This window comes from Pleurodeles waltl, chromosome 3_1 (assembly GCF_031143425.1).
Source record: "Pleurodeles waltl isolate 20211129_DDA chromosome 3_1, aPleWal1.hap1.20221129, whole genome shotgun sequence".
NCBI classification, from domain to species: domain Eukaryota; kingdom Metazoa; phylum Chordata; class Amphibia; order Caudata; family Salamandridae; genus Pleurodeles; species Pleurodeles waltl.
The window spans coordinates 1,869,317,076-1,869,389,164 of NC_090440.1; the positions used below are offsets into that span (position 1 = coordinate 1,869,317,076).

General features: G+C 47.2%; 1 protein-coding gene across 1 annotated transcript; it reads left to right on the forward strand.

The window, feature by feature from the left end:
- The first annotated feature begins 23,748 nt into the window (after positions 1–23,748).
- Positions 23,749–31,323, forward strand: LOC138283458 (gamma-crystallin-3-like). Its single transcript, XM_069221413.1, has 3 exons — positions 23,749–23,799; positions 26,194–26,436; positions 30,992–31,323. Exons 1-3 carry the CDS (start codon positions 23,791–23,793, stop codon positions 31,265–31,267), a joined length of 528 nt encoding a protein of 175 aa, XP_069077514.1. The 5' UTR covers positions 23,749–23,790; the 3' UTR covers positions 31,268–31,323.
- The last annotated feature ends 40,766 nt before the right edge of the window (positions 31,324–72,089 follow it).

Here is a 72,089-nt window from a genome sequence, read left to right on the forward strand (position 1 = left end):
GATTCCTTTGTCCTGAGGAATAGCAGAATCCCAAATGTGATGGCCCAAGTACAGAGGCTCAGGTTGTGGCTCATAGGTGAACCTTGGTCCCCACCCACTGTATGTTGTATGCCTCTGCTGTTAACCTCAGAGGATAGTATGTGGCAAAATGTTGTCTCTCAATACCTGCAGGTGACTCTGGCTACCCAAACTTATTGTGGCTGCTGACCCCTGTGAGGAATGCCAGAACAAGGGCTGAAGAACATTATAATGAGGCACATGGGTGAACCAGACGGATCATCGAGAGAACCTTCGGACAAGGTGACTGAGTGGGACTTGATTCTGACCAATCCTCCTCCTCCTCCTCCTCCTCCTGCTGTGCTATTTAAGGAATGGGGTAATTGTGTGGTAAGAAATGTTGGTTCATTTTGATCATTGTCAATCTCTCCACGTTTTCAGGTGAGAGACTGGTCCTTCTCACTGTAACAATTTCACCAGCTGCACTGAACACATTCATAGCAGACACACTGGCTACAGGACAAACAGATTGACAGATCTCCTCTTACAAATACGCCAATGGGTTTTGATCCACATAGACTTTTTATGGTTCATTCAGATAGCCCTGGAACATCCTCTGATTGGTTATTGCTGCTGCCACTAACTTGATCTTTTTCGCCTTCACCTCTGCAGTGGACTTAGGACCTGCCACTTGAATCCAAACAAATGCAGAGGTTGGGTCTGGTTCTTCTGTTGCTGTTGTTGCTAGTGTTCATATTGCTGGTGTTGGCTGCTGTGAGACAAGACTGCCTCTCTGGAAGCTGAAGACAGCACCCCAGAACAGTGTAGTCGGACTCTAAGTTCCAGCTGTTCTTCTTCTAGGTCTCTGGCTTGCTCAACAATTCACCTTTTGCAATTTGAAACATCCCCTTCAAAAAATAATGAAAGTGGGCAGATATTTTTTGTACCATGGATCAAGTAGTATGGAACAGATATACTCTTTGTATGAGATGATGTAATTTTGCAGCCTTGCATAACGAGCCAAGTGAAAGATTTAGCTCTCAAACAAGGCATGTGCTTGTGGATTTTTGTTCACATCTGTGACTGCGAAGCTTTCAGACACCTTCTTTAGCTGGTTCTGTAGCAGATGCAACATTAGGAAAGATTGCTAACTTCCCGTGTGAACACCTCAAAAGGGAGTAGCATGTGTGTCAAGCATTTAACTCGGCCCTATTTGTTCACATCCATGGTCATAGATTTCCCAATTGCATACCCTTTCCTTTGAACGACATAGTCATTGATCTGTCTGTCCTGCTCAAACAGATGTTGCAACATGTAATAGTCGAGTTCAAACATATTGCCATTTCCTACATCAGTGCTTTAACTGGTCTTCTATTAGCATGACGAAAAATCCGCAACTGCTTCTGGACTTTAAAAGAATGGCTGAAATGAGTGCAAATTCTTCTGGAGGCGTTCAGTATGTTGCTGACTATGAGGTAACCCGAGTGTCCCGGGGAGATACAGAGATGCTGACAAAAGCCCACATGCCTGTAAATACTTCCAATGAAGGCAGTGGGTCACCATCAATGGGCAACGGGTGGAGGCTCTCCGTGATATGAGAGCTAGCAGGACTACTGTCAGGGGTCAGCTGGTATCAGCAGAGCAGGTCCTCTGGAACACATTTCACCAAGTCATAGTTGCTGACAATCACAACAGCCACCTGCCGGAAGCTCTGGTTCCCTTTGAGGGGAGGGTCTCTGGTACTCCAAAAGTAGCTGTGAGTCCTGCCATGCCAGTAGCTTGTCTGTTAGGCAATGGCCTTGAGCACAGTCCCTGGAAGAAGGTAGAGTGAAGGTCTCACGTGGAAATGTTGGGGTTGCCTGAGTGAGTCTGCATGACCACAAGGTTCATGTCTGCACAGGAGGGGAGTCAAGGGCATCTGGAGCCTGGAAGAATGGCCCAGACAGCTGCCAAAGAGAGACGCAAGGGGCACAGGAAACCGGCCCCAGAAGTTCCCGCTGTGGTTGATGGGGTCTCTGAGGAGGAGGCCCCTGAGCCAACTGGGGAGGACACTGCTACCCTAGGTGACCTGCCTAAGCTTCCTGACTGGCAAGTTGAGGGTGAGCCCACCAGGGAAGAATTCTGCAAGGCGCAGAAAGAGTACCCTACTCTTGAGGGTTTGATGCAACAGGCCTGAGATCAAGCAGCAAGTGAAGCCTCTGGTGATCACCTTATATATTGGGAGAATGATCTCCTTTACAGTGAGACGAAGGTATGGGAGGCTAGGGCAGCATGTGTGCTGGTGGTTCCCCAGTGTTACCGGGCCTTCCTACTGGGCCTGGCTCACAACATTCCCCTGGGAGGACTTTAGGGCGAGACAAGACCATTGCCAGGCTTGTCATCCACTTTTATTGGCTCCGAATGTAGATGGCCTCAGATGTATTCTGTAGGTCCCGTCCCACCTGCCAGGCCTCTGGAAAGACACGGAAAAGGCTCAAGGCCCCCTGATCCCACTCCCCGCCGTTGACAAACCCTTTGAAAGGTTGGACATCGACATTACTGGTTCATTGGACCACAGAACTACCCTAGGCAACAGGTTTATCTTGGTTTTGGTGGACCATGCCACCTGCTACCCAGAAGAAACCCCTCTGAGGACGGTGACTGCACCGGGTGTGACCAGAACTCAACTCTGATGGGGATATTTACCAGTCTGGGATTCCCAAAGGAGATTGGGTCTGAAAGAGGCACAAACTTCATGTCTGCATACATGAAGTCCATGTGGGATGCGTGTGGAGTAATCTACAAGTTCACCACACTCTATCATCCTCAATCCAATGGTCTTGAGGAGAGATTTGAGAAGAGCTTTAAAGCCATGATCTCAGGCCTCCCCGAGGCCATGGGCATAAGTGGGACGTTTGCTTGCCATGCCTGCTCTTTGCTTACAGAGAGGAACCCCAGAAGGGAGTGGGGTTCAGCCCATTAGAACTTCTCTATGGGAATCCTGTCAGGGGACCTTTAAGGATTGTAAAAGAGGAGTGGGAAAAAGATGCCAAGGCACCCCCTCAGGTTGTGGGCAGCTACATGCTAGCCCTCTGCAACCAGATGCAACACTTCTGGAAGAAGGCCAAGAGCAACTTCAAGGCCAGTCAAGAGGTTATGAAATGCCGGTATGACCAGAATGCCATCCTGGTAGAGTTTCAACCTGGCAACAAAGTTTGGGTAATGGAGCCAGTAGAGCCTCAGGCTCTCCAGGACCGCTGGACTGTCCCATTTGATATCAAGGAGCATATAGGGGAGGTCACTTACTTAGTGGACCTCCAGTACCCTAGGAACCCTCTTAAGGGTGCTCCATGTAAACAGACTGAAATCTCATTTTGAAAGGACTGAGGTCAGCATGCTTTTGGCGACAGATGAGGGTGTGGAGGATGAGTGTGGATCACTCCCTGACCTTCTCTTTGCCAAGGAAGGTGATCGGTCAGTGGAGGATGCCAATCTCTCTGACTACCTGACCCTGGACCAGCAAGGGGACTGCTACTCGTTACTGAAGCAATACTTCGCCCTGTTTTTCCTCACCCCTGGATTCACACACTTGTGAGTCAATGAAATTGACACAGGCCCCCTGTAAAGAACAAAACTTACAGGTTGTCAGACAGGGTGAAGGCCAGCATCAAGGAGGAAGTTGCCAAATGCTGGCTCTTGGGCTGATTGAGAAGTCCAGGAGTCCCTAGTCCAGCCCTGTGGTGCTGGATCCAAAGGCTGCTGCACCCGGTGCAAAGGCAGAACTTAGGTTCTGCGTAGACTACTGGCGTTTCAATTCTGTCACAAAGACAGATTCTCACCCCATCCCCCGAGCTGATGAGCTAGTAGACAGGCGAGGCGCTGCCAAATTCCTCAGTAATTTTGATCTCACATCAGGGAACTGGCAGATCACCTTGACTGAGGGGGCTCAGGAGAGATCCGTTTTTTTCTACTCCTGAGGGCCATTACCAATTCAAAGTAATGCCCTTTGGATTGAAGAATGTCCCTGCTACCATCCAACGGTTGGTCCACGAGGTCCCAGCTGATAAGAAAGCATTCTGCGCGGCCTACTTAGACAACATTTCCGTCTACAGTTCCAGCTGGGAGGAACACTTGCTCCACCTCCAAGAAGGTCTCCAGGCCCTGCAACAGCCAGGCTTGACAATCAAGGCCAGTAAGTGCCAGATTGAGCAGGGTTACATGGTGTTCTTGGGACATCTAGTAGGTGGTGGCAAGGTGCAGCCCTTCCAGGCCAAGATTGGGGCAATACCAGCCTGGCAACTACCTAAGACCCAAGCAAAAGTGAAAGCTTTTTTAGGCCCCACTGGGTATTATAGTGGGTTTGTTAAGGGTTATGGCACCATAGTGACCCCCTTAACAGGAGGGTGAATTGGACAGAGGCTTGTCAGAAAGACTTTGACTCTCTAACGGAAGCCATGTGCATAGCACCGGTGCTCAGGGCCCCTGACTACTCCAAGGAGTTCATCGTGCAGACAGATGCTTTAGCGCGTGGCATTGGGGTGATTCTAGCACAGCTGAATGAGGGGGACTTAGACCAACCAGTAGCCTTTATTAGCAGAAGGCTATTACCACGAGAACAGAGGTGGGGTGCCAAAGAAAGAGAAGCATTTGCTGTGGTCTGGGCACTAAAGAAGCTGAGACCCTACCTGTTTGGCACTCACTTCCGGGTTCAGATAGACCACAGGCCCCTCAGATGGCTCATGCTGATGAGGAGTGAAAATCCTAAACTTCTGAGGTGGCCCATTTCCCTACAAGGGATAGACTTTACGGTGGAGCATAACCCGGGGTCTGACCACACCATTGCTGATGGTCTCTCCAAATACTTCCGCCTTAGCAATGAGAGATCCCAAGGGCTTGGGTAGCTCTTCCCACTTTCAGCTGGGGGGGAAACTTGTTAGATCTGACAGCCTTAAGGTGGTCATCTCTAACGTTTTGCCTCCCTCCACTTTTCTGACACTGTTTTTGCTGGTTTTAGGACTCTGCGCACTTTACCACTGCTAACCAGTGCCTAAGTGCATTTGTTCTCTCCTTTAAACATGGTAACATTGGTTCATTCCCAATTGGCATATTTGATTTACTTGTATGTCCCTAGTAAAGTGCACTACATGTGCCCAGGGCCTGTAAATTGAAGGCTACTAGTGGGCCTGCAGCACTTGTTGTGCCACCCACATAAGTTGCCCCTTAACCATGTATCAGGCCTGCCCTTGCAAAGTCTGCATGTACGGTTTCACTGCCACTTTGACTTGGTATTTAAGAGTACATGCCAAGCCTCAAACTTCCCTTTTTCTACATTTAAATCACCCTTAAGGTAGACCCTAGGTAACCCATAGTGCAGGGAGTTATGTTGGTAAAAGACAGGGAACGCAGATGTGTGTTCTATATTTCCTGGTAGTGGAAAGCTCCTAAATTAGTTTTCCACTACTGTGAGGCCCGCTCCCTTCATATGATCGCATTAGGGCTACCCTCATATACTGTCTGAGTGGTAGATTCTGATCAGAAACAGTTACCCAGGTCATATTTGGTATGGCCAGAATGGTAATAAGAAAATCCTGCTTATTGGTGAGGTTGGCTTTTATATTACTATTTTAGAAATGCCACTTTTAGGAAGTGAGCATTTCTCTGCACTTAAAATCCATCTGTGCCTTACAGCCTGTCTTCAATCGATGTCTGGGCTGGTTGACAGCTTCTTTGTGTATTTTACCCAGACAACCACAAACAGAGGATACTCAGTCACACCTGCAATCATCTGCATACTGAATGTGTCTTCCTGGGCTGGAAGGGTGGAGGGTCTGACATTAACATTTCAAAGGCTAATGGCCTGCCCTCACACAATGGACTGCCAAACCCCCTACTGGGCCCCTGGCAGACACACCTGTACTGAAGGGGGACCTTGTGCACTTCAAAACCACTCTTTGAAGTCTCCCCCATTTCAAAGGCATTTTTGGGTTTATAAACAGGGTCCCTGACACCTACCAAATCAGACACATCTGGACCTGAACCTGCAGCCTGCTGTCAAGACGAACTGCCTGGCTGCCCAAAGGACTTATTTGGACTGCTTTGCTGAGAAGAACTGCTGCCCTGCTGTTGCTCTGCTGCCCTCTGACTTTGCTGAAAAGTGCTCCCTTTGGGCTTTGATTGAGCTTGCCTCCTGTTTTCTGGAGTCGCAGGGCCAAAAAGACTGCATCTCTTCAAGAAACTCCTTGTGTGGCAAAAATCAACGCACAGCCTTCTGGAAAGGATGCACAACCATGGTGCGAGCAAGAAATCACTGCACAGCTGAACTGGAACGACACAGCCCGACTTCCTGAGTGAAGAATCGATGAAGCGTGCAACAGAAACTTTGATGCATCACCATACCGGATCGAAGCAATGCTTTTGACTTTGTCCAGCACGCCCAGGATTTCCATGCATCATCCTTAGGTGTCAAAAATATCCCGGCATTGCAGTGAGGAACCAGAAATGCGCGCTGGAAATCGACGCAAAGCCCCTTACAGCATGGAAGGAAATGACGCATTGTCTGTGCCGTGTCGGAAAATCCCCCGCAAACCCTATTTTTCTACGCCCCTCCTCCTCTGTGATCTCCGTGCATGTTATTTTTTACGCAAACCAGGTAATTTGGGAAACCAAAGGACACCTGTTGATTTTTAAGATTTAAGACTCTTTTTAAACGTGCAAAAGTGATAGCTCAACTTGTGCTTATTGAATCTTTATCATTTTTTACCTTCATTTAACCAGAGAAATATCATATATTTTTCTAATCCAACATGGTGTATTTTTGTGGTGTTTACACTGTATTATTGTATGATTTATTGCACAAAAACTTCACACATTACCTTCTAAGTTAAGCCTGACTGCTCAGTGCCAAGCTACCAGAGGGCGGGCACAGGATAATTTAGATTGTGTGTGACTTACCCTGACTACGATTGTGGTCCCTATTTGGACAAAGGTGAATACTTCCGCCCACTTGGGACCCCGTTTCTAACAGCTGGTTTGCAGCTGTGCACCTATGGTCGATGGATGAATTGAAGCAAAATGAAAAAAAAAAAAAAAATGAAAATACAAATTTAAAATAAAACACAATTAAAATATCTAAAATAACAATTTAAAAAAATTACAATAAAATTAAAAATTAAAAAACAATAAAATAAAAAAACTAAATAAAATGTTACATTGAAAAAGATGCTAGATAATTGATGATATTTGTAAGGGAGTATGAGAAACCTATTGTGAGGCAAGGAGGTGCAAATGAAAAATGCAAAAACATGCATGTAATATAGAGCACTGTTCATCTCAATCCTATTCATAATATACATATACCTCAATGAGTCACAAGCATATTATTAAACTGATATCACATCCATCCATGTAAGCCTATGACAAAGGAGCACTGGCTGCATGTACAAAAAGTCCACCAGCCACATGGTCCTGAATACAACAACAGCACACAAGGAGGTTTTGGAGCAAAGAACACATGCAAACCTATGGCAAAAGCACACAGGATGGATGCACAAAATGGTCACCAACCATATGGTCGAACAACAACAATGAGCAAAGAAGCATGGGGGAACAAAGAACACATGCAGGCCTAAGGCCATTAATCCAGCAATGCAAAACATGAAAATAAAAGTACAAATAAATACTGGTGCATGCCATATCAAAGAAACAACACCCTAAACAATTTTGTTTAGCTTTTTTTGTGATATCATAAAAATAAAGTCCTTAAATCCAAAGATATATATCCAGAAGACAAAGAGAGTGATCCTTTCACCATGACATCCAAGTGAAAAGTGACCAGGAGATGGACAAAGCACTGTGAGGAGCCTGCTGGACAGGAACAGGAAGTTGGAGTTTCTGGGGCACTTCCTTCTTGATGTAAAAAAAGTAAAAAATAAATAAAAAAGACTTCTCGTTCCAAAAAACAATTTGAATGGTCTTTTGGAGAAGAAAAGCCACTCAAAAACATCTTTTTGAGTAGATTTAGCTGCTTCTGAGGCTGGAAGTGAGTGAAATCTCATACACTCGCTAGTGGCCTGAAAATATTCTGGTGCTAGCACCAAAAACAAATCTTGTGTATACGAACGGTCACAAAGAACTCCGCTTTGTGCAAGATGGTAGAATTCAGGAACTCTGTGCTCCTCTGGGTTGTGCGGAGTGCTTGAATTCTGAAAACTCCACAAATGGAGCAGAGTTTGCCGCCCAGAGCTAACCAATACCTGATTGATAGTGAGGTCACCGATCCCATGGAGCTTGCTAAGGACGCAGACTGCTTGATCAGCACCACATCCAAAAGAAGGTACTTGGAAGTGTTCCCAAGAAGGGTTGTTTATGTTCCCCCCAGCACAACGAGGTGGAAGTAAAAGGAGGCACAGACATGTCTCAGGGTAATGGGGGCGGAGAGGGTTCCCTTGTCCCTTCTAAGAAGCAGGGAGGAGAATCTGGTGGGCAGTGGCCCACGGCACCCCATATCCAACTCTGCTGGTTTGATTTTTCTCAGCTAGGGCACAAGCAGAGGGACTCTGTCCTAAGAAACAACTCAGTGGTGGGGCCTCTACAGGGGTGGTCAAGGAGGCCTCAGGGGTAATTAGTCCTCAGGGGCAGTTCATAGACCATGCTTTAATCTCCCTTAGTTGGGTGATTGACATAGATGGTGAGTTGGTGATCCATGAGGGTAAGATCGTTACTTCTACCAGGTGACAGTGAATGGGGTCCCAGTGACTGCTCTGAGGGAGACTTGGGCTGGCCAGACCACAATAGTGTACAGGCTAGTTTCCCCAGGACAATACACTGGCCACTTGTGCAGGGTAACTCCAGCCCATGGACAGCAGTCTTGGGAAGCAGTCTGGGGAAGGAGTGTCAAGGGAACAGGGAGGGCTGGCTGCTGATGCTGTCCTAGCAGTTCAGTTTTCTGGGGGTACCACTTCCAAGTGGAGGATGCAGGACCCTAGATGGAAGAGCAGGGTGAGGGAGAGCCCATCCCTGTCACCTGTTCATTCTCAAGGTACAGACTCTAGGCTAGGTGACCAGTTTTAGAACACTGTCCCTGATCTGGTGATAGGTAGAGTGGAAAAAGTCTGCAAGGCATCTAGGACTACTGTCTCCCACAGTGAGAAACCAAAGAGGTCAGCGACCCCTGGATTTGCTGGGGCTTGGTTATTGACACGGACAGCTGTCAGTGTCTTCTCTTAGTTGTTGTCCTTGTGGACAGAGTTTGCCTTGGGTTGGGGACAGAAGTCTGACCCAAGGAGTAGAATGGGCCACATCACTTTGTTGGTCATGGTGGTACCATCTATCTCCTGGGTGCATCTGTGAGCAAGTTAAGTTTAAGCTCTATATTGACTGGTCCTCGGATGAGGAGAAAAATTGCCCAGGGATCAGTTCAGTAGCTCAGGAGAGCACAGACAGAGGGATCCAACTGAATTCAGACAGGTGTAAAACTGACAAGTGCCGCAGCAGGTGAGGGCCACTGTCCACGTTCTATTGCCTAAGCAGGGAAGTCAATCAATGGATTGATTTGCCTACCCTGGATTTAGGATGGAAGGGGTACTGATGGAAATGACCTTTGTGCATGATCAGCCCCAGACCTTTTGCAACCTCCCCTTTTTTTGCTGAAATCATTTTTGTTGGCTTTAGTACTCTGGGCACTTTACCACCAGTAAACAGTGCTAAAGTGCATGTGCTCTCTCCTTAAAACGTAGGAGCATTGGCATATACCCTTTCATTTACTTAAAAGTCCCTAGTAAAGTGCGCTACATATGTCCAGGGCCTAAAAATGAAATGCTACTAGTGGGCCTGTAGCACTGGTTATGCCACCAACTTTAGTTGTTCTTTAAACATGCCTCAGGCCTGCCATTGTAGACCCTGTATGTGCAGTTGAGACTTCAATTTTGGCCTGGCAAAGTAGACCTTTTGCCAGATCCCAAACCTTCCTTTTTGATACATATAATTCACCCCTAAGGTAGACCTTAGGCAGCCCCCTGGCCAGGGTGCAGTGTATTTAAAGGTTTGGACATGTACTATTAGATGTTACATATCCTGGTGATAAAAAGTTCTCAAATGTGTTTTTCACCACAGCTAGGCCTTTCCCTTCCATAGGTTAACATTGGGATCACCTTATTACATCTGATAAGTGTAGTTCATAAACTAGAAGAAATAGACTTTTCCAGTTTGGTGTCTCTGGAATCACAATTTGAAATCCTAACTTATGGTGAAGTTGGATTTTAAATTGCAGTTCTGGAAATGCCACTTTTAGAAAGTTGGCATGTTCCTACTTTAGCTATTTGGTGCCTTCTGCCTGTCTCAGCTCACATGTCTGGGGTGGGGTGACAGCTAGACTGTGTGCAGTCCTCCTAGACAACTACTCACAAAGGGAGCCTAGGTGTGACTTGCTTGACCACCTGTGTCCTGATGGGCCATCCTGGGTAGGATGGGTGGGAGGAGCTGGACACAGCATCTCCTATATCTGAGTCGATTGTGTCTTGTCCACACAAAAAGGGCTGCATAACCCCCTATAGTGAGTCTGGAGCCAAAGCAGGGACTCTGTGCTCTTCAAATGCCTCAATTTGATGTCTCCTAACTTCAAAGGCATCACTCAGCATATTTACTGGACCTCTGACACCACCTACTCACTACATTTCTGGGCCTGTGGATACTCTGTCAGGAAGAAGGACTACTGTGCTGCTAAAGGCCTGCCACTCTGCTGGACTGCTGTTTGCTGGACCACTGTTTTGCTGTGGTGACCTATGCCTGCTGCCCTCTTGTCTCTGAGTCAGAAGGACGGGACCTGAATCTCTCCAAACAAGAACCCAGAGTATCTCCAAGGGCTAGCCGACTGTCTTCCTGAGCTGAAGTCTCAGGGACATAACAGTCTTACAACCACCCTGCTTCTACACTCTGACATTGGTGAGTCTTTCCTGCCAAGTGGTGCCACCCCAGTCCTGGACCCTTGGAAGTAGGCCTAAGGTGCTTGCTCCAGCAGAACGTATTGATGCTGGTGCATAGAGAAAATCAAAACATTACCTCTACTGTGTGGATCGGCACTGGTGCAACCAGAATCCCATTGTCACTGTACATGACATCTCGAAGCCAGTGCATGGCCTTCAGAAAAGACACTGCAGTGCTTTTCTCATCACGCGGTCCTCGCATCCCCATCGACGGCAGCCTTGAGTCCAATGCAGAAACTCCATATCACAGCCTCTACGTTCCTCAGAACTAATGAATAACCTCAACTGTCTAACATGTCCTCGACAATGACACATTGGGAACCCACACCCCAGCCTCATCTCATCTCAGAACTGACGTATCACCCCTGCTACTTGTAGAAACCTGGCGCATCCCTTCTCCTGCTTGGTATGGAACTAAGGCATAGCTCCGCAACTCTGATTTAATTTACTTTTGTTCAGTAGGACAAACTGGGTCCCTGTAGCCTGCCCGTGCTTCTTTGTGGTCATCCTGAATGTTTGACTTTGTACTGGTCCAGGCCACCAGATATATGTGGTTGGCACTTTTGCCTTCTTAGCACTATTTTACAGTTTACTTAACAGCTTCTTCAATACATGAGTTAAAGAATGCCTTGTCATCAATTGTTCTTGAATTATTTAGAGACATTCCATATATCCTTGTGTCAGAAATTGGTCAATCATTCTGAGATTTACTCGAGGAGAGAAGATTAATGAACGCACCTTTAGTGTAAAGAACTCAAGGCAGAGATTGGTAACAACTTTCTGCCAGACAGAAAAAATCCTTGTCAACTCTTCGACTTGATTCTGTCTTCTATTAACAGAAATCTTTGAATTGCCACTGCTGGCAACATTCTCCAGTCACATTTAGATGCTATAAAGTAAGTGACTTGTCCAAGGTAGTGTTTATTCTAATGAAAAAAGTACTGACTGAAAACGTATTAAAACTGTGTGACATCAATTCTTAACCAAAACTTGCAAGTAAAAATCCATTTGTATCACTGTACAGTTCATCCTAAATTGTAATCATGTATTATTTTTAATCCCAGTAGTCACATCCAGTCAGGAGTTAGTTGTGAGTTAACAGGGAATAGCAAATTCTGCTCAAAGTCTCTGAATTGCATGTATTTATAATGGTGCATAGTTTATGCACTTTTACACATACTTATAATGCATGAACAATATGCTTACTCACTTTCAGCAGTGGTCATTGGACTGGTTTTGTTCAGAAAATGGACACCATAACAGTATTGCACTAAGTCAGTAAAAGTACCTGAATAGAACTCATTAAAGGAAAAGAGGAAGAATTAACTTGTGACTTGCAAGGACCCTCAATTTGAACCAGGCTGAGAAAGTTGATTCAACACATACTTGTGAAGCTTTTGCTTGAAGAATTAAAATGTATTGCTCATAGGTATAGCGCAGTCTATCAGAAACATGAAAAAGAGGTGTTAGGTCTGAAGTAAATTTCTCGTTTTGCATTTCATATATTCATTTAAGTGAATATTTTTTATTTATAAATTCATATAACATTTAGTAATGTTTGCACGTGTATAGAATATAGCATGTGCTTTATTATAGTTTGATAGTGCATCAATTTTTCATATATATGCATTTACATGTTTTATAAAAGTTTAAAGAATTAAGTAAAGATGCAACATGATTAATATGTTAATACTTACATTTGACAACATTAAATATGAAGCTTGTCCTTCTGAAAATAATTAGAAAAGTGTATTTAAGCTGGGTACATACAAGCACAAGCCAGAGAGGAATCTTTTGCGTCCTGGCATCAAGAAAGCTGAAGCTGTAAACATCCTTTGCGAATACCACAGGCAGGCACCTTGTAGCCAGCCTGGACTTATTGGCTTAAAGGAGATCCCATAGCTACTGAGCTGCAGAGCTAAACAATGACCTTCTTCATAATGAACAACACGTGTTGCTCAACCAAGGCATGCAGGTGGGATGCCGCCTTAGGAACTTGTACTGGCCCTTTTGGTGCTATGATAGTTTAGCTAGAGAGAAGAAGGGAGGCCTTGGAGAATAGCGACTAACGTCATTTCATGCAGGGACATTTTATAACACCATTACTATGTTGTGATACTTTGAAACATTCTGTTTATTAACTGCTTCCATTGCCCCTATTTTGTTTGTAAGCATAGTTACAACAATAAACATTAATTGCATTACTATTGTCATAAAATATATTGTTGTTGTGTTTTCGTGAATGTGTCTATTCATGATGAAGAGAGATTTGGAATTCATTAACAAATAATTCTTTACATGTTACAAGACTGATCATTGCCCAGAATTAACTATCCTCGTGTAGTGCTCTGGTGGTTCATGGGATACAGTCCACATATTGCCTCCAGCTACTACATTGGCATAAAGCTTTACTTTAACCAGAAGGAAGAGAAAAAGTAAGCTTGGGCCATGTTTGTGTGAATACTACAAAAAAGGTGTAAGGTCCAGTGGCTTTCATCAAGGGGAGATCACTGTTGGATGTGAATCATCTTGCAGATTTGAGAGTTCAAACATTATACATTTTTCCGAAACAAAATTTTATTGCAGTTCTTTATCTAAATCCAATCATTTCTGCCTAGGACATTTGTTGATTAGTTTTCCAATATTAACAGCAGGTTTCAGGGGGAAGACTGCTCAGCAACTGCTGATCTAAGTGACCACATGGAACAGGTGGTTGAAGCAGAGGTATTTTAAGATCTATTGACATTACCACTATTCCCCAAATCAGAGAACATAATCTACAGGGATTTTTTCCCAGTGGACATTGTAAGGCCTGTCGCAATAGCATGATGAGTAAAGAATATCATACATGCAAACCAGGAAATATGCAGCAGATTACCCAATTTCTGACTTGTAGTACTCCTTTTACTATTTACATATTGGAATTTCCATGTGATAAGTGGTATGTGGTTAGTACAAAACATAGGCGGTCATTACAACCCTGGCGGTCCGAGACCGCCAGGGCTGCTTTGACGGATGCACCGCCAACAGGCTGGCAGTGCTTCCAAGGTCATTACGACCGTGGTGGTTGCGCGATAAGGGATTACGAGTCCCCGACCACCAAACCACAAGGAAAAGGCTGGCGGTACGGGGAGTCACGGGGCCCCTGGGGGCCCCTGCACTGCCCTGACAGGGCCCCGTGCAGGTTTTCACTGTCTGCATCGCAGACAGTGAAAAGCGTGATGGGTGCAACTGCACCCGTCGCACGGCCGCAACACCGCCGGCTCCATTTGGAGACGGCTCCTGTGTTGTGGCCGAGATCCCCACTGGGCTGGCGGGCAGAAACCAGGTTTCCGCCCGCCGGCCCAGCGGGGATCTCAAAATGACCGTGGCGGGAGTGAGGCTGCATTGGCGGCCCCCCGGCGGTCACATCTTGGCATGAGGGCCATAGTGTTAAGAAGCAAGCCTTGGAACATATGCGAGCCATTACGTCAAAGGATGCACATTCCCCTGTAGCTAGACATTTTGAACAAAAGCATAACTCTGATTGTTCTCTATTGTCATATTTTGCTATTGTACATGTGCCATTATATCATAGAGGTGGCAATAGAGAACATCTGTTATGTAAAAAGAAATCTAGATATATTTTGGACTTGGAAACCAAGATGCCCAAAGGATTGAATTCTGGTGAGGAACTGGTTACTCAACTCTATGAGGATTAGATGATCAGTTGTTATTTAATAATTATTTACAAGGTTATATTGTTAATATATTGTTTTATATTTGCAGTCAATATTTGTTCAATATCCCTTTATGTATTAGGTTTTAGACTTCATTGTGTTTTATGGAATGTAATTAGTTTATTTGATATATATTTTTTCTTTACAGTAAATTGAGGGTCGGATGGATGATAATTGGATCCCATTTACCTGTTCTTCTTTTTCATAAATTTAGATCTTCACTTGGCGTTTTTCTTGTGATGGATACGCAGATAAGAACTTTTATTTGAGCACATATATTTCGTGGTTTTGTTTAACCACTTCGCTGCCAGGCCTTTTCCCCCTCCTGTGCCAGGCCTTTTTTTGCCTATTTGGGGCAGTTCGCGCTTAGGCCTGCATAACTTTTTGTCCACATAAGCTAACCAAGCCAAATTTGCGTCCTTTTTTTCCAACATCCTAGGGATTCTGGAGGTACCCAGACTTTGTGGGTTCCCCTGAAAGAGGCCAAGAAATTGGCCAAAATACAGGGAAAATTTTGTTTTTTTCAAAAAAATTGGAAAAAGTGGCTGCAGAAGAAGGCTTGTGGTTTTTCCCCTGAAAATGGCATCAACAAAGGGTTTGCGGTGCTAAACTCAGCAGCTTCCCAGCTTTCAGGAACAGGCAGACTTGAATCCGAAAACCCAATTTTTCAACACAATTTTGGCATTTTACTGGGGCATACCCCATTTGTGCAATTTTTTGTGCTTTCAGCCTCCTTCCAGTCAGTGACAGGAATGGTCATGAAACCAATGCTGGATCCCAGAAACCTAAACATTTCTGAAAAGTAGACACAATTCTGAATTCAGCAAGGGGTCATTTGTGTAGATCCTACAAGGGTTTCCTACAGAAAATAACAGCTGAAAAAGAAAAATATTGAAATTGAGGTGAAAAAAACATAAATTTTTCTCTACTTTTTACTCTGTAACTTTTCCCTGCAATGTCAGATTATCGAAAGCAATATACCGTTACGTCTGCTGGACTCCTCTGGTTGCGGGGATATATAGGGTTTGTAGGTTCATCAAGAACCCGAGGAACCCAGAGCCAATAAATGAGCTGCACCCTGCAGTGCGTTTTCATTCTATACCGGGTATACAGTAATTCATTTGCTGAAATATAAGGAGTAAAAAATAGCTATCAAGAAAACCTTTGCATTTCCAAAAAGGGCACAAGATAAGGTGTTGAGGAGCAGTGGTTATTTGCACATCTCTGAATTCCGGGGTGACCATAGTAGCACGTGAATTACATGGAATTTCTCAAATAGATGTCTTTTTTACACACACCCCTATATTTGGAAGGAATAAATGTAGAGAAAGACAAGGGGCAATAACACTTGTTTTGCTATTCTATGTTCCCCCAAGTCTCCCAATAAAAATGATACCTCACTTGTTTGGGTAGGCCTAGCGCCCGCGACAGGATATGCCCCAAAACACAACGTGGACACATCACAGAAAACAGAGCTGTTTTTAGCAAAGTGACTACCTGTAGATTTTGGCCTCTAGCTCAGCCGCCACCTAGGGAAACCTACCAAACCTGTGCATTTCTGAAAACTAGAGACCTAGGGGAATCCAAGGAGGGGTGACTTGTGTGGCTCGGACCAGGTTCTGTTACCCAGATTCCTTTGCAAACCTCAAAATTTGGCTAAAAAAACACATGTTCCTCACATTTCTGTGGCAGAAAGTTCTGGAATCTGAGAGGAGCGACAAATTTCCTTCCACCCAGCATTCCCCCACGTCTCCCGATAAAAATGATACCTCACTTGTGTGGGTAGGCCTAGCGCCCGCGACAGGATATGCCCCAAAACACAACCTGGACACATCACAGAAAACAGAGCTGTTTTTAGCAAAGTGACTACCTGTAGATTTTGGCCTCTAGCTCAGCCGCCACCTAGGGAAACCTACCAAACCTGTGCATTTCTGAAAACTAGAGACCTAGGGGAATCCAAGGAGGGGTGACTTGTGTGGCTCGGACCAGGTTCGGTTACCCAGAATCCTTTGCAAACCTCAAAATTTGGCTAAAAAAACACATGTTCCTCACATTTCTGTGGCAGAAAGTTCTGGAATCTGAGAGGAGCCACAAATTTCCTTCCACCTAGCGTTCCCCCACGTCTCCCGATAAAAATGATACCTCACTTGTGTGGGTAGGCCTAGCGCCCGCGACAGGATATGCCCCAAAACACAACGTGGACATATCACAGAAAACAGAGCTGTTTTTAGCAAAGTGACTACCTGTAGATTTTGGCCTCTAGCTCAGCCGCCACCTAGGGAAACCTACCAAACCTGTGCATTTCTGAAAACTAGAGACCTAGGGGGATCCAAGGAGGGGTGACTTGCGGGGCTCGGACCAGGTTCTGTTACCCAGAATCCTTTGCAAACCTCAAAATTTGGCTAAAAAAACACATGTTCCTCACATTTCTGTGGCAGAAAGTTCTGGAATCTGAGAGGAGCCACAAATTTCCTTCCACCCAGCGTTCCCCCACGTCTCCCGATAAAAATGATACCTCACTTGTGTGGGTAGGCCTAGCGCCCGCGACAGGATATGCCCCAAAACACAACGTGGACATATCACAGAAAACAGAGCTGTTTTTAGCAAAGTGACTACCTGTAGATTTTGGCCTCTAGCTCAGCCGCCACCTAGGGAAACCTACCAAACCTATGCATTTCTGAAAACTAGAGACCTAGGGGAATCCAAGGAGGGGTGACTTGTGTGGCTCGGACCAGGTTCTGTTACCCAGAATCCTTTGCAAACCTCAAAATTTGGCTAAAAAAACACATGTTCCTCACATTTCTGTGGCAGAAAGTTCTGGAATCTGAGAGGAGCCACAAATTTCCTTCCACCCAGCGTTCCCCCACGTCTCCCGATAAAAATGATACCTCACTTGTGTGGGTAGGCCTAGCGCCCGCGACAGGATATGCCCCAAAACACAACGTGGACATATCACAGAAAACAGAGCTGTTTTTAGCAAAGTGACTACCTGTAGATTTTGGCCTCTAGCTCAGCCACCACCTAGGGAAACCTACCAAACCTGTGCATTTCTGAAAACTAGAGACCTAGGGGAATCCAAGGAGGGGTGACTTGCGGGGCTCGGACCAGGTTCTGTTACCCAGAATCCTTTGCAAACCTCAAAATTTGGCTAAAAAAACACATGTCCCTCACATTTCTGTGGCAGAAAGTTCTGGAATCTGAGAGGAGCTACAAATTTCCTTCCACCCAGCGTTCCCCCAAGTCTCCCGATAAAAATGATACCTCACTTGCGTGGGTAGGCCTAGCGCCGGCGACAGGAAACACCCCAAAGCGCAACGTGGACACATCCTAAATTTTGGAAAAAAACAGAGGTGTTTTTTGCGAAGTGCCTACCTGTAGATTTTGGCCTCTAGCTCAGCCGGCACCTAGGGAAACCTACCAAACCTGTGCATTTCTGAAAACTAGAGACCTAGGGGAATCCAAGGAGGGGTGACTTGCGGGGCTCGGACCAGGTTCTGTTACCCAGAATCCTTTGCAAACCTCAAAATGTGGCTAAAAAAACACATGTCCCTCACATTTCTGTGGCAGAAAGTTCTGGAATCTGAGAGGAGCTACAAATTTCCTTCCACCCAGCGTTCCCCCACGTCTCCCGATAAAAATGATACCTCACTTGTGTGGGTAGGCCTAGCGCCCGCGACAGGATATGCCCCAAAACACAACGTGGACATATCACAGAAAACAGAGCTGTTTTTAGCAAAGTGACTACCTGTAGATTTTGGCCTCTAGCTCAGCCACCACCTAGGGAAACCTACCACACCTGTGCATTTCTGAAAACTAGAGACCTAGGGGAATCCAAGGAGGGGTGACTTGCGGGGCTCGGACCAGGTTCTGTTACCCAGAATCCTTTGCAAACCTCAAAATTTGGCTAAAAATACACATGTTACTCACATTTCTGTGGCAGAAAGTTCTGGAATCTGAGAGGAGCCACAAATTTCCTTCTACCCAGCGTTCCCCCAAGTCTCCCGATAAAAATGATACATCACTTGTGTGGGTAGGACTAGCGCCCACGAAAGGAAAGGGCCCAAAACACAACATGGACACATCACATTTTTTTATAAAAAGCAGTGCCTACCTGTGGATTTTGGCCTGTAGCTCAGCCGACACCTGAGGAAACCTAGCAAACCAGTGCATTTTTGAAAACTAGAAACCCAGGGGAATCCAAGATGTGGTGACTTGCGGGGGTCTGACCAGGTTATGTTACCCAGAATCCTTTGCAAACATCAAAATTTGGCCCAAAAAACACTTTTTCCTCTCATTTTGGTGACAGAAAGTTCTGGAATCTGAGAGGAGCCACAAATTTCCTTCCACCCAGCGTTCCCCTAAGTCTCTCGATAAAAATGGTACATCACTTCTGTGGGTAGGCCTAGCGCCCACAAAAGGAAATGGCCCAAAACACAACGTGGACACAACATATTTTTTCACAGAAAACAGAGGTGTTTTTTGCAAGGTGCCTACCTGTGGTGTTTGGCCTGTAGCTCAGCCGGCCCCAGGGGGGGGGGGCAGAAATGCCCTAAAATAAATTTGCCCCCCCAACCCCCACCCTCCCCCGCCGGGAGCGACCCTTGCCTACGGGGTCGCTCCCCCTGCGTGACATTGGCACCAAAAAACAAATCCCCGGTGCCTAGTGGTTTCTGCCCCCTTGGGGGCAGGTTGACCTAAACTCAGCCAATCTGCCCCCAAGGGGGGCAGAAATGGCCTAAATACAATTTGCCCCCCCAGGGGAGCGACCCTTGCCTGATGGGTCGCTCCCCATCTCTAAAAAAAGAAACAACAAAAAAAAAACACACAAAAAAAAAATTGCACTGGCGCCTAGAGTGTTCTGCCCCCCGCCCGGGGGCAGTTCGGCCTAATAATAGGCCGATCTGTCCCCCGGGGGGGCAGAAATGGCCTAAAATAAATTTGCCCCCCCAACCCCCACCCCCCCCCCCCGGAGCGACCCTTGCCTATGGGGTCGCTCCCCCTGCGTGACATTGGCGCCAAAAAACAAATCCCCGGTGCCTAGTGGTTTCTGCCCCCTTGGGGGCAGATTGACCTAAAATTGGCCAATCTGCCCCCAGGGGGGCAGAAATGGTCTAAATACAATTTGCCCCCCCAGGGGAGCGACCCTTGCCTGATGGGTCGCTCCCCATCTCTAAAAAAAGAAACAACAAAATAAAAACACACAAAAAAAAAATTGCACTGGCGCCTAGAGTGTTCTGCCCCCCGCCCGGGGGCAGTTCGGCCTAATAATAGGCCGATCTGTCCCCCGGGGGGGCAGAAATGGCCTAAAATAAATTTGCCCCCCCAACCCCCCCCCCCCCCGGAGCGACCCTTGCCTACGGGGTCGCTCCCCCTGCGTGACATTGGCGCCAAAAAACAAATCCACGGTGCCTAGTGGTTTCTGCCCCCTTGGGGGCAGATTGACCTAAAATTGGCCAATCTGCCCCCAGGGGGGCAGAAATGGTCTAAATACAATTTGCCCCCCCAGGGGAGCGACCCTTGCCTGATGGGTCGCTCCCCATCTCTAAAAAAAGAAACAACAAAAAAAAAACACACAAAAAAAAAATTGCCCTGGCGCCTAGAGTGTTCTGCCCCCCCCCCCGGGGCAGTTCGGCCTAATAATAGGCCGATCTGTCCCCCGGGGGGGCAGAAATGGCCTAAAATAAATTTGCCCCCCCAACCCTCACCCCCCCCCCCGGGAGCGACCCTTGCCTACGGGGTCGCTCCCCCTGCGTGACATTGGCGCCAAAAAACAAATCCCCGGTGCCTAGTGGTTTCTGCCCCCTTGGGGGCAGATTGACCTAAAATCGGCCAATCTGCCCCCAGGGGGGCAGAAATGGTCTAAATACAATTTGCCCCCCAGGGGAGCGACCCTTGCCTGATGGGTCGCTCCCCATCTCTAAAAAAAAGAAAGAACAAAAAAAAAAAACACAAAAAAAAAATTTGCCCTGCCGCCTAGAGGTTTCTTCCCCCCCTGGGGGCAGATCGGCCTAATAATAGGCCGATCTGCCCCCAGGGGGGGCAGAAATGGCCTAAAATAAATTGCCCTCCCCCCCAGGGAGCGACCCTTGCCTAAGGGGTCGCTCCCTTTGCGTGAAATTCACGCAAAGAAAAAACTCCCTGGTGTCTAGTGGTTTCTACCCCCCTTGGGGGCAGATTGGCCTCATCAAAATAGGCCAATCTGCCCCCAAGGGAGGCAGAAATGGCCAAAATATAATTTTCCCCCAAGGGGAGCGACCCTTGCCTAAGGGGTCGCTCCCCACCAAAAAAAAAAAAAATGAAAAAAAAAAAAAAAAAAGGTCCCTGGTGCCTAGAGGTTTCTGCCCCCCCTGGGGGCAGATCGGCCTAATAGTAGGCCGATCTGACCCCAGGGGGGGCAGAAAAGGCCTTCACGAAAATATGCCCCCCCTGGGAGCGACCCTTGCCCAAGGGGTCGCTCCCTTTTGTCAATAACAATAATAAAAATAAAAAAAACCCTGGTGTCTAGTGGTTTCTACCCCCCTTGGGGGCAGATTGGCCTCATCAAAATAGGCCAATCTGCCCCTAAGGGGGGCAGAAATGGCCAAAATATAATTTTCCCCCAAGGGGAGCGACCCTTGCCTAAGGGGTCGCTCCCCACCTCAATAAAAAAAAATGAACCAAAAAAAAAAAAAATGGTCCCTGGTGCCTAGAGGTTTCTGCCCCCCCTGGGGGCAGATCGGCCTAGTAAGGCCGATCTGCCCCCAGGGGGGGCAGAAAAGGCCTTTTCAAAAAAATGCCCCCCCTGGGAGCGACCCTTGCCCAAGGGGTCGCTCCCTTTTGTCAATTTCAATGAAGAAAAAAAAAAATCCCTGGTGTCTAGTGGGGTTTCAAAAGCTGGATTGCAAGCAATCCGGCTTTTGAAACCCTCGGAGGGACTTCAAAGGGAAGGAAATACTTTTCCTTCCCTTTGAAGCCCCTCCGGGCCTCCCAAGTGATTGAAAAAGAAATGCTTTTGCATTTCTTTTTCAATCGCGCTGGAAGCAGAGCTTCCAGCGCGACTAGGGAGGCCCCTGTGACAAATCAGCGCGCGCTCACGCGCTGACGTCACAGGCGGGGTGGGGGGGGTCGGGGGTGGAAGGGGAAGGGATTCCCCGGTCAGCCCTGACCTGGGGGGGTGGGGGGGGGCGTCCCTCGGGAGGAGCGCTAGCGCTTCTCCCGAGGGAAGCATTCAGGACGTAATGGTTACGTCCATGGCGCCACACGGGCGCTGCCATGGACGTAACCATTACGTCCGTGGCGGGGAAGGGGTTAAATTCATTTTCTAACAGGTCTATACATTTTCTTTGAGGAAGTTGAAGAGAAAAAATAAATATTTTGATACAAATAATAGATGAAATTTAGAATGGAGGATTATATTTGTAATTTTGTATTTGGTATTTATTGGCATTTTGATATTGATAATTTATCTATATGTATTTCTTCAAAAAAACGTATACACTGAATGTATTGTATTTTAATGATCTTTCTCCACTTTCTCAGATGTGTGGGCAATTTATGATATAACATTCTGAATCAAAATAACTTCATATTTTCTTTAGAATATGAATTGGATATAGTATTTTATAGATTTTTCTTGATAAACGATATTCTTGAATTTTTATTATTTAATTGTTGAAGAAAGTTTTTTAGTGTCCAATATTTATAAGACTTTAGTATAAATAATCATTCATGTGCCCTGTCTCCTTCTTCTAGTCCTGTTTCTATGCAACTGAATGCAATATATTTAACTGTTGTTCAATTGGTGGTCAAATTCACATAATCAAGGCTGTGTTTACAGCCGAAACGCGTAGTGAATAAAAGCCTTTGCTTTACTTTCTGAATTCCTGAGTGCGCGATTCTATTTATTATTATTATTTGTTTGGATCTATTATTTTACCGGTCTGCTCTTGCCGGTTTTCGCACCACCCCTTGCGAGCTGGCCGAGCCCAGAATGAGCATTGGTGAATTGTTTTATTTATGTGTATATATATATATCTATATATATATATATATATATATATATATAAATATATATATATATGTATATATATAGATATATATATATAGCGAGAGAGATACATATAGATATTACCTAGTGGTGGTGGCTGGATTCACGTTTAGCAAGTTAAATTACTATACGTCAAAAAAACATAGAAATTCACTGAGAAAACCAAAGGTTACAGGGACGTTATAGTCAAGTCCTAAATTAACTCATACAAGACCATATACATTTAGCAGTTATGGTAAGAGTTATTTCAAGTAACTAAAACTCGCACCCTAAGGTAACTATAACTAGCACCTTTTCCATGCATCGCTAATTACTACACATATTATATCATCGATGACATGAGTTATAGTTACCTTAGGATGCGAGTTTCAGATACTTGAAAGAACTCCAACTGCAACTGGTGAATGTCTACTGTTTTGTATTCCTCGTAATCTTTGTTTTTACAGTGAATATCGATTTATAGTATGTATATGTAATTACACTATATTGTTTTCGGTTGTAATTGATATTTTTTGGTCTCTTAAACTTTGTTTTATGAACTGGTTCAAAGCTCTGACACCTGTATTTGGTGGGTCTTAATCAAACCAAAAAATAAATACATAAACAAAAGAAAATATGCAAGTATTATCACAGCGTCTATACAATGGAAATCCATCTCGTTGCGCTCTTGGCATAAGGGATATACTTAATTTAATCGATCTTCGATGCATCTACTGGCTCAAACGAGTATTTTTAGTGAGCACAGCTTGAAACAAAGACAAATAACCAAGCCATTGTTCCAGCGAGAACACTAGATTTTTTTTCCGGTTTCTCACAGTCGTTTGTTCTAATATACAATAGGTTGCTTTTAACACTATCAGTGCGTTGTACTGTAGTTACTGTTCACTGCAGAACGATTGTTAAGTAAGCAACTCCAAACAGTACCAGTGGGCGTTTTACAGGACTGAGAGCGCATTAACCTTATTGTGCAAAAACAGTTGTATGCAGGCAATGTATTGTTCACATACAGACGGTAGGATTAGAGCATGTATATAAGGGGTGTGCTTTCCCATCTACAACACCGAGATCTCAAATCCATCCAGCAGCCAACATGGGGAAAGTAAGTGAGAAGTGCCCGTTTGTGTACTTTTGTGACAGTACTTCATTCATACACAAGAATGTAACGATATATATGAGTAGCAGAAGTTTTAAATCTAATATGCCTTTTTATAAATTACCTGACATTAGTCAAATATGTTTTTTTTTCATAAAGCTCATTCAACTCTGATGTTTTTGTAGATTATGTCACTCATATTGGAGACGAATTCCGAGTGCACGTGGCCTAGTGCGTCCAATGAGTCTGGCGCACGCCACTTCATCTCCGTATTAGTGAACTGTTTCACCTTGAGATAGATAACATCAGAAGAGACACTAAGGGGGAAGATGCATTTTGTTATTCTTCACTTGAGCGAGCATGAATGTGAATGTACTGAGGGCCTGATTTAAGAAATGTGGCGTTGCACCCAGTGCAGCGCCACTTTTCTTGCACCCCTTAGCACACCCCTAACACCACCATGTGTTGCCCGTATCTGAGATACAGCACGCCATGGCAGTAATTAGGGGATCTAGCGTCAAATTTATTATGCTAATTTCGAGCTTTGCAGGATTAGCATAAAAAAATTTGACGTTAATCCTGCAAAGCCCATTGAGGCCCATTATAAACAATGGTGTGTCTCCTTTTAACTTCAGCTCTGAGCAGGTGTTAATAGTGCCAAAAAAAGTGACGCAAAGAAATCTCTTATTTTTTTCAGCCTCCCTAATAGGGGAATGCCCCCTTTGTATACATTATGCCTGGTGCAGGCATAATGTAGCGCAAAGGGTTACATAGGAGTGCATTGCATGCATTGCACCACTTTGTAAATCTGGCGGGATTATTTTGGCCTCGTTGGGCCACATTAGCATGCAAAAATGATGCTAATGTGGAGCAAGGAGGTGCTAGGGGCTCTTAAATCCGCCCCTGAGTGCTTTACGATAATATATTCACCACTTGACTTGATCCCATGTGAACCGCCCTTATGATTAGATTCAGGGCAATTATATTTCTAGCTGCCCCATGTAAAAGTACACCCAATGTTTCCACTGGCTAGATGGCAATTTTGGATATCAGTGGTGTCTGTGTTTTGCGCATCATTTTTGTGAGTTTGTACTCACTGAGATAATGTTTTCTGGATAAATTCCACCAGATTTTGAGGGGACAACGTGCCCAAGGAAAATCTTGAAGGGGCGCGGTTTCCTGCCAATTTCATAATCCCAATCGGATTTCCATTAAACTCATAATGAGGGTCTGCGTGTTTTGACTGGGTATTCAAACATGTTTTTATCACAAGAGAATGAGGTTAATACTTTATGAATCATGTCTGTACACTTAGGGCCTTATTTACAAGGATTTTGCGCTGCCTTAGCATCATTTCTTTTTTTTACACTAAGGCAGCGCAAAACAGTTACCGACCCCAAGCCATATTTACAAACTGGCACAGTGTCACCATTGCACCAGTTTGTAAAGCCGTGCTCCACATTTTTCCTGTGCCAGATATATTGTATGCATGGTAGGCATTGCCCTGTGAAAAGCCCGGCAGAAATGGGGCAGTGAAATCTACAAGATTTCACTGTGCCATGCTGCAACAGCATTGCTTCATTTTTTTTTGTTGCTTGCTCAGGTCAGACGTTAAAAGTGATGCTGTGCTGCTGTCTAAAGGACTCTCTTAACATTGCTGGACTAGGGTCAAAATGTTGACGCTAGTCAAGCAATGTTAAAGTTTAGATCAATATCAGCATCAGAATTTCTGATGCTGTTGTGGACACTTTGCGCCATGGAGCACTGTATTGTAAATTTAGGGCTCCCATGGTATCGTTTGGTGGGGTGCAGGGGGTGCTAGAAAACTGATGCATTGATCACGATGAGCCACTTTCATGTAAATGAGCATCTTAGTCTGTACAGTGGGTTGAAGAAATCCAAACGGTAGGGAGATACAGATAGGAGGTGAAAGATTATAAATTATTTAACTTTCTGAAAAGTACACATACTCCTTGTATTGCAGAAATTAGAAATGTATCCGAAATGGCTGCATTTTGTAATGTGCCACTGTTTCCATTTGACAATCATTTTTTGTTGTGTGTGAAAAGAATCCTGACCTGCAACAGATTACATGGCAGTTTGTGTCATAGTTTGAGATACCCTGTTTCACATTTACTTCTACAACTGTGTCCTAGCTAAACCCTCTATGTGAGGAGGATAGTTCGGCTTTGAAGTCTGATGGAAAATTCATATTTGTCTCAGTCATTTGACATTGTGACCCAAAACATTGTGATATGCTTTTGCAAGTCAGTTCAGCAAGTTGATGTTCGGAAATTGAAGTTATAAAACCAAAAGATTTCATAGTTGACAACAGAATCACAGATCATATTTTGTAATTTTGAACTGATAATATTAAAAATATTATTTCCTTTCAAACAGATCATCTTCTATGAGGACAGGAACTTCCAGGGCCGGTCCTATGAGTGCAGCTCTGAGTGTGCCGATCTGAGCTCCTATTTCAGCCGCTGTAACTCCATCCGAGTGGAAAGTGGCAATTGGATACTCTATGAACACCCCAACTTCCGGGGTCACCAGTACTATCTCAGAAGAGGGGAGTACCCTGACTTTCAGCACTGGATGGGCTTCAATGACTCGATCAAGTCTTGCCGCTTTACCCCACAAGTGAGTGTTGCTCTGATTCATTGTATTTATTCCTCCTTTAAAACCAACACTTCCACAGTGGCCTATGAGAACTAATCACTAGGCACCCACTCCATGACTGAATAGGCTGGTGCTCTTGACGTCCTCAGGTGGAAATTCACATTATAATTACAACATATGACCCAACCAAAATAAACACGGGTGTTTCATCAAAGCTATATACTAAATGTCTTCATGCCCACAGTTTATGGAATTAACAATTAACTCAGTGGTATGTGACTTATCTCAATTAGCTATCTTCATTAGCATAAATATGCAATGGCATGACAAACTAAATTACACAGAATCAAATAAAATAATTAATATGAGCAACCATTAAAAACTTTAAAAACAAAGAGCAGCCCTTGCATTCCATGAATCACCAGTTTCCATAGTTTATACTATATAATCAGTCCTGTCAAAATTATAAAAAAAATAAAAGTAAAAGTTTTCATTAGTTAGGTCAGACAATAGACATATACTTAGAGCAAAGGAAATGTCAGCCTGGTAGTAGCGCAGTAGAACATTAGCTTGGGCCTTCTCCTGGCTGTTCAAGCAGCCTAGACATAACTGGATACTGACATGTAGATCTTTAGATTATTCGTTCAACAGCAAATTTCAAGCACTTCAGTGCAAGTTGTAGTACAAGACATTTAGAGACTTATTTACAAGTCCCTTGCACCGCCATAGCGTAATTTTTTTTCTTTAGGCCACAGTGGTGCAGAACATCACCCAACCCATGTCATATTTGCAAACTGGTGCAAGGGTACCATAGCACCACTTTAAAAAAGCTTGCGCCACATTATACCTGCACCAGGTACAATGTATGCAAGGGAGGTGTTCCCCCACTAGGAGGCCCACAGAATTGGCACAGTAAAATCTTCAAGATTTCACTGCATCATTCTAGCGTCATTTTGTACAGGGGAAGACATTTAAGTGATGCCAGGCTGTTTTGAGGGGGCCTCCCCATGCTTTGCTTGACTAGCGTCCACGTTTTTGATGCTAGCCCACCAAGGCGCCACAAATTCATCAGAAATTTTGATGCACCTCTTCTAAAAAGCAACATGGTGAGCTGTACTGTAAATACAGCGCTACCAAGGTCTCATGAAGGTGTCATTAAGGGGGCACTGGGCAGCACAAGCAAACTAGCGTATCGTAATTGAGTTGCCAGTTTGTTGTAAATGAGGCCCTCAGAGCGAAGGTGCTAATTTTCGTGTAATAAAACATAAAATGTATTAACGTCTCCTGCCCTCCAAACTTATAATCACAGCAATCAGTACCAACACTGTTAGCAGCAAACTTTGCATAGTACACTTTAGAAGGCAAAATGGCAAAGAGAAATTTTAAAAACAAAGTAAGACGTGTATCAAGGACAATTGCGTTAAAATATTTTTCAATGCCCAATGCCTGTTTTACTAGAAAACAGTCGGGCATGAGGAACCAACTTGTCCAATAAGAAACCCAAATTTCATATATAGGGGAAGAAGTGGCACGCCAGGACCCAAACTTAAAAAGGGGCACAAGAATGAGTTTTCAAATTTTTTCAATCTCTGTATCCCCATATTTCGGCAGCAAATGTTGTGGTTCTGCTTCTAGCTCTTTTTGTTTATAGACTTGATGAATGATGGTCAGGGCACCACTAATTTTGTGTTTAACCTGCAGGATAGCATTTGCTTGGGGTTGCAAAGTAGTGGCTGTGTTTTCAGTGTGGTTTTGCCTATTCAATTTATTATTGAAGCAAATACCCAGATAGTTATAGCATTTCACTGTTTGGAGCACCTGGTATGCCATCCCTGCAGACTTCCTTAGAGGCTGGGAGGATGAAATTGTTTTTTTTTGTGCATTGATATGAAAATCCTTCTGGCTACTTAGACTCTCAAATTTCTCCAAGGCTTTGTGCATTTTTTTCTGCATACACGTCAATGAAATTGCATCACCTGTGAAAATGAAAAGAAGGATAACAATGTTTTGTTATTTAACTTCAGAACGTCTGGGCTTTCTCTTCATAACATCTCTTCACAGTCATTTAAAAATTAGAAAAACAACGGGGTCAATACAAATCCTTGCGTACACCAGAGCATATTGAAAAATAGGGGATACCTACTCCATAGCTTCCATAGTGCACAGAGGCACTTGTTTCTGCATAAACATTTTACAAGCTTGGAGGAGGGTATTTTCGACCACCATTTTTCAAGAGAGTGCCATAATTTGTATCAATTAACCAGCTATACTGCTGATTGTAAATCTATAACTGAGAGATATAGGCCCTCATTCTGACATTGGCGGGAACCGCCATTTGGCCTCCCCGCGGTCAAAAGACCGCTGGGGCCATTCTAACTTTCCCGCTGGGCCGGCGGGCGCTACCTAAGGTAGCGCCCGCCGGCCCAGCGGGAAAGGGGCCTGCAACACAGAAGCCGGCTCCGAATGGAGCCGGCGGTGTTGCAGGTGTGCGACGGGTGCAGTTGCACCCGTCGCGCTTTTCACTGTCTGCATAGCAGACAGTGAAAAGCAGGCTGGGGCCCTGTTAGGGGGCCCCTGCACTGCCCATGCCAGTGGCATGGGCAGTGCAGGGGCCCCCAGGGGCCCCAGGACACCCGTTCCCGCCATCCTGTTCCTGGCGGTAAAAGCCACCAGAAACAGGGTGGCGGGAAGGGGGTCAGAATCCCCATGGCAGCGCTGCTTGCAGCGCCGCCATGGAGGATTCGCCCAGCCGGGGGAAATCCGGCGGGAAACCGCCGGACCCGGTTTTCTGACCACGTCTTTACAGCCGAGTTCGGAATGGGCAATGAAGCACCGCCAGCCTGTTGGCGGTGCTTCAGTCATGCGTGGCCCTGGCGGTCTTGGACCGCCAGGGTCAGAATGACCCCCATAGTGCTGATTTATGCACCCTTCTAAATTTGGCATACGCCATATATAGTTCGACTGCTTGGCCAATGGTGCGGATGCCTTTGCGGAATCTAGTCTGTGCATCAATTGATATGTTCTTTTTATCAACCCAGGCCAGTAACCTGTTTAAATGAACATGGCTAATGATTTTCCCAGTACTATCAGGTGATGAAATGGGCCTATGATTACTGGAACATAACTTACTTCCTTTTTATGGAAGGGCACTATGATTGCAGTTTGCCTTGAAGAAGGAAGGCAGATTTTCCCTGACACTTCACTTGAAGATTTTAGCCAAGATCGTTGACCTGGCCTCTGGTCAGATCAAAACATGTCCATTAGAACATTGTCAGGGCCTGGGATTTATTGGCCTTTTCATCTATGATTGTTCTGTCCAACTCTGGGCATAGAACATTGAATTCTCCAGTTGATCCATGATTGGCAGGTTCTTCTAAGTGAACTGAACCATCACTGATATTATATACTGCCTTATAGTGGTTCACTCAAATCTGTGAGCAAATCTGGTGTCATGACAATTTGGGGCATCCCTAACCACACTCAAATGTTCTCCCCCAAACTTAGGGCCTCATTACAAGTTTGTCAGTCCGCTGACTGCCAAACTCCTGGTGGAGGTTTGACCGCTGCACTCCTGTCTGTCCGACCGCCAGATTATGATCCCGATAGTATAGCAGCACTCAAAGTTGTAGTCAGCTACGGTGGTGCCCACGGCGGCATCGCCGTGCTGATAACTACTTCACTTACCGCAACCCTTTCCATGGCATGGCTGGCAGAAAGCCAGTGCTGGGGTCACATGAGAGCCCATGCACTGCCCATGACCATGTTGTGGGCAGTGCAGGGGGCCCTCTGCCAGCAGCAATGCAGGCAGTGTGTATTCAGAGGCCTTAAGGGAGCTGAGGCCAATGCAGCTGCACATCGTAATACGACAGGGATGAGGGTGCTGACTTGACGGTGACCTTCTCCCCACGGCTTTGGCAGTTCGACAATCGGACCGTCAAAGTCATAATCAGGTCCTCAGTTTTTTCTCATCAGCTGCCTTAATCAGGTTATTTCACACTCCTTGCTGTAAGACTAATTTCTTCTTCCTTAGTAATGCTTTATACTTACTCCTTTCAATCCTAAACATTTGATCTGGAGCTGACAAATGATACTCGGCCCTGTTTATGCTTTAAAATCTTTTACCATGGCAAATCTACACTCCTTAGCATACCACCCAATAGCACTCTCTGATCAAATTGCCCCATTTCACATGTTCACACTCAATGGACTGTAGAAAGCCCCTATTTCTCCATGCAGATAGTGCCCTTATCATTGTCGCTTTAATCTTGGAGACTGTTTTATGGTTTGTTTAAACTCAGTTCATCATCACAGCTAGTTTCGCTTTAGCACCACCATATCATCATGGGGCGAATGTTGCAATTTATAATCACATTATAAGATTACATAATAAATATGTCAAGTAAAGTTAGGTTTGTGTAAGAGGGGCAGTGAGCTACGTGCACATCTCAAAAATACAAGCACTACTTTTGCTTAAGAGAAACGCGCTCTATTATCTTACAATATGTATTTGTTATTTTGAGACAAACGTTTATCCTAGTTTCTTTTTTCTACTTGTCGTGCCTTGTCTGATATCCAGCACCGTGGATCCTACAGAATAAGGATTTACGAACGAGAGAACTTTGGAGGTCAGATGATGGAGTTCTCTGAAGACTGTCCACATGTGTATGAACAGTTCCGCTACAATGACATCTATTCCTGTAATGTGCAGGATGGGCACTGGGTCTTCTATGAAGAGCCCAACTACAGAGGACGTCAGTACTACCTGAGACCCGGCGAGTACAGGAGATACAGTGACTGGGGAGCCTCAAGCCCTAGAGTTGGATCCTTCAGGAGAGTTCGGGATCTTTACTGAGATACTTTTTATGTTCTGCTTTAACAATCCATGTAACAAAATTAAATATTGCACAAATTATTTTGTTTTGTTTCTTTACTAATAATCAATAATTCAATTGTGGTCCTTGAATTCACAGGGTACCAAAGTAACAAGGGATTTTAACGTCCTTCAGGCCTTAAAAGTAAGCAAGCCTATTAAATTCACTAGAAGCAAGTACCCACATAATACCCCTGGTGCCAGGGGTATCCAAAACAACTAGTTTCCCTAAAGGTCCAACTGAAAGCCAAAGAAGTGGCAGTTTCGAGGCAGCATGCTAGGAAAACACTACTAAGATCTAAGCATTAACCCCATTATACCTGTGACACCCACCAACCCATGTCTTGAGACAAATACATTCCATGAAAAGCTTCCCAATGAGCGTGTGAGAGAGAACCTTGGTTTTCCTTGCCATATGCTAATTGAACCTGAGTGCACTACTTTGGCACTTATCCAGAAAGCAATTACTGAAATGGCATTTGTGAGCTGTTGGATTTATGAATTTCCTACTCAGAACAAGTCTCTAATCAAATCGCTTTAATCAATCTTATAGAATGGTGAAGTATTATGGAAACACTAAAACGCCATACAATCCTTGAAGTGTTCTTTGCCTCTCATTTTTCATCCATCATTCATTGTCTTGTTATTGTCCTTTGCCTTATTTCATTTTTGAACTATCCAGCTGTCTTAACGTTTTTCCGAGCAAGGCACGCACGTGGGACCCTATGTGACCCATGTCATAGCTGAACACTGATTCACATACAGTCTTTGACTACCCAGATTGCAAGGAGAGGCTCTTGGAGACACTGAAATAAACCCCAGAGACCTCTCAATTTGTTGTACTGTACTTATTGCATTTGGGCCCAGATTTATTAAAGGTGACGCAAGAGAACACAGTCCTTAAGTCCGATTTACCAAGCTACGCAAGACCACTTTGTGTGGCCTCACGCGGCTTGGTAAATCTGGAGTAACACAAGTCAGTGCAAGTTGCTGGTTTGCGTTACTTTGTGCCATGGATTGAGCATGGAGGTTCCCAAGCATCCACTCATGTGTTTTGGCACATTCCCAGATTTACCAAGACTGGTAAAACTGGGAATACATCAAAATTGTACGCCTTCAAGATAGAGGAGAAACGAGGAGAAATATCTTTATTTCTCCTTGTTTTTTCTTCCTTCTAATGTGCTGGGTTGCTGTATGATGGGTGGCTGATGGGTGGTGATTTGGCTGGTGGCTAGGCTTGGCAGCCAGTTGAGTTGCGGTTGCTTGGCAATGGGTTTATAGGCCTTGGGCATGGAGAACCCCCCTTCATAGCTCAGCATAGTTCTGCACAGCCGCTCTTCACTTTCATCCTCGCTACGCCCATATCTGGTGAGGACCTTTGGGCATTCTCTACGACGCTGTGATCCTACCAGGAGAGCCAGTTAAGGTAAACTGGAAGAAAAAAGTACAGAACAAAAAGGCAATGATAGATGATAAAAGACTACAAAAGGCAATAAAACGTATTGGGAGCGCCTGGCCTGACAATAAAATTTATTGGGAGCGCCTGGCCAGTGGCCTGAGGAGAAAGACGATGACAGCACAGTTTTGTCGTACTCCTGTATTCCTGCTGTACCACTGTTGAGTTATTGGGGAGTGGAGAATTGAGGGTGGAAAAGGCAGAAGTTTAGGATTATTTCTATCAAACTGCCTAAACGAATCACTTCCCGCAGTCTAGCCCCCCATGCTACCTGCTTATTGACAATATTGTTTGACATTTCACCCGTTTACTTGACCTTTAGCTCATACTACTTTTACCTAGAACTCCTACTCTAGTCTACTCGGTCTATTCTGGACTACCCTGGTACACAAAATTTTGCAAGTTGTGAAATTAAGGCGCTGAATATGAGAGACCTGAAAACAGGGGTCGAGAGGTAAAAGTTCAGAGCTGTAGGCCAATTCCCCAAGGTAGTTCCTCCTTTGGATATGATGGCTAAACGTCTCCAAATACGTGTGGAGCTTTCCTTAACCGGTCATGTAAAAAGACTAAATCAAATACCCTAAGAAACAAGAGCATTTCTCACTTGAATACAAAAAACTCTTGCACTATTCTTCCCTTTTTTCAAAAGGAACTACTTGAGGAGCTACCATCCAGGGAGGAAGCTAACGCAAACTCTAATGTTCTTGATAACTCTGGAAAGGGTGTGGCTCTAATTCCCACGGTCAGTAAGTCGCCTATCGTTCGGGTGGGATTTGAAGAACATTAACTTTCCTCCTACTAACATGGGTCCCCCCTCCCCCGATGCTGGACATTGAGGTGAAAGGTGCAAAGATGTAAAGAGCCTGTCCTGTTGTGTGACCCTGTCCTTTGATGGAAGAGATAATTCTCCCGGCCTAAGGCTTATTAGCAGTACACCTTCGGACCCCACTTTGTCTCCAGTATTTTCTTCATTGACCCCCGATTTTATGCTTCCCTGGAATTCCCCAAGTGTAGCTTTGGATCAACAAACAGTAATTTCTGAGTTCATTAAATGCTTAGAGAGAATATTATCTTTTATCTTAGCTCTTTTAGAAAAATCAACAAATAGTTTTGATCATTCTCAAGACACTCTCTTGGCTATATTGAAAGCTCTGACGGGTCAAAAGAAGGATGGTCCAACCGTGATTGAGAAAGTCCTGATGCCTACAAAGGAAGCCTTCAACAAATCGGGGGATGCAGCAGTCCTAGTATACCGTTGTGTACCTTTGATGCAAATTGGAATGCGAATTTAACCAAATATTCAGATCATACAAATAAGGGAACCCATGCTGGTAAACCACAAGTGTCCCTTAGTGTACCTTTCAATCAGAAAGTTTTGAAATTTTTTGGGAAAATGTGTTTTCATCTTCACTTCCTCAGTCGAATATCTTGGTGCCAGTAAACCCAGAGTTAAAGTCAACTTCCCAAGTGGTCCCTTTCCCATCTTTCTACCGCAGTCTATGATACCTCCCAATTACTCGATTCCTGAGAACTATGGGAATTAACCTATTAAGCAAGCAGATAACGAAAGGAATATGGGAAAGTCATTAAAAGGAAAAAAGTTGGGAGGAAAGATTAAACAACAAATTCCCCCCCAAAAAACAAGAAAGGTAAAGTTTGACGTCCAGGTACCTACAGGAACCCCCACTCTCCTAAGGAAGACAATAATAAGGTTCCAAGGAAGGATAGGTCTAAGGACTTGGAAGATTTGGAAGACATAGGATCTTACCCGTCCAGGGAAGAACTTGATTTAGTACCCCTTTAGGGCCCTCCTTTGAACAATTCGGATGACCATCCTATTGTAAAGAGGGTTTCATCCTCCCTAAATCCAGATGCCAATTCGTTTTGTAATGTAAAAACAAACTCAGTGACCTTGTACTGAAATTCTGACCCTTAGGTGGTGGAGATGTTAATTGTGAGATGGAGAACCTCTCCCAGCAATCTGAGATGACGTTATGTCTTGAGTTTTTTGTTTTTATTTGATTTGAATTTACTTCTGAACTGCTCTCTTTTAATATCTTGCTTTAGAGATATACCTGAGTTAAAACTAATTGAAAGTAGTGATATCTCTGGTGTATTCCTTATGCAAGGTCTCGGTTCTGTAAAGACAAAAGTCTGTTTTTATTCTAAAACAATAGTAAATTTGATTTTAGTCAACTGTGAACAACTGCAGCATAGAGGCATAGGTGTGGTTCAAGTTAGGAGAAAGGACTCTCATTTGTTCAGAATGCAGTCCCCCACTGTTCCATGTGTGAACGGAAGTAATCTCTTTCATGGGCGAGAGTCTTCTGCTTCCTTCCTGGAAAATGTTAAGTTCTCTCTTCTCCATGGAGGAAGAGTGGTGAAGCTTTTTGAAGATGTCTCATCTTCTCATTGGAGTCCTAAGCAGGATAACTGGAGTTGGTTGGCGGGGGCTTTAAATAGTACTCGGGTGAAGGGAAAATTACCACAACATGTTTTTTAACCATAAACTTCATGTGGTCTCTTGGAATGCTGCAGGAAAAGAGAATCATACGGGTAAATTAGATTACGTCTGCTCTCTACAGGGAGATCTAATCTACATCCAAGAGACCTGGAGTGTAAGCAATCTCTCTTGCACGGGTTACATGGTCCTTTGTCAAAAAGCACAACCGTCCAGGAAGGGGCATGCAAAAGGGGGTACCCCTATACTTTAAAGTGATAAGTACAAATGGGAGTTTGAAAATATTTCCGTCTCACAGAAATCATTTCAGATAATTAGAGTTAATCCAACAATGGTGGATGGTATGAAAATACCTGTGTTAGTGGTAAATGCTTATATTCCCCCTGATAAGGAGCATGATACAATGTTACTGCATATGCTTAATTGTATTTCCTCTTTTTGTTTAAATTCACATGAAAGTGAAAGGGGGATTTAAATTGCAAAATATCTAATCTTTCTCTTTCCATTTTCTGTGATAAAGAGAGGGAATCTGTGCTCAACATTCCTACTATCCTATTTCCTCCAAGAATTAGGACGGATAAAAGGGGGTATATTTTATTAAAAGGTTTGAGGAAACTTAGTTGTATAATTTTAAATGGTCGATTTCACTCGGACTCCCCAGCAGACTTTACCCACAAATCTCATTTGAGTAATTCTATCATTGACTATTTTTTGGCCTCCTACTCCCTAGCACAATTAGTGGAGGACATGACAATCATTGATACTCCATTTAGTGACCATACGATCCTGAGCCTTACGCTAAAACTCCAACTGTCCTCAATAGAGAACATGGAATTTCAAGGGCCATAATATTAACTTCAATGGAAAAACAAGTAGAATCTATTGGTCACCTTTGAAAACTTTATGTGTGAAAGAAATGCTTGAAATGGCTATGAGAAATATTGATGATTGGAATGAAGATGCGCTAAAGGTCTTTTCTGACTTCATGGGAAACATAATTCAGAGAGACCAGTAAAAAGTATTAAACCTCCACTAAGGAAATTAAGCCTTTCTTAAGAGGAGTAGAAGAATTTCCCTACATAAGAAGAGAAGAGTGCAGATGAAGTTAGGAATAAGGAACGAGGAGGCAGACCAGAAGGAAGCCTTGAGGGAAGCGGCCATGGTTAAAAATACTCTAAGATTTTGCCACTCATTTCCGAAGGCTGTGGATCATGTAAATCTTCCTCAGCTCCTCCGATAGCTGAGGCAGAATGGAGGGACTATAGCCTCTCCTTGTATGCGGAAAACAAGGAAGTTGAGTCAGGTGAATTGGACCTCAAGATTGGTAGTTGGCTGGAGCCTGATGCTTTCGGTGCCCCTTCAGTTACCGAGATTGAGGGGTTTATAAGGTCGATGCGGGCCTCTGGAGCAATGGGTCCAGATGAGGTTCCAATGGCAGTAATTAAACAAAAGCCCTCGCTCCGGGCAAGGATTCTTAACCTGGTATTCTACTTCTGTTAATCAAAAGGCATAATTACGGCATCTTGGAATGGGAGTATCATAATCCCTTTGTATAAAAAGGGTGATAAATATTCACCCATAAATTAACGGCAAATAGCCCTGCTGGATGCAGTTGGTAAGATCTTTGCTAAAAACATACTTGTGCATTTAACATCTTGGGTTGAAGAAAATTCGATCCTCCCTTTTGAACAGGCAGGTTTTAGGAAGGATCATAGTGCTTTAGATAATATCCTATTAATGCAAAGTATAAATGAAAAGTGTGTTCTGGTTAGAGGTGGGGTGGTATATGCCGCTTTTATAAACTTCTCAACAGCCTTGATAGGGTGGATTTTATGGAAGAAATTATCTAAATTGAGTGTTCCTACAAATTTGTTACGCTTAGTTATAGCCCTGCACTCGTCTACATGGTGTAAAGTGCTCTTAGGTGGAGAGCAGGGTCTGTCTGCAGAATTTGTTACAAAAAATGGTTTAAAACAGGGCTGCCTGTTGGTGCCCTTTCTGTTTTCCTTATATATTCATGAACAGCCCTTTGTATTAGCGAATACCCAAGGCTTTGCGCCTAAAATTGGAGGCAGTTCAATTCCTTGCCTTCCTTATGTTGATGAAATAGTGTTGCTTGATCTTACCCCGAAAGGTCTCAATAGGCGTCTGGCTGCCTTATATGATTACTCTAAGCAGCATCATTTAAAAATCAATGCATTAAAGTCTCAAGTGGTATGCTTCTTAGGGAATAAATCCCATAAATACATTAATTTCGTATGGTCTGTGGGTCAGCAGAGGTTGGAGCGGGTGAAATCTTACTGTTTTTTGGGAAAAACCTTATCCTGTCATCTCAGTGATTGAGACCATATATGTAATAATGTCAGCAAGGCTCTGTCGCAGGCACACAGTATATTGGCCTTTTACAATGCAGTGGGCCGGCGGCATTTTTCTCATCTATTATCTGTTTATGAAGCAAAAATCCCACCTACCCTCCTGTATGCCATAGAAGGGATTGAAATTTCCAAAATGGGAGTTTTTAAATAAGATAGAAGGTTGGATTTTAGGAAGCTTGGTCTCCTTTAATAATTTGGTATCCGTGCCAGCCTTAAGGCTTGAATTTGGCATTAAGAGTATTTACACACAGGGCCTAGCTGCAGTAATTCGAGGGCCTTATGCTTAGCTCAGAATGCAGATTCCACCCTAAGACACCTAGCATACAAAGAAATAGGTACGCTAACAGATAAAGCTCAGTTCTTTAGGAATTTCAACTTTGCTATGCTATTTCTTCAGTTAGATGTTGATCCTTTTTTTCCTCAACACCCCTTTTCATTTAAAAAGAGGCTAAAAGAGGCTATACGGAGTAAACGTTTTTTATTGGAAATGGAGTTTTATCGCCAAAAGAGGAAGTTTAGGCCATTAACTAATTCTGTGATTTTTAAATACCCTCAAGCTTATTTATCTTGAAATTTACCGCATGGAGTACGACGCTTTCTTATCCTGTTGAGATTTGATAGATTACACCTTAAAGATTTAACTTCCAAGTGAGATGGATCCTCGAACATTTGCGATCTTTGCCAGTTGGGGGTGCAGAATTTTAAGCATGTGCTATTCGTTTGTCCCACCTTAGTTGATTTAAGGAAAAAATGGCTGAAACTGCTTTTTGTGAATTTTAATATGCGTTCAGCAGGTAAGGTATTGAAATTTATGTATAAACCTCTGAATGAAATATTTTGTTTTAGGATTTTTAGATTTTTCAAGTCTTTTTAAAATCTTTATTGATTTTATTATCTTTTGGTGGATGTAACAGATACCACATTCCTAATGCACTATTTTACCTCAAAGGTTGGGACGTGCTGTTCTGGCCCCTCCCAGAAGCTATTTGCTTAGGGTTATGCACTTAACTCTTCGTAGATTGGTATTGAATTGCAAATTTTTCATGTTGCTGGGTTTTAACCTATCTTTTATATATTGCAATGTTACGCAGCGGATTATATTTGTGTAATTGGTACCTTATGAACCTATATATATTTTCCCTATCTATTTTCCCTTTAATAAAATAGTAATAGGAAGACAAAAAATCTCAGACTTAGGGACATGTTTATAAGAAAGTGGCCCACTGGTCCCAATGCTCCACTTTTCTTGCGTCACCCCTGCCGCACCTAATGACACCATTGTTGCACCGTTTTTACAATACGGCACACCATGGCAGTCGTTAGGACAATAGCGTCAACATTTTTTACCCTATTGTGATACTTTCCTGTATTAGCATCAAAAAGCTTGACACTAGTGCAGCAAAGCATTGATTAAAATGGGTGTGTAATTTTAACACCTGCTCTGAGTAAGCATTAGAAATCACGGAAATATGGCAGAAGGGTTTACAAAGTGGCACAATGCAAGTGGAGAGAGGCCTCCGTAATGCCACCTTAATGTTAAAAATAATGATGTTAGGGTGGGGCTGTGTGGCTCTAGGGGCTTGTAAATATGTCCCTTAATACTTATCTACATCAATGGGTCAAATGCAGAACACAGGCATAGGTACCTAAGAACAACTAAACTGCCTATACCTGTTGAAAATACAGTAATTAGCCAATGGCATAATGATTTGTCATCAATATGTACCATGGTATATCAGTGAAATACTGTGAACCTTTGTGAAAATACCACAACAACAGATATCACTAAGTTAAAATGCCTTATAACTTAAAATGTACTTATCTGTAGCACTCAAAAGTATAATTTGTGAACAATAATGTCTAATCCATTCAGCTGTTTTTTGCGCAATGTAAGATACAAAAGTCTGGGTGGAAATATACATTTCATAACCCCCCCTTTTATCTTTGCACGCTCTTAACCAGTCTCCACAAATCTTTCTATCCTCCACAAATTTAGAAAAACAATAGGCCTGGAAAGTTTGGTGGAGATTCATCAAATGTGGGGAAACTTATCAGTTACCAAAATCCCAAGGAATTCCTATAACTGGGAAACCTAGCTATAACTACAGAATGGCTACCCCACTCAGTAATTATAGATATATGGATTCTCCACACAAGGTTGCAGGTCACAGGGTGTGAGATGCACTGAACTATGTGGATAAGAATGCAGTCAAATTAACAAGGAGACTAATTGAAAATGAACTTGCAATTAGCTTATTGAAACAGATGAGCAGAAACCCTACACCTTTCAGCCACATGGCCTTTGACATGGGTAGCGGTTCAGCAATAAACCATATATTTAAATACAAAAAGTGATAAGATTAATTATGGTCAATGCAACCCGAGATCCTCCTGTTATTTCATGGATGGCATGTTTGAATGTATCCTGTAACAACATAATCACTGCAAAATTGATAAGATTTAACAATATTCAACGCATTACTGTCTACAAATTGCATCAAATTGAGTTGAGTTGAGTTGAATTTCACATTTCTTAATTGTAAGAGTTCATCCTGTTCTGCAGATTAGGCACACTAAACCACTGTTCAGAATCATAAATATTTGTTGACATGTTTCTCATTCAGGTACCATGTTAGAATACTATAAATGATAATAAAGCCACTTATGCTGAAATAATCATGCCACCATTGTGTACAAAGACTACATGCATGCCAGGTGTTGGTTAATTTTTAATGTGTTGACTTCGACACTAATAATATCTCAAGGTGCTGCCACTGTTAACCTCATAAAAAGTGATGTAGACAGTGTGTTATGCTGTGTTGCTGAGTGAAATGTCCACGGGATGGATGCCCGTAATCAGTCATTCAAGACTAGGGCCCTTATTACGAGCCTGGCAGTCCTGGGATGCCAGACTTGCGGTGACAGTTGGAACACCACCAAATCAGCCCTCTTGCCTCTACATTAGTACTGTGGCAGAGCCACCACGGTCCAATAGCTGCCACGTTGTCGCGGTTCGACAGCCTGGCAGTGCTGGTGTTCTTAATTCACCAGCGCTGCGCTGCCCTGTGGATTATGATTTCCCTATCACACCCGGGCCCACTTCAACATTGGCATCGGCTCAATTACGAGCCAGCATCAATATTGTGGCTTGTTTCCCACTGACTCAACTTGAAACTCGTAATATGGCCAGTGAGTGGAAAACTGGACTGGCGGTTTTCCAGCCCAAAGAGTTTGGAGGGTGGACTCTGCCGCCCGCCAAACTCATAATGAGGACCTAGATGTTTAGGAGGCATGCACCTGCATAATCACATGAAACTACAAGATAAAACCCAAGTGGGAAACAAATAATGCCTGATTCTCATCTATCTCTCTGAGTATATTGAGGGTTTACTCTTGTGGTGTGCACAAACTCCAAATCAATAACCCAAGTGACATAACATTAGACACTGCCTATGAGTCTCATCAGGTTAATGCTTCATATTTACTATTTACATTTCATTACAAGTCACATAATGCAGTCTGGATCTGACCATCAAGAAAAAAAAGTAAGGAATAATTCTTACCTGGATTGGTGCGCTTGTGATTTTGCTGTCACGACCTGTGTGAAAAACAAATTTGTAAAGAAACAACATACAATAAGATTACTAGGAAATAAGCAAAGAGACATGTTATTCACATTGGGAAATTTCAGAATTTGGCCCAGGTAACAAAATTTGCGGTGCCCGCTGCCACACTTTTGAAATGCAGGGATGCACTGTATGCTTACAGGTCAAGTGTAGCTTAAATATACTGCACAAAAGACCACACCCAAGAAGGCTCATGGGATCATCCGATACCCCAAGATCTCAGTGTCCTGCAAAAAACACTAGAGCATTTTAGTCAAAGACCAGGAAGTAGCATCCTGAATGCCAACTGACATCAAGCAGAGCCTGAGACCGATGACGAAAAACCCCCAGTGTGGGGGGTGAGACTCGGAAACAAATTGCATAAATAGTAAACCAGATACATCATGCAATGGTATTTGCACAACATGCCTTTGACATGCAGCAACACTCAATAATGTTAAACACTGAGAGATATGGCTTCTGACGTGAGGCGATCACTGCAGTGATGGGAAAAACTGATAGTTAATGAAAATAGACATGGAATCAAACATGGGACCCTTGACACTTATCCACTATTCAATTTCACACTTGCTTTCTCTGACTCATGGCTGTTGTACGGATTAGGGCTCCTAGCAGCAGTGGGTAATCCTTCACTGCTTTATCCACCATAACTGTTAAAACATTTTCAGAAATCTATGGGGCACTTCTCCCTGTCAAATAAAATAAAAAAAATATGTAGTGACATAAAAAATGGGTTTCTGAATATTGCTGCTGCTACACCTACTCTAGTTGTGAGTGTGGAGAAAGGAAAGGGTGGCATGGTGGAGGTGTGGCTTTTATATTGTTAGGAGCAGGTGATTTTGTGAATCTGATAGTGAGTAAATGGGTTTTTGCTTGACTGAGGTGTGAGCCTTGGTCAAGCAGCAACCACAATCCCTTACAGAGGGGCACCAAAGGCAGGCAGTCTTAACTAAGAGGCAATGTGTAAAGTATTTATGCAGCCCACACCTAGTAATAAAGTGAAAACACAGCAAAAGAAAAATCCCAAACCAATTCGGAAAAATATAGTAAATTTGAATATGTTAGTTGACATCAAAATGACAAAAATCCAACCAGTAGAGCCAGTGGTATATATTTTTAAAGTTTAAAGTTCAAAATAGCACCTAAAAGATCATAGCGCTAACAATGTACATCTGGTTAAGCAAGATCAGATCAAAGTCGAAAGTTAAGGCCGACCAGGATGGAGCATGCTTCCGAGACAAGAAGTGGATTTGGCCCCAGTCAACGCTTGCAAGGCTAAAGGAGGTGCCCGATGAGGGAGCATCATCATCGGATAGCAATGGGTCGAAGCTAGGGTAAAGATTTCTATTTTTGAACTTAGTCACTGAAATGGAAGTTGAAAAACTCTACCAAGATGAGGCAGAAGGCTGTAGTTGAAGACATTTCCACAAGGTTTGATACCCCTTTGGAGAAGGACTGCTGAAACAGATTTGCTATAACTAAAAATATAGCGGGGGAAGCCGTGAAGTCAATGAGTCTGATGATGCACCTCAGGCGGGTAGGCAAGCAGGTTAATCCCGATCTACTCCTGGTTCTCAGAATAAGCAAGCAGGTTGGTCCCATGCTCTTCCTGGTTCTCAGAGCACATTTTGGTCATATTTTAGTTTCTCTGTTTTGGAAACTATCCATCTGGGCGCATTTAGTATCAGAACAAAGGTTCCAGGGATGATGAGGCAGCTCTTGGTGGTTCAGGACTCACTCAGGCTGGGTCCAGGTGTGGGTTCAAGATGAAGGGATCCTGTTCTGTCCCTGTGGCTCTGAACAGGAGCCCAGCAAACTAGCCCTTGGATTCACTTCTGATAGTCCTGGGTGCAGGTGTAGATGCAGGGCTCAACAGCAGGGCTTGCCTCTTAGGTTTCAAGGCTGGCTCCAGGCAGCAAAGCAATCATTCTAGGTAGGCCTGGGCAAAGTTTGCGGAGTCCTGCTAATTTCTGCTATGCAGAACCAGTAGTTAGATTAGCAGAGAGGTTGAAGAGAGGGTGTTCAGGAAACTTAGCCACACCAGTGGGATGGCTTAGCCAGATCTTAACCTCTAGGAGAATGTCTTTTCATTTAGGATTTTGGGAGAATAGGATTAATTTATTGAGATCTTGACTGGACCTTATATAGTGATTGTGGCCTTATTACTAGTTATGGGTACCTAACAACCCCTACTAATAAATCACCTTCCAACACTAATGAAACAACCCACTTGTTTATTTGGATGAAATCATAATCACTGGAAAATACTATTGTGACAGGTATTGAGGCTGGGTCCAAACTGAGGTGGCATGGTGGGCAAAAGAATGATGGGTTGAAATGCAATCCCCAGTGACTCCCTTCTTCTTTTGTGTGTTCAATGTAATGCCGTAAGTAACCAAGGGTATGCCCAAGGGTTGCTCACTTAGCCACTGGAACCAAGCAACACCCAACTGAAGAACCCCAATCACGGCAGAACTGGACTTGGATTGCTTGAGTTCAATTTCGGGAGGACACGGCCTGGCAGTTCAGGCTTGACTGTTCCTATTGGAGCAAGGTCAAGACTGATTTGCATATAGTTGGGTCCAAACTGAGGTGACATTATAGGGAAAAGAAAGATGGATTAGAATGCTACCCGCAAAACTGCCAGTGGTAAGACTTATTGCAAGTATTCTTCTCATCACCTTTTGTGTTTTTGAGGTATTGACGAAGCAGCATTTTTTTCTGGGAACATCCATGTCACCCTTCACTCCACCTTATAGGTACTGGATCTTTCGATGGTCATATCCCTGTCTTACCTAAGGGAACATCATATATCAGGGCAATAGCGCTACTTCTAGGTGGCCCTCATAACTGGTTAAGATTTAATTCTGTTATAGGTTAAGAAAACATGTCTTACGGGCCTCATCTACAACTCCCTGGGGGATTAATTGTCATACCTGCTTAAAGGTTGCTATGAGAAATTCCCTCAGGAAACATCCCAATCCCAATCAACTTCATCACCAAGAGCCTGATTTAGATATTGGTGGATGTGTTACTCTATCACATTGGTGATAGATATCCCAGCCACCGAAATCTAAAGCCCTTTATATCATATGGAATTTAGATTTTTGGCGGACAGGATACCATCACCATTGTGACAGTTACTCGTCTGCCAATATCTACATCAGGCCCCAAGTCTTTTAGTATCTAGAGGTCCTAATCATAGGTAAAATAAACACTTGCTGCAATAATAGGTTCACTTCCTTTGCCTCTTAGTCTTATGATTCTGCCATGCAAATATTAGACTTCCTCAGACCCTATGTGTCTCTCTCAATCTTACTCTCCCAATCTTTCAACAACCTTCCTCTACTCACCCTGAATTCCAAGTCGGCCCTCTTCACACTCCCTCTGCCCTCTTTCTCTTGATCCATGACTCATGTTCTCTTTTTTCATAGCTCTGGCCTCTTTTCCATCCTTACAATGCTATGCAACTCAGGCCGTACCCTGTGCTTCACACTCTCTCTCTTTCATGCCAGTAGAGCTCTTTTGCTACATTGAAGTCTCAGAATACACATTTCCCTGCCCCTCCTACCCTTGCCATTTCCATTGTACCTCAAGCTTGACCTCTTGCATCTTCGCTTCTTCACTAGCTACTCCTTTTACCCCTTTACTTCACCATTTCCTTTACCACTATGAGGTCCACTCATTTATTTGCCTCCCTCCACCTTCTTGCATTCCTGGTCCTGCATAACTTATCAGAGATTATAGCAGTCCATTGACATGCAAACACATACCTACACCTAACATAAGCTACAGTAGTTCTTCTTTAGAGGCTTGGCTGAGTCAGATTCCTTAACCATTTAACCTCTTCCCTGTTATACCTTCTATCTGTATATGCTTTTACAACACTCCTCAGCCTTGTGGCCTCTTCTTTCACATGCACACACAACTGCTAACTCATAATACACTGTTGAACAGTGATTACTGAACAAGTCTTTGAGCTTATCTATGATTTAATCTTCAACCTCACTTTCATAATGGAGAACTATCTGGGCGGCAATAGTGCACATATGAGGCCATGTCATCAGATTACAAGGTCCATATGCAAAACCACACAAAGAAAGGACTGTAAAAGTGATCTGTAAAGTTAGCATCCTGGTCACATGCTTCAGGGAAATATCTGCTGCCATATGTGTGATGCCCTACTGAAGGGACCAGTATCAAAGGACCAAATTGCTTCAGTTGATGACTTTGATATTTATTTGACCTGTCTCCATAAAACCTCAGACCTGTTAAGGGTGAGCAAGAAATCAAAAGATAAAACATCCTTTAGTGTTCAGCAAGGATCTCATGACCCTCAGACAACCAAAAATCAACAGCTGAACATATTATGGCTTGTCTTGGGTGCTCACCACAACTCCCACCCACCTCTGGTCCTGGGCCTTATTGACCATCCCTTCAACCACTTGCTAAGGGGTTGCCACTCCGGAGGGCATCCACGGTGCTTGGCAGGAGTCATAGTTGTGGCTGTCTTATGTGTGCTGCCCAGTCATCAGCCCCATCACATGCAAAGTCAATCTTGTCCCAATCCAAGCATCCTAAAAGCAGTGACCATAGCATCATTTGAGTGGCTAGCTACAGCAGCATTTGAGGATCAGCTGCAGGATTTGAGAAACCTGAGATGTGAGGATTGAGTAATCAAAGTTCACACTGTGTATACAAGCATAACAAGGGCATGGCTAGGTGCTTGCCATTCATATCTGTGGACGGGGGGAATCCTTTGCTTAGCTCTACTCTTAACTTGAGTTCATCTGTGTTTGAAATGTCTGGGTCTGTAGGGTCAGCCCCAGAAATGTTGCCTTCTTCTCTCCTTTTGTTTTGCTGAATTTGTTTCAGTTGACTTTAGGAATGTGGGCACTAACTGCTGCTAAACAATGCTAAAGTGCAAGGGCTCTCTCCTTACAACATGGTAGAATTGGCATACAGCCCATTAGCATACTTGATTTACCTATTTTACCTATGTGTCCCTATTAAAGAATAGCACATGTGCCCAGGGCCTTTAAATTAAATGCTACTAGTGGACAAGCAACATTGATTGTGCCACCCCCCTTAAGTAGCTCTTTAAACATATCTCAGGCCTGCCATTGCAATCTGTGTGTGTGCAGTTTGGAACTGCCATTTCAGCCAGGCAAAGTAAACCTTTAACAAGTCCCAAATCTTCCTTCTTAATACATATGTCACCCCTAAGTAGGCGTAAGCAGCCCCAAGGGTAGGTTATAGGGCATTTAAAAGGTTGGACATGTACTATTAAGATGTACATGTCTTGGTGGTGAACAACTCTTAAATTATGTTTTTATCACTGCAAAGTCTAGCTCTCCCATGGCGGCGTGGTCTGGACCTCCTTTAAGATGGCTGCCTCTCTGTGAGGCTCTGAAGGGCAGGGGCATAAATCCGTATAAAATCCTGATGGATCGGTTGCCTGAGGCGCTCTTTAGCATATGCCCTATGTGCTAAATTGCCAAGGAGGTGGGGGCTGGTAAAATGGAGCTGGCTCGATGGTGTAGGATGCATAAAGACCCGCTCGATCGGCTGATGGTGAGGTCTGCGGCAAGACCTTTGCCTCATGGCTTGGTGGAGAGAGTTGCGGCCAGGTGGGACTCCGAAGCAGGTGGACAATAGCGGAAGACAGCGTGGGGTATACCAACTGCCCTCCGGATGATGAGACCTGGTGATGTAGAGCTGCGGTGCCCCTGAGCCACCTGCTCGAGTCAGGCAGTGAGTGCCTGCGGAGCCGGACCGACAGCAGGGATCGGGCTGCTGGCCTTGCAGGTGGGTGAGCTGCACGGTGGGGCCTTGGGTTAAACCAGTGGTGGAGTGCTCTGCCTGGCTCTGTACCCCAGGCCAGAGCAGCATATGGCTGGCATAGAGCAGGGAACCTGCTGATTACGCCGGGCGGCGTGCCCACTTTTGTGGGGGAGCCGCCGTGCTGTTGAGGAGCACCGAGCTGTATAGCCTAGCCCTCGTGGCAGACTACCTTTGCTTTTTGCTGCTGGGGGTGTGAAATAGAGGGAGTGTAAGTGTCCCCCCTGTGACAGACAAGGGCCGGCAGACTGCCCGCAGGAGCAGAAGACGATTGGGGGACCCAGGGCCCTGATGAGAGAACAGGGGGCCGCAGTCTTGGTGTCTACCTAAGGGCAGAAAGGAGCGGGTCACTCGCCCGGCAACCTGCTGGGGAACCTCCGGGGCCTGGACAGGGTGCTCCCCTGCCTATATTGCACAGTAGCACTTGGGAGTGACCTGTGTTGGATTGGGCACCTACATTGTCAGCCTTGGACTATGCAGCCCGCCCCAGGGTGAGATTATACTATGATGATAAACAACCTAAGCTCTCATTCGAGGGCAAAAGAAAGTTCAGCCAAGCGGGCAAAGCAAAGGACGATCTGCCTCAGGAGGAAGACTCTCACTCTCAGTTGACCTCAGTGAAAGCTATGTTTCTAGACCTTAAGCACAACCTAGCAGGTATAGATGCTAAGCTAGATCATCTGACAGAGCAAATGGATCGCTTAAAAGAAAGGGTGGGTGATCACAACACCTGTCTTGAGCAGGTGGAATCACACACTTCAGACTTGAAGGACAGTCGACGCAGAGAAGGTGACTGGCTACTTCAGATGGAGCGGGTGCTGGAAGTAATCCGGAATAAAAACGAAAATCATGGAAGCCCGTGCTAGAGGAAACAACATCCGTATCTAAGGTCTCCCAGAGTCGACAGCCATAAGGTGCATGGAGGACTATGTGGAGGCTATGCTGTCTGTGCTTTTTCCTGGTGAGCTCTCCCTGGTGTTAATGGTAGAGCAGAGACCCATAATTTATAATAATAATGAGCTCAGGATCTTCCCTAACTGCACCCCAAGTGTGCAGGCAGCCCGCAGGGCGTTCCTCCGGGTTAAGCGCACTCTGAGCCATATGGACGTTAAATACTCCCTCATCTACCCAGCTAAGATTCATGTGCAACATAAGTGCAAACTACATGTTTTTCATAGACCCGAGCAGCAAAATTTGCGAAAATCATTACCACCAAAGTGGTCCCTGGCTGCCCCCAGGATAATGGCTGCCACAGTTCTAATGACTGAGAACAGCCATTGCTGGGGGGCACCTGTGGTCCTCGATGGCGATCTGCGGCCTGGCGGGACATGCAAGCTGTTAGAAATGGGGTCTTTGGTTGACAGTCAGGTTACCCCCTGTTCAAGCAAGGACCCTCACTCTAGTCAGGGTAAAAGAGAATCACCCTCAGCTAACCTCTGCTTACCCCCTTGGTAGCTTGGCAGAGCAGTAGGCTTAACTTCAGAGCGCTAGGTGTAAAGTATTTCACGTAAACACTACAAAATGACACAACACCAGTTTAGAAACATAGGAAATATTTATCTAAACAAAACAAGACCAAAACGACAAAATCCAACATACACAAGTCAAGTTATGAATTTTTAAAGATTAAACTCAAAAATAGCGCTTAGAAACAAAAATGCTTTGATGAGATGTTAACACGGCGTCGTGACGGAGTCGTTCCCAACAAGCCGACACCAGCGGAGCCGGACACGGAGTCGTGTAGACCCCCAAGTTCAGTACCTTTGGTGAAGAGTGAAAACAAGCCGATGCGCGAAGTCGGGGATCGCGGCGTCTGTGCAAAACGTTGAATCCGTGCACTTCGGGCGGCGTCAGTCACGACGTGGTGCGGCGACTTCCACAGAGTCGCGGACTTCAGCGGGGCTGCTACGGTGTCAGGCCTGTGAAGAGCATCGCGTTCCAGCGAAGGTCATGGCATCGGGTGCCGGCGGCGTCACCGTATTCAGCAGCGGCGTCGGTCCGGAGTCGTCCGAAGTCGATTTCCTTGGATTTCCACCAGCTTTCCTTTCAAGGGCCCAGGAACTGGATAGGGCACCACTTGTCAGAGCAGGAGTCTCTCCAGAGACTCCAGGTGCTGGCAGAGAGAAGTCTTTGCTGTCCATGAACCTTCAACCAACAGGAGGCAAGCTCTAACTCAAGCCCTTGGAGATTTCTTCACAAGATGGAAGGCACACAAAGTCCAGTCTTTGCCCTCTTACTCTGGCAGAAGCAGCACTGCAGGAAAGCTCCACAAAGCACAGTCACAGGCAGGGCAGCACTTCTTCCTCAGCTATCAGCTCATCTTCAGGCAGAGGTTCCTCTTGGTTCCAGAAGTGTTTCTAAAGTCTGTAGATTTGGGTGCCCTTCTTATACCCATTTTAGTCTTTGAAGTCACCTTTCTTCAAAGGGGACTCACACCTACTTGTGAAATCCTGCCTTGCCCAGGCAAGGCCTCAGACACACAGCAGGGGGTTGGAGCCGGCATTGTCAGAGGCAGGCATAGTCCTTTCAGATGAGAGTGACCACTCCACCCCTCCCTCCTAGCAGAGATGGCTAATCAGGAAATGCAGGTTACACCCCAGCCCCTTTTGTGTCACTGTCTAGTGCGAGGTGAAAAACAACCCAACTGTCAAACTAACCCAGTCAGGGAATCCACAAACAAGGCAGAGTCACAGAATGGTTTAAGCAAAGAAATGCTCACTTTCTAAAAGTGGCATTTTCAAATGCACAATCTTAAAATCAACTTTACTAAAAGATGTATTTTTTAATTGTGACTTCAGGGACCCCAAACTCCACATGTCCATCTACTCTCTAGGGGAATCTACACTTTAATCATATTTAAAGGTAGCCCCCATATTATCCTGTGAGAGAGACAGGCCTTGCAACAGTGAAAAACGAAATTGGCAGTATTTCACTGTCAGGACATATAAACCACATTACTATGGGGGTTATTCTAACTTTGGAGGAGTGTTAATCCGTCCCAAAAGTGATGGTAAAGTGACGGATATACCACCAGCCGTATTACGAGTTCCATAGGATATAATGGACTCGTAATACGGCTGGTGGTAAATCCGTCACTTTTCCGTCACTTTTGGGACGGATTAACACCTCCTCCAAAGTTAGAATAACCCCCTATATGTCCTACCTTATCCATACACTGCATCCTGCCCTTGGGGCTACATAGGTCCTACTTTAGGGGTGCCTTACATGTAAGAAAAGGGAAGGTTTAGGCCTGGCAAGTGAGTATACTTGCCAAGTCGAATTTACAGTGTAAAAATACACTTACAGACACTGCAGTGGCAGGTCTGAGACATTATTACAGAGCTACTTATGTGGGTGGCACAACCAGTGCTGCAGGCCCACTAGTAGCATTTGATTTACAGGCCCTTGCACATCTATTACACCTTACTAGGGACTTACTAGTAAATCAAATAGGCCAGTCATGGATAAACCAATTGCATACAATTTACACGGAGAACATATGCACTTTAGCACTGGTTAGCAGTGGGAAAGTGCTCAGAGTTCAAAAGCCAACAGCAACAGGTCATAAAAAATTAGGAGGCAGGAGGCAAAAAGATTCGGGATGACCCTGCATAAGCAAAAGTCCAACACAAGCAAACTGTGCTTTGGTGCTGACCAGCCCGTTAGACTCTTAGTGATGCAGAGGCTCCTTCCCACCCACCCGTACTGGGTGGGAAGTCTGATGGCCACACAAGCGCCCCATTGGATGAGTCCAAATAGGTTTTTCATTGTAATGCGACAGGATGTTATTGGCCCAATTGTTGGGCCAGAGTGGGCGGGGTGGCAGATGTTTTTTTAGGTATCGTTTTGGATGTTCTCCCTCTGCTTCTTCTTCTCTGTACCTACTTGTCCGCACAGCTGATTCAATGTGTGGCTGGGTGAGGGGAGTTTGTGGCGCGGGTGTGATATCTGCTCTGATGGCTTCCCCCTGGAACGCTTGTTAGATGCTTCCCCCTGGAATGCTTGTGAGATGCTTGACCTAGAATGTCAAGGGTTGAATGATGGTCGCAAGATGAGATTAATATTGGCTTACATGCAGCAGCATGCGATAGACATTTGCATGCTTCAGATCCACCTGACTAATGCCAAGAAACATAGGGTGAGGGTTGGATGGATTGGTGAAAGTCATGTGGCAGTGTACTCGAGCTATGCTAGGGGGGTGGCCATCCTGTTTAGAAAGGGCCTGCAATGGCGCACTGAGAGAGTGATTACAGAAACGCATGACTGCTATGTTATGCTGCATGGTACATTACAAGACAGGACGTTTCGACTGGTGTCAGTGTATGGCCCCAGTGTGGACGACCGGGTGTTCTTTGAGGATGTGTGGTGTCTGGTGTGCTCCCTGAGCTCGGGACTCTGGGGGGGAGATTTCAACGTACTGCTGGACACTGTGGCAGACCGTGAGAGCCGGGCACGGCCTCAGCATGTGGCAGCTGCTAAAGCTCTATCCCTGATTATGGCAGAGGGTGCCGTGGCAGATTTATGGAGAGTTAAACATGGAACTAAAAGAGAGGGAACATGCCTCAATACAGTACATAACAGCTGGTCACGCATTGATACATGGCTCGGAAACAGAGATGTAGAGCTCTGGATGGAGTCTATTGAACATATGCCTCGCACTCTGTCGGTCCACTCTCCGGTTCTTTTGGAGCTGAGGATTCCTGGGGGCTTGCGTCTCTGCTTCTCGTGGTGGCTGCCTCATAGCGCACTTAGAGATCAAGCCTTTAGGGAAGAGGTGCGAACTGCGACAGTGGAATTCTTCACAGTTAATAAGGGATGGGTATCATCAGCGAGTACCTTGTGGGAGGCATTTAATGTGGTGATCTGGGGGGTGTGTCTGTCTAAGAAGCGCAGTGTGTTTAGAGCGATCCATTGTGAATTGTCAGACTTAGAGGCCCAGCTGGCCATGCTGGAGAAATGAATATGCAGAGACATGTCTAATGCCCTCTTGGCTGAGGCAAGAGAGAAATTATCACAATATGAGGAAGTGGCACTCCTTGAGATCTGTTTTGTAGGTAAGGAGGATGATATGAGGAGGTACGGAGAAGGCGAGAGGGCCAGTAGGACACTGGCAGCAATGCTATAACGGTTGTGTGCTGGGAATTATATTGTGGAACTGCTGGACTCCGATGGTGTGCGCCATGCTGGCACTGAGGGGGTCAAGCAGGTGTTAACTGATTTCTATGCTTCCTTTTACTCTGAATGGGCAAGGCTGCATCTGGAGGAGTATACAGAATACTTTGAAGACATTAGTCTGCTCTGGCTTGAGAACACGCACATTCAGTATTTAGACTCACCATTCTCGGTTGAAGACATCATACAAGTATTCCATGGCCTGCTGGGAGGTAAGGCCCCTGACTTAGATGGGCTCACGGAGGCCTTCTATAACGAATACGCAGACTTATTGGCACCACACCTCCTAGATGATTATGCAGAGGTGCTTGAGGGTGGAATTTTCCACCTTCGCTGCATGAAGCCCTCATTGTTACAATATTGAAGCCGGGTAAAGACCCGTGCCTCTGCGACTCGTATAGGCCACTATCGCTTATAAATATGGACAACAAGATACTAGTGAAGTTAATTGCGGTTCGTCTACAACCTGACTCCCATGTCTGGTGCTCCCTGATCAATCTGATTTGGTGCCGGGTGGCTCGACCTTGTATAACCTCCGTACTTTTTGTGCGGTGACCCGAATTGTGAACCCTGAAGACCGCGCTGCGGCTGTGTTTCTAGATGCCACAAAGGCGTTCAACTCCCTTGAGTGGTCGTATATGTTTGGCCTGTTGTCGAGGGTGGGTCTGAGCCCTAGATTTATCCAATTAATCCATCTATTGCATTCAGCTCCAGTGGCGAGATTGAGATTTAACGGGACAGTATTGGATCCCTTCCCGGTGTCTAGAGGAAGCCGGCAGGGCTGCCCCCTACCGCCACTGCTATTTGCAGTGGCGATGGAGCCACTTGCCGTGCACTTGAGACAACATCATAATCACAGGGATTTGGTGTTTAGACAATGCCCAATCCTGGTCTCTATGTATGCTGATGGTGTTGCTTTATATGTACAGGACCCACAGCTTCACCTTGACACACTAATAGACGAGATTGTACACTTTGGCCATTTCTCTGGGAATACAACAAACTAGTTCAAGTCAATGATTCTCCCCCTGTCAGCTGCTATGACACCGTACAGCTCAAAATACCCCCTGAGCTGGGCTGATAGCCCGGTATGCTATCTGGGCATGTGGATTAGCAGGGAGGTGGATGAATTATGGTCGGCCAACTGTGTCAAGGCCATTACAGGGCTAGAGGAAAAGGTGATGGATTGACACTCCCTTCCGCTCTTGCTGACCGGCCATATAGCCATTGCCAAGATGGTACTCCTGCCCAAATTTCACTATCTGTTCACCAATATTCCTCTCTCGCTCACATGTAATTTCCTGAAGCGGCTTAGGTCCTCACTCAAAATTCTGGTCTGGGCCAGTAAACAGGCCAGAATGGCATGGGAAATGCTAACACAGACATTTAAATTGGGCGGCCTGGCTGCTCCGGATCTGGAACTTTATTTTAAGTGTGCGCAGGCACACTTTGTGCATTTTTTGATAAACCCCATAAAATACTTACCGCATCTGGCTCAGTGACATGATTCTGTTTGGCCTGATGGACTTTCTGGGGTGCTTTATGGACCACCCAGATCTAGGATGTGGAATGTTGACGCGGTAATGTGCACGCAGGGGGACTGGCGGGCTCTCCTGCGGCGGGCTGGGACTGACAAACCCTTAGCTCCCTCGACACCAGTGCGGGACATTGCGAACCTGCGAACATTGGAGGGCGTATAGATATGCGAGCATCTGTGTGACTTTGGGATGTGGACCCTGGGGTCTTGGTATCCAGAGGGCTCAGTTATCTCCCCAGAAGCTGTGCTCTGTGAACCACACAATACCCCACTTTATCGTTTCACTCACTTACGAATCAGGGCGCTTTTGTGAAGTAGATACCCCAGCTTCACTGGGGCACCCCGGTGAGCCACGCTCTGGAACTAGTGCACAGGTCCCCGCCTACCTTCAGCCTTATTACAAGCCTGAATAGGTGCCTGCAGATGACTGCGCCCTTGACAAAACCCAAGGCCAGAGCATAGTGGGAGGTGGATATAGGGGAGACCCTTTCGGATGATGTGTGGCAATATTGCTGTACACACAGGTGCGAGCTTTCCCCCAATAATAGACTGCGCCTAATACATTTTAAATTTCTGCATCGCTTGTATTATACGCCGAGACGCCTTAAAAGATGGGCATTAGGTTGGACGCTAGATGCAATAGGTGTGCAGTGCCGTAGACGGATTTCCTGCATCTGGCGTGGAGCTGCGGGACATTGCAAGGATACTGGATGAATGTGCTGGGTGCGCTGGAAGAAATAGTCAAACTCGAGCTGCAGCGGTCCCCCATATTTGCTCTCCTGGGATGTGTCAAGGTAATTCCCCCTGAATGCAGGAGACTAGTGGGGCTGAGTTTTGTGCTGGCGAAGAGCAGAGTGGCAATGTGTTGGGGTAGGGGACAGACAGCCCGTTGTCAGGATTGGCTGTGTGATGCTGCCTACTGCGAAGAACAACTAATGGCCTACTGGGCATTGTTGCAGTCTAACTCTCATCCATGAGATATATGGATTCCCCTGCGGGCCTACCTCTTTACTTAAATTTCACCTATATGAACACATACTAAATGTTTAATCACCAAAAATAGGAACAGGACGGTAACAGAACTCCACAGTGATTGTAATGTTTGAACATGGGGCATGTCTACCATAATTTGTTCATTATGCATTTTGCCTGATGTGCCAGGACTGTTCTGATCTATTCTATCTCACTATAATGAAAGCAATACAAAAAGAAAAAGTATAGCTCTCCCATAGGTTAACATTGGGATTACCTTATCACGTCTAATACATGCAATTCATAAACTGCAAGAGAAAGAGTTTTCTATTTTGCTGTCTCTGGAATCACAATTTAAAATCCACTTTTAGAAAGTTACAATTTTCTCACTTTAGCCCTTGGGTGTCTGCTGCTTGTCTCTGCTCACATGTCTGGGTAGGGTGACAGCTGGGCATTCTGTATTCCTCCCGGTCAGCCACATACAAAGGGAGCTTAGGTGTGACTTGATGGGCCATCTGTTTCCTGATGGGCCATCCTGGGCAGGGTGGGAGGGAAGAGCTGGACACAGCCTCACACCTGAATAGGCTGTACCCTGTAGTGAGTCTGTAGCCAGAGCGGGAAGCCCAGGCACTCTGTGCATTTCAAAGGCATCTCTTTGTAGTCTTCCCAATTCAAAGGCACCACTGGGTACACATACAGGACCACTGACAGCATTAACTCAGTACATTTCTGGACCTGTGGATAGTCTGCCAGGAAGAAGGACTACTCTGCTGCTGAAGGCCTTCCACTCTGTTGGACTGCTGTTTGTTGGATCCCTGTTTTGCTGTGTGACCAGTTTATATTACCCTCTTGCCTCGGATGTGAAAAGGACTGAACCTGAATCTCTCTCACCAAGAATGACCTCAATGGCTAGTTGTCGGGCCTCCTGAGGTGAAGTCTCAGGAACAACAGACTTCCAACCACCCTGGTCCTGCACCTGGACTCTGCCATCTATGAGTCTGTCCTGCTAAGTGGAGTCATCCAAGTCCTGGACCCTTGCAAGTGGGCCAAAGCTGCTTGCTTCAGTGGAACCAATGCGTCCTGTGTATTGGTGAGCAGAACTGATGCATTTCTACTGGTGCGTGGAAAAAATCAATGGATCACTTCTGCGTGGATCGGAACAGGTACAAGCAGGATCTCATTGCTGCTAAACCTCACAGTTCAAAACCAGCACATCGCCTTCAGAACCGACACTGTAACGCTTTTATCGGTGCAAAGTCCACACATCGCCGTTGATGGCAGCCTTGAAGCCAGAACTATGTATCACAGCATCTGCACTCCACAGAACCAACACATTGTTTCGACTGTCCAATGCATCCTCAATGTCAGTGCATCAGGATACCACAAACCACCCTCATCGCATTTCAGAACCAATGCATCATCCCTGCTGTGTGGAGAACATCAGCTCATCCCATCTATTGCATGGTTCAGAACCAATGGATCTCTCTGCAATCTGGATCTAAGGTACTTATGGTGCATGATCCTTTTGTGTGGTGGTTTCATTGTTTTAGTGTTTGATGTGTTGCACAAATACTTTACACATTGTCTTCAAGTTAAGCCTGACTGCTATGTGCCACGTTACCAGAGGGGGGACACAAGTTGGAGTTTGCTTCTGCCTTACCCTGGCAAGAGTAGTGGTTGCTGCTTGACCTGGGCTCACACCCTATTCAACCAATAACCCAATTTCTGACATTAGTGATCAGCGGTGGGATGAGACTTGTGTTTGTGGAGTGCATTACAGTGATTTGATATTCACTACCATCAGCCTTTTTGATTTTTCCAAATGTATCCTTTCTCTATCAAGCTGTTAAATGTCTCACCTCATCTGCAAAGATGGAGTTTGAGCTGGCCACCTTGGAGAGCTACACTGTGATCCAGCTCAAGGAGTTTTGTGAGGAGAGAGGAATGCCTGGCAGGGGGAGCCCTAAAAGGGCAGAGATGCAAAAGGCCTTGAGGGTATGGGTAGCGGCCCACCAGACCCCAACAGATGATGAGGAGAAAGAGTTGGATAATGATGAGAAATTGGAGGAGGACCAACAGGAGGATCTTGGAAGGATCTCTGTTGAGGAGTGGGTAAGCTACCCCAGGATTGGACATCCCTCTCTAGATGGAGAGAAGTGTGTCTTTCAGATGCTTGCTCCCAGAGGAACTGCTGGATAGGAGGGAGGAGAGAAGTGGGAGCTAACCAAATTAAAAATAGAAAAGGAAACAACTGAGAGAGCCTTCGAGGAAAATAAATTAGCCATGGAGGAAAGAAGGATGGCCCATGAACTAAATCTTAAAGAACTGGACATCAGAGCTAAGCAAGTGGAGTCCAGTGATAATGGTGGCAGCAATTCTTCAGTGCCCTCCGGAGACAAGATGGTCCACATTCCTAAAGGTCTGGTGCCTAATTTTATTGAGGGATGCGATACTGACAGATGGCTTGATGCTTATGAGATTTTCTTGAAGATGCACAAGATCATTGAGCACCATTGGGGGGCTAGTCTGTGGAAGTATATCCCTAGCGAGGTGAGGGACACCCTACTGGCCCTGTAGAAGGAGGACTGAGGCCCTCATTATGACCCTGGCGGTGAGTGATAAAGTGGCGGTAATACCGCCAACAGGCTGGTGGTATGTACCACCAAATTATGACCATGGCGGTGATAACTCCCATAGAAAGCCAATGTACCACACCAACCGCCAGGGTGGAAACAACACTCTCCACGGCGGTAGCCAACAACAGCCATGTGGAAGACGAAGTCCTCCTACCATATTAAGACACCACAGTCCGCCACCTTTTCCGGGGCGGTACCAACGCCATCAAAAGCCTGGCGGAAACACATCACGGAAGAGAAAGGACTCACCATCAGAGACACGGGGAAGAACAACCCTGTCATGAAACCTGAACTGCAAGCTTTCCTAATGATCCTTTACTTTCTGCTCCACCTGGAACACCAATGCAGACAAAGACGACGACCTTGAGTACAGCCGCCTAGCAACCTAGGGAGGGAGGGAGGAAAAAGAGAGTACAACAACACCGCACAAACACACACCATACACACAACCAGCTGTACACGAAAAACAATTTGTCCCCGAAAAACGGCAGAATAATGCAAGGACAACAGTAATGGACGAAAGTGATTGTAATCGGATCAAATTCAAAATCAATAATTTGATTTCTCAATGAAACAGATATGTACACATGTACACAAAGGGACGATGCCCAGTCCAATGTTCAAAGGGCTCACATGTCCTCAGGGCGCAGTCTAAGGCCCAACTTGAATCCTAACCACATCCGGATAGTACACTGCAGGGCCATCAATTTGCAAATAGGCAGGCACCAAAGGGGGAGCACCTCAGCTGGATGCAGGAACAGGCCCGCTGGTTCTGGAGGAGGCTCCATGCCCATTGCTCTGTCCTGAGGAGAGCAAGGCCACAGTCTCTCAGGTGGGTGACTTTCCCACTGGTTCTGGAGGGGGCTATTTGCCCATTGCTCTTTGCTGGGGAGTGCAAGGCCACAGTCTCTGGAGTGGGTGATTTTCCCACCGGTTCTGGAGGGGTGTCCACGCCCATTGCTCTATCTTGGGGAGTGCAAAACCACAGTCTCTCAGGTGGGTGACTTTCCCACTGGTTCTGGAGGGGGCTCCATGCCCATTGCTCTTCGCTGCAGAGTGCAAGGCCACAGTCTCTCATGCAGTGACTTTCCCATTGGTTCTGGAGGGGGCTCCATCCCCATTTCTCTTTGCTGGGGAGTGCAAGGCCACAGACTCTGGAGTGGGTGACTTTCCCACTGGTTCTGGAGGGGGCTCCATGCCTATTGCTCTGTCCTGGGGAGTGCCAGGCCACAGTCTCTCAGGTGGGTGACTTTCCCAATGGTTCTGAAGGGGGGTCCATGCCCATTGCTCTGTCCTGGGAATTGCAAGCCCACAGTCTCTCAGGTGGGTGACTTTCCCACTGGTTCTGGAGGGGGCTCCATGCCCATTGGTCTTTGCTGGGGAGTGCAAGGCCACAGTCTCTAGAGTGGGTGACTTTCCCACTGGTTCTGGAGGGGGCTACATGTCCATTGCTCTGTCCTGGGGAGTGCACGGCCACGGTCTCTGGAGTGGGTGACTTTTCCACTGGTTCTGGAGAGGGCTCCATACCCATTGCTCTTTGCTGGGGAGTGTGAGGCCACAATCCATGGAGTGGGTTACTTTCCCACTGGTTTTGGAGGGGGCAACTCGCACAGCAGCCCCTGGAGTGTGTCCTACATGGCGTCCGCTGGCGGTGACGGCTGCAGTGTGGTTGTGGATGGAGGAGCCTCCTGGGCAGCTTCTGCACTGTCTGATGGCTGCAGTGTGGTGGTGGATGGAGGAGCCTCCTAGGCAGCCTCTGCACTGTCTGATTGCTGCAGTGTGGTGTTGGATGGAGGAGCCTCGTAGGCAGCCTCTGCACTTTCTCATGGCTGCAATTCATCAGCTGGCGGTGGGGGGCCTGTGACAGCTGGTGGTGGAGGAGGTGTCACCCTGACAGTCTCCGCTGGAATAGAGGGCTTTGTCTCCTCCAGTACATGGGGAATGGATGATGTACCCTTCCTGGCAGGGGTGGATGGCTCTTCCCCTTCTCTCCTGGTGGTGCAGGCTCCTTCCCCTTCTTTCCTGGTGGTGCAGGCTCCTTCCCCTTCTTTTCTGGTGGTGCAGGCTCCTTCTACTTCTAAGCTGGTGGTGCCTGCTCCTTCCCCTTCTTCGATGGAGTAGTGGTAACCTTACCACCACAAGTAGGTGGTGCCACCACTGTCCCTGTGGCTGAGATGTAAAGCTGTGTCCATGGTACCCTGCTCATATAGGCAGGACGGGGGTAGGGAAGATGTCAATTTGGGAAAAGAAAAGCTTTTTAGGGACATTAGGGTGGGAGGAGGGAGGAGTAATGGGAGTAGAGGTTGAGGGTGTGGTTGTTGGAGGTGTATGTCTGCTGGACTTGGGTGAAGATGCATGGGCATTATGCTGATGTGAGGTGGATATCTGTTGGGTGTGTGAGTGTTTGCTTTAGTGTCCTTTAGGAGGTGGGGACAGACAAGGAGGGAGATGACAGAGGGGACGTGTGCATGGCTTTTGTGGAGGTGTCGCCAGCTCCTCCGCCAGATGATGCTAATGCACACAAGGACAGGATGACAAAACAAGAAATGGGGGGAGAGAGACAAAGGATAATCTGGGTCAATGACTGCACCAACACTACAGTTGGCATACACATCACCATCACCATCACACACAGGGAACAGGCTTGAGCACTATGCATTGCACTACCAGGGATATGGCTAGTCACTAAAGCAGGATGAGGACTACACACCACAAACTGCAGCAGTCCTGGTACCCATGATGCCCTGCCTGAAATATACTGCTAACAAGCTAGGTCACCTGTATTTGCCATACACCCATTACCCTTCAGATGACCCACGCTGCAATGTCTGGCCTGGCCTTAGGTGATCCACTGACACACATCCACCACCTTGATACCATCCCACCTGCCAAAATATGTATTGATACCCACTGTACTCACCCCCTTGTGGCTACTGTGATTCCCTCAAGTGCCCATCCAGCTCAGGCTAGGCCACTGCTAGTATGCGGGCCATCGGGGGGACAGGGTCCGACGGGCACCCCTTCCTCATTGGGAGGCCATCCTCAGCTGGGCCTCCGCGATCTTCCATGCCCAGCGTCTCAGGTCCTCCCACCGTTTCCGACAGTGGGTGCTCCACCTGCCACAGACCCCCAGGGTCCGCACGTCCTTGGCGATGACACGCCATAATCTGTTCTTTTGATTGGTGCTGACCTGCAGAGGCAATACAGACATGAGAACACCATTAAACAAACTGTCCAGCCCATCACACAAATGGCCCACCATACCCGTTTCCATCACCATTGGCACAAATATAGCCCTTTCCCTGGTCACACGGGCCATTGTAGGTTCCAGATACAGGTCGCAGCAGCACATGCAGTGTAGGTCTTCTCCTGTTGAAGGTCAGGACACAAGTGAGGATTGAGTTAGAAAATGGCTGTCACATCTGCGACGGTGTACAACCTGACCGTCGGCATAGATCTCCATTGGCCACTGTACTCAATAGAGCCTCACGGTGGTGCAAGACCGCCTTCGACCTCGATGCCCAACATCGGCAGAGTTACCTCACTTCCACCTGTCTCTACATACAGGATAGGCGGTCTCCATTTCTGAGGGGGACAGGCATATCAACATTAACTGCGTCACAGCCTAGATTAGCACATACCTTGCCAATAACACTATCCCAGTACATAAGTGCACCATGTGTACTGCTGTTGTGGTTTTGTCGTTCCAATTGTGATAGCCTACTAAATCTTGTGTCCCTTAGATACCTACCGCTTCAGATGAATAGGAGGTGAAGACATACCCCCGTGTACAGACCACTGGAGGACAGGTACATTGTACTCACCTTTAGACTGGACAGGGCCACAATCACAGAGCTGTGTGCTCAGTTGGAGCTTGACCTGATCTCATCTATCTGTCATCAGACTGGGATCCCCCCTCTTGTGCAAATGCTATCTGTTCTTCATTTGCTGGCGACAGGTTATTTCCAGGTGACAATGGGCTTGGCAGCAGGAAAGTCACAGCTAATGTTCCTAATCGTGCTGGCAAGTGTGTTGTCTATCCTGGCAAAACACATGTGCAGCTACAGAGCTTTCCCCCACATGAAAGATCTGGCCACTGTGAAGGCTGGATTCTATGCAATGGGGCATATCCCCAATATTATTTGGGTGATTGACAGGACACATATTGCGTTTGTCCCCCCCAAGAATAAACAGGTGTACAGGAATTGTAGGAGTTTTCACTCCATGAATGTGCAGATGGTTTTCCTGGCAGACCAGTACATCTCCCATGTCAATGCTAAGTATCCTGGGTCGGTGCATGATGCCTTTGTCCTGAGGAATAGCAGCATCCCAAATGTGATGGCCCAACTACAGAGGCACAGGTTGAGGTTAATAAGTGAGCCTTGGTCCCCATCCACTGTATGTTAGTATATGCCTCTGCTGTTAACTTCATAGGATAGTATGTGGCAAAATGTTGTCTCTCAATAACTGCAGGTGACTCTGGCTACCCAAACCTATTGTGGCTGCTGACCCCTGTGAGGAATGCCAGAACAAGGGCTCAAAAACATTATGAGGCACATGGGCGAACTAGACGGATCATCGAGAGAACCTTTGGCCGCCTGAAAGCCAGGTTCTGGTGCCTCCATCTGACAAGTGGATCCCTGTGCTACTCACCCAAGATGGTTTGCCAGATAGTAGTGGCATGTTGCATGTTGCACAATCTGGCCCTCAGACGCCATGTACCTTTTCTGCAGGAGGAGGAGACTGGAGATGCCCCTGTGGCTACAGTAGAACCTGATGAAGGTGAGGATGAAGAGGCTCAATATGAGGATGAGGACAACAGAACATCAGTTATCCATCAGAACTTCCAATGACACACAGGTGACACAGTGCAACTTCACATTTTTATGACTATTGTATTCTTTGTAGCTGTGGCATGATGGCATTAACACTTTTTACCCCTAGTAACTGTCACCTATGGATTATCATTTTACAGATGTTGGTGCAATGACAACTGTGTACTGATGTGCTGACTACAGCCAACTACAGGTCATTATTTGTATGCTCTCACACTGTACAGTTCATTTGCAACGGATGTAACTGTTTCCATTAATACACTGTGTCAACACATGACATACAAGTATTTGATTTGTGTTCAAGGGTGTTTATTGAAGGGGAAATGCAATAGAATGGGGTGATGATGGAGGAAAATCTAGGGTATTGTTCCAGTCTGTTTGTAGCACAGGTGCAGTGTCCAAGTGGCCATAGGAAGGGGAGCAATGGCAGTTCAAGGTGGACAAGGTGACTGAGTGGGACACAACAGGGACAATCAGGAGAGTCTCATTTCATGGCGGTGATCTTGGCAAGTGTCTCTGGCTTCTGCCTGGGTTGCAGGGAATGGTTGCGGGGTGGTTTTGCAGGGGGAAGGGTGCTGGTGGCCTGTGGATCCTGTGCGGGTCTCCTGGTCACTAGAGGCAGGGAAAGTGAAGGGCTGGTCAATGGACTAGCTAGTAGTAGGGCCGGCTGGTGTACTGTTGCCTCCGACATGATGTTGGCCATGTCTTCCAGCATCCCTGCAATGGAGATCAGGGTGGTGTTAATGGCCTGGAAGTCCTCCCTGATCCTCTGATACTGTCCCTCTTGCAGCCGCCTTTTCTCCTGCACGTTGTCAAGGATCTAGCCCATTGTGTCATGGTCATGTTGGTAGGCTCCCAGGGTCTCAGAAAGTGCCTCCTGGAGAGTTGGTCCCCTGGTCCTGTCCTGCCCCTGGCACACAGCAGTCATCCCAGTGTCCCTGTTGGCCTGTGCCCCTGTCCCCTGAACGGTGTGTCCACTGCCACTGACACCAGGTCCTTGTTTGTCTTGGGGGTGAGGTGTGGACTGGGGTCCCTGTACAGGTGGGCACACTGCTGATTGAGGTGTCCTGGGGACAGAGGTGTGGGTACGCTGGGTAGGTGCTGTGGTGTTACTGATGGGGGAGGCCCTGTGGTGTCTGTGAGTGTGGGTGACCGGCTGTCCAGTGGTCCCTGATGGGCCAAGTAGCTCATCCAGATCCTGAAGTCCAGTGTTACTGTCATCACTGGGGGCATCTTCTGTTGGGGGACTGGATAGTTGTGGCACCTCCTCTCCACTGACATTGGCTGGGGTACCTGTGGGGATGTAAGTAATGTATTATGCTTCATGTGTGAGACATTTGCACATCCCTGGCTTCACCTCTATTGTTGGTGCTGCTCTGGCACCTTTTGCTTGTGTATGGTGATGTATTGAGGGAATGTTAGTTTCCCTATGCTGCGCATGCTTTAGTGATGGGTGCACATGAAGGGCTGGGAGGGGTGTCCATGCATTACTATAGCATGCAGGGCTTGGTATTGTGGTTAGTCATATGTGTAGGTGCAGTGGGTGAGATGGAGTGGAGTGAGGGGGTGTGATGGCATGCAGGTATGGGGGTGATAAGTAGTAAATGTTCACTTATAAGTGTCCAGTCCTCTGGCTACTCCAGCGAGTCCCTCGAATGCAGTAATGCCAGTACTTGCTCCTCCCATGCTGTAAGCTGTGGGGGAGGAGGTAGGGGTCCATGACAGTCCTCTGTATGGTGAGCTGGTGCATTCCTGCTATGGAATGTACCTTCCCCCATAGGTGGTTCCACCTCTTCCTGATGTAGTCCTTGTTCTTGGGTGCTGTCCCAGGCGTTCACCCTGTACACGATTCTCCTCCATAGCTCTATCTTCCTGGCAATGGAGATTTGTCGTACCAGTGCTCCAAACAGCTGTCACTCTACACTGAAAATTTCTTCCACCATGACCCTTAACTCCTCCTCAGTGAAACGGGGGTGTCTTTGTGGTGCCATAGGTGTTGTGTGGTGTGTATTGGTGAGAGTGTGTTGAGTAATGTGGTGGGGTGTGTGATGTGGAGTGTGTGATGGATGTATGGGTGTGAGTGGTGTGTGTGTCTAGTTGTCTCTGTGCTGTTCGTGTCAATCTCCTGACACTAATTGTTGTTGGTAAAGGGTTGTGGGTAATGTGGGTGTGTGTTTTATAGTTCTGTGGGTGTGTGAGTGTGGTGTGTGTATGAGTGTCAGGTGTGTGTTTTTAGTATTTGCCAATATTGTGTCATTTTGTATGTGGGTGTCCATTGAGAGTACGGCAGTATATACTGCCAATGGTTCACCGCCGTTGAATGTCCACTGTGGTGATTCGTGGGTCATATTGTGGTGTGTTTGTTCTGTTGGCGTAATGGTATGGGTGTTGGGTCCACCACTTTTGCACTGACCTTAGGTCTGGCAGATTTGTGTATGTGGCTGTATTCTGTCAGATTGGTGTGTGTGTATCATAATATGGTGAATGGATATTCGCCACCTCTGCTATATGTTGGCGGCCGTCAGCGTGGTGGTACGCAGCATTTACCACCAGAGTCATGATGTGGGCCTGAATGAGGTATCTCCCCATTAAAAGGTCCTTATCAGGAAATATGGTTTGACCCAAGAGAGGTATGGGCAAGCTCAGGGACAGCTGGTCCAACACACCTCAGTAGATTGCGTTGATTATTTCAGCAAGGCACTGGACAGCTGGGTGAGTGGCAGTTAAGTAAAAGATTATCAGGACTGTACAATTTAATTGCAAATGAACACATGTTCAGTCTTGTACATATCTGCACCAGCGTTAGGCCTGGGCGGAATTTGCGGAGTTCTGCTATGTGTAATTCTGTGGAGTGGCAAAAAAACTGGGGGAGTTGTTCTCAGCAACCCATTTGGACTGATTGGTGTGAGTAGCGTAATACGGGTTGCTAAGCAAGCCCAAATGGCACTATGCGGTCAACCCCACACATGGCCATCTTATTTTTTTTGATTCTGTGCATGCTTCTGGGCCTACTTTTCAATCTAATCTATGGGGGTGATTCTAACCCTGGCGGTCGGTGTTAAAGCGGCGGCCAACCCGCCAACAGGCTGGCGGTAAAAAATATGGGATTCTGACCCTGGCGGGAACCGCCAACACAAACAGCCACTTTAACACTCCGACCGCCACGGCGGTACAAACAAACAGCGCGGCGGTCACCGCCAACAGCCAGGCGGCAGCCAATGTACCGCCCACACTATCACAACTCACCAATCCGCCACCTTTTCCGGGGCGGGAGCACCGCCGATAAAAACACGGCGGAAACAGACTACGGACGGGAAAATGCTCACCACTACGCACTCCAGGAGGAAGGAGGACAGCATGGAACCCGAATTAAACATCCTACCTGCTCTCGTCTACCTTCTCATCTACCACGAGTACGAAGTCCGGCGCAGACGACAACGGTGAGTACTGCACCTACGACACACGGGAGGGGTGAGGACGAAAGGTTACGGGCACACACATATGCGACCCCCACCCCCCCCCAACTATGTACACACCAATGCAGAGCAACAAGTCACAGTGACACCACCCAAACACCTCTGAAAAATGCTAGGACATAATCAAATTTGGAATAAATATTTATGTACCAAAAAGCTCCTGAAAATTATCGTACAACCATGAAAGATATTCACAACAAAACTAATGACATACACATCAGTGTATAACTGAAGTAACAAGTCCTGCACATCCTACGAATTCATCATGTCCGTGGGCCAAAGCTTTGAGAAACAAGGGCAAAGCCCACACAGGAGACCTGAGTCCTTTGGAGAGAACACTGCAGGGGCATCAGATGTAAAAACTACAGGCACCTCAGGGGGAAGGGAAGGGGGGGGCACCACAGCCACATGAGTCCAGGACGCCAGATCCACGAGGAGCCACCATGCCCACTGTACCATCCTGGGGAGTGCAAAGCCACAGTCTCTCAATGTCTCTACAGTGGATGGGCTGCCCACTGGACCATCCTGGGGAGTGCAAAGCCACAGTCTCTCAATGTCTCTACAGTGGGTGGGCTGCCCACTGGACCATCCTGGGGAGTGCAAAGCCACAGTCTCTCAACGTCTCTACAGTGGGTGGGCTGCCCACTGGACCATCCTGGGGAGTGCAAAGCCACAGTCTCTCAATGTCTCTACAGTGGGTGGGCTGCCCACTGGACCATCCTGGGGAGTGCAAAGCCACAGTCCATCAGGTGGATGACAGTCTCCACTGGTCAAGGAGGAGGCATGGTGGGCACAGTGAACCATAAACAGTGATTGAGACAGCGGTGCCCAGCGGAGCGGTGCTTGAGATGAAGGGCCCAGCGGAGCGGTGCTTGAGATGAAGGGCCCAGCGGAGCGGTGCTTGAGAAGAAGGGCCCAGCGGAGAGGTGGAGAGACAGCGGTGCCCAGCGGAGCGGTGCTCGAGATGAAGGGCCCAGCGGAGCGGTGCTTGAGAAGAAGGGCCCAGCGGAGAGGTGGAGAGACAGCGGAGACCAGCGGAGCGGTGCTTGAGATGAAGGGCCCAGCGGAGCGGTGCTTGAGATGAAGGGCCCAGCGGAGCGGTGCTTGAGAAGAAGGGCCCAGCGGAGAGGTGGAGAGACAGCGGTGCCCAGCGGAGCGGTGCTTGAGATGAAGGGCCCAGCGGAGCGGTGCTTGAGATGAAGGGCCCAGCGGAGCGGTGCTTGAGATGAAGGGCCCAGCGGAGAGGTGGAGAGACAGCGGTGCCCAGCGGAGCGGTGCTTGAGATGAAGGGCCCAGCGGAGCGGTGCTTGAGATGAAGGGCCCAGCGGAGCGGTGCTTGAGAAGAAGGGCCCAGCAGAGAGGTGGAGACACAGCGGTGCCCAGCGGAGCGGTGCTTGAGATGAAGGGCCCAGCGGAGCGGTGCTTGAGATGAAGGGCCCAGTGGAGCGGTGCTTGAGATGAAGGGCCCAGCGGAGAGGTGGAGAGACAGCGGTGCCCAGCGGAGCGGTGCTTGAGATGAAGGGCCCAGCGGAGCGGTGCTTGAGATGAAGGGCCCAGCGGAGAGGTGGAGAGACAGAGGTGCCCAGCGGAGCAGTGCTTGAGATGAAGGGCCCAGCGGAGCGGTGCTTGAGATGAAGGGCCCAGCGGAGCGGTGCTTGAGAAGAAGGGCCCAGCAGAGAGGTGGAGAGACAGCGGTGTCCAGCGGAGCGGTGCTTGAGATGAAGGGCCCAGCGGAGAGGTGGAGAGACAGCGGTGCCCAGCGGAGCGGTGCTTGAGATGAAGGGCCCAGCGGAGCGGTGCTTGAGATGAAGGGCCCAGCGGAGCGGTGCTTGAGATGAAGGGCCCAGCGGAGAGGTGGAGAGACAGCGGTGCCCAGCGGAGCGGTGCTTGAGATGAAGGGCCCAGCGGAGCGGTGTTTGAGATGAAGGGCCCAGCGGAGCGGTGCTTGAGATGAAGGGCCCAGCGGAGAGGTGGAGAGACAGCGGTGCCCAGCGGAGCGGTGCTTGAGATGAAGGGCCCAGCAGAGCGGTGCTTGAGATGAAGGGCCCAGCGGAGCGGTGCTTGAGATGAAGGGCCCAGCGGAGAGGTGGAGAGACAGAGGTGCCCAGCGGAGCAGTGCTTGAGATGAAGGGCCCAGCGGAGCGGTGCTTGAGATGAAGGGCCCAGCGGAGCGGTGCTTGAGAAGAAGGGCCCAGCAGAGAGGTGGAGAGACAGCGGTGTCCAGCGGAGCGGTTCTTGAGATGAAGGGCCCAGCGGAGAGGTGGAGAGACAGCGGTGCCCAGCGGAGCGGTGCTTGAGATGAAGGGCCCAGCGGAGCGGTGCTTGAGATGAAGGGCCCAGCGGAGCGGTGCTTGAGATGAAGGGCCCAGCGGAGCGGTGCTTGAGATGAAGGGCCCAGCGGAGAGGTGGAGAGACAGCGGTGCCCAGCGGAGCGGTGCTTGAGATGAAGGGCCCAGCGGAGCGGTGCTTGAGATGAAGGGCCCAGCGGAGCGGTGCTTGAGATGAAGGGCCCAGCGGAGCGGTGCTTGACAGGAAGGGCCCAGCGGAGAGGTGGCGAGACAGCGGTGCCCAGCGGAGCGGTGCTTGAGACGGCGGGGCCCTGTTCAGCGGTGCTCTTCTGCACCGCGGGCCCTGTTCAGCGGTGCCTATCTCCACGGCGGGGCCCTGTTCAGCGGTGCTCTTCTGCACCGCGGGCCCTGTTCAGCGGTGCTCTTCTGCACTGCGGGCCCTGTTCAGCGGTGCCTATCTCCACGGCGGGCCCTGTTCAGCGGTGCTCTTCTGCACCGCGGGCCCTGTTCAGCGGTGCTCTTCTGCACCGCGGGCCCTGTTCAGCGGTGCCTATCTTCACGGCGGGCCCTGTTCAGCGGTGCTCTTCTCCACGGCGGGCCCTGTTCAGCGGTGCTCTTCTGCACCGCGGGCCCTGTTCAGCGGTGCCTATCTCCACGGCGGGGCCCTGTTCAGCGGTGCTCTTCTGCACCGCGGGCCCTGTTCAGTGGTGCTCTTCTGCACCGCGGGCCCTGTTCAGCGGTGCCTATCTTCACGGCGGGCCCTGTTCAGCGGTGCTCTTCTCCACGGCGGGCCCTGTTCAGCGGTGCTCTTCTGCACCGCGGGCCCTGTTCAGCGGTGCCTATCTCCACGGCGGGGCCCTGTTCAGCGGTGCTCTTCTGCACCGCGAGCCCTGTTCAGCGGTGCTCTTCTGCAACGTGGGCCCTGTTCAGCGGTGCTCTTCTGCACCGCGGGCCCTGTTCAGCGGTGCCTATCTCCAATGCGGGGCCCTGTTCAGCGGTGCTCTTCTGCACCGCGGGCCCTGTTCAGCGGTGCTCTTCTGCACCGCGGGCCCTGTTCAGCGGTGCTCTTCTGCCCCGCGGGCCCTGTTCAGCGGTGCTCTTCTGCACCGCGGGCCCTGTTCAGCGGTGCCTATCTCCACGACGGGGCCCTGTTCAGCGGTGCTCTTCTGCACCGCGGGCCCTGTTCAGCGGTGCCTATCTTCACGGCAGGCCCTGTTCAGCGGTGCTCTTCTCCACGGCGGGCCCTGTTCAGCGGTGCTCTTCTGCACCGCGGGCCCTGTTCAGCGGTGCCTATCTCCACGGCGGAGCCCTGTTCAGTGGTGCTCTTCTGCACCGCGGGCCCTGTTCAGCGGTGCCTATCTCCACGGCGGGGCACTGTTCAGCGGTGCTCTTCTGCACCGCGGGCCCTGTTCAGCGGTGCTCTTCTGCCCCGCGGGCCCTGTTCAGCGGTGCTCATCCAGCAGGTCAAGGGAGCCAGACCTGGCCTGGACTCCCGGCTCAGTCGCCCTCGGACCGTGACGTTTCAGGACCCTTCGGGGACGGACTCCTGGCCTCCTTAGTGTCCTCCTTCCCAGCTGGGATGTGGCATGTGGGGTCCACCTTCTCCGCGCTCCTGCTGCCCTTACGCTCCTTTGATGGGGCTCTCGGGCCCTTGCCTCCCCTAGATGGTGTGGGTGGTGAAGTGGCCGCACATTGCTCCTTGGGGGCAGCCCTGTCGGTCCTCGCACGGCGGCCCTTGTTTTTGCGGGTCCTCTTGCCGGGGGGGGGGCTGGACGTGTCCTTGCTGCTGATCGATGTGTCACTGCTGGCAAAGGGTGGGCTCCAGAACCCATGCACAACAGTGACACCCGAAGCTGGGCTGGTGGTGGCTGCGGTGCTCTTGGGACTCTTTGAAGATGGATGGGGGAGCTCATCGGGGGGAAAGAGGTCAAGGTTAGCCATGAAAAGTTTTTTAGGGCCAAGGTAAAGGGTAGGAGAAGTGGAGATGGAAGTGGAGGTAGAGGAGGTGGTTGTAGGAGAGTCAGGTGTGCTGTCACTGGGTGAAGGTGCTGGTGCTGTAGGCTGTCGTGAGGTGGATGGCTGTTGGGTGGGTGGCTGCCTGTGTTTGTGTGTCTTGGAAGAGGGGGTGACAGACACAGTGGGAGAGGACACAGGGGACGTGTAAATGGCAGTGGGGGTGGTGACTGCACGAGTGTGGACTGTACTGGAGGGTGAGGTGGTGATGGAAGCACTGGCTGATGTTGGGGTGCATGCAGGTGTGAGTGTAGACGTCACAGGGAGGGAGGAGGGAGACGAGGAGGAGGGGGACACAGGGGTGGCAGTGGCTGTTGGCATGTCTGCATCTGGGTGTTGCTTGGGTGAGTGTTTGTGGGATCTGTGGTGCTTGTGTTTGGATGAGCTGCTCTTGGGTGTTGAGGTGTGTGCAGGCTGGTCTGATGGTGTGGATGGGATAGGCTGAGGAACAGGAGACAGAGAAAGGCTGGAGGCAGTAAGAAGAGGGAGGCTGGAAACAGGGACAATGGCTGCCGTCAGTGCTGAGGCCAGAGCAGTGAACGCTCGTTGATGGGCAGCCTGACCCGAATGAATGCCCTCCAGGTACGCATTGCTCTGTTGCACCTCCCTTTGCACACCCTGGATGGCATTCAAAAGGGTCGTCTGCCCAACAATGAGCGTCCTTACCAGGTCAATGAGCTCCGCACTGAGGGCAGCAGGGGCAACAGGGGCAGGGGCTGAGGTGCCTGGGGCGAAGGAGACGCGCGCCTTCCTGGGCGAACCGGCACGGAGCGAAGACTGAGGGGCTGCTGCGAGGGCGGGGCTGGTGGGCTGGGTGGCGGCTGTACCTGTAGAGGCGGGGGCACGGATGTTGCCGCCACCGCTAGGGAGCTCCCATCCGAGGACGTGTCGCTTTCGCTGCTCTCACCAGCGGCCCCCGTCGTGGTGCTCCCCTCGCCCTCCGGATCACTGGTGCCCTCTGTGTCTGTTCCTGGGCCCACCGGGGCCTTGTGTCCTGCAGCTCCCTCGTGCTCCGATGCCAAATCTCCTCCGCCTGATGATGCTAATGCACACATGCACAAGAAGATGAAGAGAAAGGGTGGGGGGAGAAAAAAGAAGACCAGGTTGAGTGCATGCAATGTCAACACCGTTGGCGGAGAGGACAGACACAGGAGCCTAATGCACTAAGCCGCGCATTTGGGGTACACTACTCAGTACTACTGACTAGGACAACATGCCAAGAGACGTCAAACGCGCACATGGGAGATGCTGGACCTTCAATGGCTGTACTTGTCACCCTACCGAGGTGGGGGCCGGGGGCACAGGGCCATGCCTAAGGGAGAGGACTACACTACAGAAAGCGCCCTGGCCTAATGTCACCCACAGCCCTCCTCCCCCACCCAGACGCCTCCACTGCGCAGAAAGATAGGAGAATGTGCTGATACTCACCCCCTTGTGTCTGCTGTGATGTCTTAAAGCGCCCATCCAATTCTGGGTAGGCCACCGCCAGGATCCGGGACATCAGGGGGGTCATGGTGCGACTGGCACCCCTCCTAGGTTGGGAGGCCATCCCCAGCAGTGTTTCTGCGGTCTTCCTTGTTCCGCGGCGGATGTCCTCCCACCTCTTGCGGCAGTGGGTGCCCCGTCTGTTGTGGACCCCCAAGTTCCGGACTTCCTTGGCGATGGCACGCCAAATCTCGATCTTCTGATGGGCGCTGACCTATTTGACATGTACAGGGTGGAAAGGAGGAAATCATCAATGACCTGCATGTTAGATGTGATTGGCCCCCCCACCAACTTTGCCATATGGCACATGCTCTCATCTGTCAGGCGTTGCACTCCTCATTCGCCCCCACCCCACCAACTTACATCCACCCCAATCCACACAGGCATAGCCCATTCCATGTGCACCCAGTGTACACACTTGTTGGTCTGGAGGACCGTAGAGTAGCGCATACTGGGGGAGGACCCCATCCACGAGCTTCTCCAACTCTTCAGACGTGAAGGCAGGGGCCCTTTCCCCAGTCGCAGCAGCCATTGTATCTTCCAGACCGAGGTCACAGCAGCACTTGCAGTATAGGTCCTCTCCTGTGGATGATCAGGTCTCGAGTGATTAAGCAGATAGAAAATGGCGGTC

Coding starts and splice junctions, on each gene's coding strand:
- LOC138283458 (XM_069221413.1), top strand. Junction 26,437..30,991: donor CTTGCCGCTTTACCCCACAA/GTGAGTGTTGCT, acceptor TCTGATATCCAG/CACCGTGGATCCTACAGAAT.